At 44.1% G+C, this 60,948-nt stretch overlaps 1 long non-coding RNA gene across 1 annotated transcript; it reads right to left on the reverse strand.

The window, feature by feature from the left end:
* Positions 1-36,594: 36,594 nt before the first annotated feature.
* LOC106032452 (uncharacterized) lies at positions 36,595-42,283 on the reverse strand. Its single transcript, XR_001204871.3, has 3 exons — positions 41,965-42,283; positions 40,854-40,987; positions 36,595-36,907 (listed from the first exon to the last, which is right to left on the reverse strand). It is a non-coding gene; the product is annotated as an uncharacterized lncRNA (long non-coding RNA).
* Positions 42,284-60,948: the final 18,665 nt, after the last annotated feature.

The raw sequence follows: 60,948 nt of genomic DNA on the forward strand, positions 1-60,948 counted from the left end.
GCAAAGCCAGAGCTCTCCACAGCAACCATCTCAGGGTCTCCTGCTTGTAGAGCAATTTCTGTTTACAGCCCCGAGTAGGGTTTGGGCTGGTACCTCAGCTGGCCTCACTTTTCACCTGGCTTAGCCAGGGCAAGGGTCCCCTGCAGGCTTATCCTCCACCTGGCAGAGGGGACCTGGCCAGGGCTTTGCTCTGGGACCAGCTGGCTGTGCATTACCCATAACTAGATGGCACCACCAGCAGAGGGGTCTGCAGGCTGGGTGCCTTCTGCGATGGCAGATAATAATTTTGCATTTATCCTATATCTTCTGACATGAATGCTTTGGATATGGCACACAGACATGTGTTCATGATACCCCCCCCTGGGTTTTGGGATCTTCACGTAGAAGGTGTGTCTCCCTGGACATTAAGATAGACTGCTTCCATGGCTGGAAGACATGGTATGACATGGTATGACAGACAGCCTGGTATGACTGAGTGTCCGTCCACTGCAGTTAAAGTCAGGTGCCTGATGAAGTGAAAGATGCTGCTCCTGATCAGACTAGCTACAAGCGACTTGGAGAAGATCTTGGTCTCAGGATTTTCCTTTCACAAAGATTTTCCAATATTGCAAAATCCCTTTTCATCCCAAATGTGAGTGTAAGGTAGATTAAGTAAAAATTTAAATCCTGAAAAAGAAAAATCATAACTACTTTGGAAAACACAGGAAACGTGTTTTCACACAACGTGTGTTCACAGGAAATGAAATACCCTAGAAATGGCTGAATAACTTACTTTGAACGTCCTTATTTTTGTCACTGAATTCACTTTAAAAATAAAAAGTACTAAGTAAAGCAATATTTAAAAGTCAAAATGAAGAACTTGAACCTTGCTGAAATGAAATCTTCCAGACTTCTAAAAATGAAATACTGCAGCAATTAGTTTTCTTTAAGATTGGTACCTCCATGCAAATCTGCTTCTTCTGGAGCAAACTTTTTTTTTTAAAAGAAGATTTTGAGCCATATTCTGAAACATTCATAAACAAAACTAAAACCACACAAACTACACAAACCACATAACTACACAAAAGCAATGACAACTACAATCCAGAACTAAAAGGAAGCGAAAATATTGCTCTGGCTGGAGTCAGGCTGTAATGAAATTTCAACTATTTCAACAAAAGAAGATTTTTAAGACAGTTGAGGGTGGAATCTACAAGCAAAGCTGAAAATCCAGCTTCTAGTTATCGACCCATTCCATACAATCTGTATCTCTCTGTAGCAATTTTCCATTTTCCCTAAGTTACAGTACTGGATATGTATTTTGATTTTCATATATACACAAATCTGTTTCTAATCTTCTCTTTTGGCTACAAAGATTTTTCTGAGAAAAATGGGGACAGACTGAGCTGAGGTGAGGCTATATACCTGAGAATGCAGTGAGATGTTAAGTCAGGTTCCCAGAGAGAACTCTGCAAATGCCTGCTTCATTTCTGACCAAAGTACAAAAGGAGAATGATGACTGGGCTAAGTTTGATCCCCAGTAGGTGCCTGGTGCCCTGGCTTGTATCCAGCAGTGCTTTCAAGCATGCAGTCTGAGTAGGACAACACAAACGTCTGAAGTTAAGCTCGTGTATAAATATTCTCACCACATTTTGGTTGGGAATCTTTCCAGAATCTGGCTAGGAATGTTTGAGTGTCTCTGTTCAGCAGTATGCCTAAACCAAGCAGAGCTTCCTCTGCTACCTAGTAGGTCACTGAGCCCTGTATTTGGTTTGCACAGGCACATTATCCTGTTCGTGTGTATACTGCTCATATGAATGTGGTGTTCGTGTCTTTGACCACTTAGAGATAGACTCTCAATAACTTAATGACAGATATGCCAAATATCTGCAGCTTCATTTTTTAGGACCAAAGTGGAAGGCATTATAAGGCATACGGAGTAGTCATGTCTCAGACAGCCCTGTTTCAGACAAAGAAACTAAAAGAAAAACTGATCAATTTCCCCAGAGCTCAGTAACAGGGGCCATCCTTTCTTGGAAATGTCCATGGGGGCAGAACTTGTTTTGTGGATGTTTCCAGAAGGTAATACTAATGTTTTCTATATTCCCTTCTGGTAGTACAACAAGGGAGGGTAAATGAAAATCTGAAGCTATGTCTTCATGCTTATGTTACCTTTCTGACTTGGCTAAGACCACTGGTGTCCAGGGATAACATAGCGCTGCACACTTGAGTGGCCAGCCTGTGATCGGCAAGACAAACATTTCCAACACTGCTCTTGTTTAGTCAGGAGAAAACAAACAAAGAAACAAAGCCAACTGAGACTCTTTAGATCAGTGTGGTCCCTTCCATGACCCATGCTTGGGGATATCTACAACAGTGTCTGCCTTGGCCAACAGAGTTGGTTTCTCTAGCTGAATGGGAGTCATACACAAGAGTTCTGGACGTCACCAATGTGACCAAGAGAGCTGCCCTGCCCCAGGAAGATGGCATGACTATTAAGGCAGTCTGTCTGTAATATTCCTATGCAGCACAGGGAGCTTTGCTGCCACACGCAGTGAATCATGCATTAGGCCAGGACTCTGAAGGCAGGGATGGATCTGTGGGCTTACACGCATCAGGAAGTCCAGTAGTACTGCATCTGAGCATCTGGCTCTTATCGGGCACCTGAGCATTTGAGCATCTGCCTCAAATTGGCAGGGGCAGATGTACAGGCTGAGCAAGCGTGAGGCTCTCATGGATGGGGTTGGGACAAGAAGATGAGGAAACTGCTGAAGTTCCTTGGGGAACACTGCAGAGCATTTCAGAGTTTTCCTACCACTCTGTAAGCTGAATATTTAAAACTTAGTTTCCTAGTTTTTCAGTATCTACTTTTTAAAAATATAATCTTTTTTTCCCCTGCATTTCTCTACCTTATCTTCAGTCAAAGTAAAAAAAGTTTTTTTTTTCTTTTCTGTGGGAATTTCATTAGCTTTTTGATAAAGTTGTCAAGGAAAAAACACTGGTACTCTGCCATATGGAAGCATTTATTCACCACCAAGTATGTAAATTAGATTACATCCTCAATGGCAGCTGTGCTAATTAGCATATCTTGGTCTCCTGCTTGCTAGAACTGCACCCAAAGTTAGTCTGTTTTGTTGGTGGTGGTTTGGTTTGGTTTGTTTCTTTTTTTTTTTCCCTAAGTTACTCTTGGGGCCTTCACAAAACCCTGTAACCCAACTAGATCTGTCTCAGATACCCACAAGAGTCCCTCTGGGGACTGGAAACTCCTCACAACATTTGCCCTCTGTCGGGGCTTTTCAGGCCGAAGAACACAGCAGGGCTGAGGAGGTTAGCGGGAACCCTTTGGGGACAGAGGAGATCTGCTTCACAACATAGCTTTAAATGTTGGCTGGACTCATTACGAGGCTTAGAAGCTCTGCAAGAGCCCTCAAGTTAATTAGATGAACTTGCCAGGGTCTGTCAGACACTTGGTTATCAGCATTGGATCCTTCAGACTTTTGGCAAAGTGTCGGAGACAGCGACATGCCAGTGAAAGGCCCTGGCTGTGCTAAGTAACCATGAGTACATTCCCTCAGAGTTACTACCATTTCTTGGAAATAGCAAAAAAAAACCACAGTACCTTTGTGAGCTTCACAGCAAGCCAGGTCTGATGCTTCTGGCCTTCCCTGACACACACAGCGATCAAAATACACCGTTTTTCCAACGTTGTTGTCTCAGATTTGATGGAATAATTTATGTTGGTTAAAATAGCAGCCTCTTGCACCCTAACTTGACGCTTTTGGACAGCATTAGAAAGCAATGATGGTTTGTTGCCTACCCATTCTGAAAATCCCTGAAGTTTGAGACTTTACAGCATGTATGGCCATGCCATAGAAACCTACATGTTTCAGTATTTACAACTTTGCTGGCTCGGGATGTTCTTGTTTCATTTACCAAATCAGCCAACAAAAGTTTTAGTCAGATACTTAAGCACAGAGCTCAAAATGAACCCATACTAAAGCCAGATAGCGATACGCAGCTTCAGTAGCCTAAGGTGTCACTTGATGTGATGATGGGTTAGGAGGTTGTAAGGAGGTGGTGTCATGTATTTGTATGGCATTGACACAAAAGGATTATGACCTATGATTCAGGTTCCTCGGTGCTACTCTAAAATTACTACTATTGTGAATTGATGATGGAAAGGTGATTCTTGTGATAGTATTAATTCTTCAGAAAACTAAAAGTCTTGAATCAGATGTATGCACACAACAGACCATAGTTAAGGGAATGAAACATCCATTTTCTTAAACTAAATCTCCTTACATTTCAAACTTCATTGCCTATCAATGTAAGAACATGTATCTCCTTACCCTCTGTGAATATACGTTTTCTTTCTTCCTTCTTGGTGCCCAGTCTCCTTGAACATCCCTGCCCAGTCACTTTTCCTTAATTGGCTGTAATTTTTTAGCTGACTGGTAGAACTTAGAGTGAAAATACACTTTCTTATACTCACCACCACTTTTAATTAATGCTCTGTCTATGCAGAATGACTCATTAGATTGGTATTAATTTTTATGTCAATGCCAGTGCGGGTAAGTCTTGATACTTAATGGCATCACAGAACAGAAGTTAATGCGTATGGGGAAATTCTAACATACAGTGGAAATAGTTGCTTCCTCAATTTATTGGTGTTGATGCTGGGAACTGGTTAGATTAAATATTAATTAAAAGGTTAACTATGACCCCTTCACTACATCATTTCTTCACTTTCTGCCTAAGGGCCCATTTATTTACTCAGTTAAGTACTTGCTTATGTCATTGCAGTTCAGGACGCTACTTACATCTGCACTTAACTTCAAGTACGTACTGAAGTATTCTTCCAAATATAGATTCTTTCTCAAACTGGGTCTTTAATTTATATATCATGCCATTTTTTTCTTCAGTTATTGCTCAACAGTTGTTTTATTTATTTAAAGATCTGTAGAAATGGGAATATTAAAAAAAAAAAAAAAGTTGTGAGCCTTTTTTCTTCCCAAATAATAATAAAAAAATCTCGTTTTATTAACACCAAAAGCCAGATGTTCTTTGCTAGTTTTAAGTACCCTGAGTTGTATCTGCTCACTGAAGTTTAATGCTAGGAAGAGCAATCAAGTACTTCACAAGGTTTGATCTTGGTGTTAATTTTTTTGCATTAACCATAAAACAGTTTGTTCTCTCGAAAATAACAATTTGTGTGGTGGTTAGACTCAATAAAGTGAAAGACATTTTGCAAACCATTTAGAGGAATTTTTCACCTATAAACTACTCTCACAGAGGCATCTGGGGATTCCTAAAATAAACTTCTTTGAATTATACTATTAAATGAAACTCAGTTAAATATAGTGGCACATTGCTTTTCAAATCTATGTTATTGTACAAATATTCATATTGCAATCTGCCATTTAAAATAGTTTTTTTTCAAAATGCAAATGCCATTACAATGAGCCTTGGGAGTTCTGGGCAGCACAACTACAGCAGCAACGTTTGTCTACCTGTATTTTGTTTGACAGTGTTTACCACAGGGGCAGGGGCTAGATCAGGGGTTGCAAAACCCTTTTCCATACATTGCAGTGAGAAAACCAGATCCAAAGAAGAGTTCCACTGACTGTTCAGTCAGTCACCAAACTTTTTTGCTCTTGCTGTGTACACAATATTATTAACACAGAAAAATGAATCTGGGGAGAATAGACTTGCTGAAATACGTATAAGTTGCATACCACACTTTTTTAAAAAATAGAGGTATGGGACATTGCAATTACGCTGGAAAATAGTAAAAGTCAAACTCTCCCACACTGAAACACAAAAACCTTGTGGTGGGTAAGACAGGGTTTTTATGCTGATCAGGTGCAAAAGTTGATTTTTGTTCAGGTAAAACTTGTCAAAGAAAGGTTATGATAGCTTTATTTTCATCAAAATAGTGACCGGTAGTAATACAGCGAATAACAAGTTCTAATAGAAGCCAGCCACAACAAAATCTCAAATTCAGAAAGTTTATTTCTTTGCTGGAAATATTTTCTACCACACACTAATACGCAAGTCTGTAGATGTGTGTAGTCAGGCATGTGCATGGGAATGCGCTCCGCTTCCACACAGATGGGCATCAAATTTTGTGAAACAACCCATCCGTTGAAGATGAGGCAATGCTTCTTCATCCCTAGCCATGGCCTGGTCCCCATCCAGGGCTATCGCTAGGGATTTGCCAGTAGTGCCTCAAGCTAAACCACAAAAGAGACTTTGAGATGGATCTTTTTGGTCCATGTCTTTTAGGGTGAAACTTTCGACCCTTTGAAAAGGGCTGTATTCTCTGAACAGCACAATAGCCAGGACCTCGTGGACTTCATGGTCTTTGAATATCTGCTCTCCTTTTTCTCACTTAAATGACATTGGGTAGAGGTCCTCCTGGCTAAAGCTCCTTCCCCTCTGTTACAAGCCCTCTGCCATGCTGCTGTGTGCTTTGGACACTTGTGTTTCCTCCTGTTAAAACCAGAGACCTGCAGAAGAACGTAGAGGTCACGTTGCAGGCAGCCTTGAGCAGCAGCAAGCAGCGTGCCAGCGCAGGACACATGTCACATCTTGCTGGAGTTGGCTGGCTGCAGCTGGAAAGCTTCTGAGATAAATAAATATATATATATATATATATTGTAAGGATGCCCAGGAAGAATAGCAAGCAAGAGCTGCCTCCTCCTGTTTTCCCTTAACCGTACAAGCCCTCTGCCCCAGGGATGCGGCGCAGTTTTTGTTGGTCATGAAGCATCTTCCCCAGCAAAGATTTTGGTGAGTGGCACGTATGTGGGCAGAGCGTGCCGTGGGAGATTACGGCAGGCTGATATGAGAGATGATATCAGAGATTAGTTAACCGTATGGGCTGAGTCCCGGGGGAGGTGTGTGAAATGAATCAGATTAAACAAAATTGATAATGTGAATACTTAATCAAACAGACAAAGGTAGTCTGCACAGCTAATTAGGGGCAAATAGAGCGTCCCTCTTGTACCTCATTTAACTGACAAATTGTGCAGACAGTTTTAATGGGAGTCTGTTTAGCAAAGAGAAGGCTGTACAGTTGACAGCTTGGCAAAATGTGGTTTCTGTAACACCACATGATGCTTATGGAAATTAGCCTGGTGCAGCTGAGCTCCGAGTAGGTGAGAGCTGCCCAAACTCTAGTAAAATGGTAAAATGGACCTTTTGCAGGCCTCTGCTCCTGGCTTCTTAAAGGGGCCAAACTGCCTTTCTGCAAGTTGAAAGGAACGCTTGGAGAAATGTAAAGGGTTGTTGTGATAACAGAAAGGATCACTCTTGCAGCTAAGGCAGATAAAAAATTCAAACTTATTCAAGCTTATTACAATTTTCTGTTGTATTCTTTGTAAAAACAAAGCTATTTTCACAGCTTCACGGGAGGCAGGTAAACATGAGTTATTGTCAGTGTTTTACATGTGAAGAAAACCACAGTGCAAAATGATCAAATGATCAGCAGAGTTCTGCAATAGGAGCCAACGCTGGGGCCCAGCTGAGGACTGAGGAGTTGGCCAAACCTGGGGCCTCAGCCCATCTTCTGCTCCAGGAGGGTCTTCACTGTGCTGTGGAGCAACTCATCAAATACAGTAGGTGTCCAGTTTCTTAAGCCCTGAATAACATAAATGTCAAGGTTTTCTACATTTTCTGGAAAACCCTTCCTCTGTTTCTGCCCCCTGTCCTTCTCCAAAATAACTGTATCACTTCATCCCCTTGCCTTGTGTGTCCTCAAGGCCCAAATGCCTAGCGAGTTTGGCTGTGTTGCTGCGTCTGGCAAGAGGCTTTATAAACATGAGTTGGAGAGTGGGCCCTTCAGAGAAGTGGCCAACCCTCACAAGCACTCGGTGGACTTCACCAGAACCTACATTAGAAGTTGTTGTTGCACTGACATAGGAAAGTAAAGTGCCAGTAAGACAAGGGCCTTGCTGGTAAGAGGAGCACAGCTAAACGTGTCTTAAATTTGTAAGATCGTATTTAGGCTTCTTCTCTAGTTTTTAATCTGCATCTGTTCATAGGGTGTCATTTCTAGCATGGGAAATGAGACTTGCAAGAGGTTTAACAAGCAAAGCTCTTTGTGTTGGTTCTGCTCAAAAGGCTGCTCTGCTTTGCTCTGAATAGGCCATCAGTAGCAACAGGAGGAGACCTGCTATCCTGATCAGACCAGGTAAGGATGGATTAGGTTTTGCTGGGAGTCATTGTCAGGGACACGGCATTCCCTGTGAGAAGACTGCGAGCTCTGCTACAGGCAAAAATGTGGTTTTGATACGAAATGTTCTAAGAAATAGAAAGCCACTAGGCAGCACTGATGCAGCACTTCAACTCACCAAAAGCTGTGAAGCCTCTCTTTTAATTTCACCAACAGCTATCATCACAAGAATCTGATGATTGTGTGTGAGCATATCCGTGGGTGTGCACAAATGTGCTGCATTCACTCAGACAAGCTGTAAATTTTGATCATAAAATCAGTGTACTGTAATGCTTAGCAAGTAGGGAGTCTGAGGCAGTGATCCAAACACTGACTTTCCACAGGATGTTGGTCAGTTCACCTAACTCTTCTATGCCTCAGTTTCTAAATCTACAAAACAGGATCATCATTGCTACCTCAGAGCATTATTATGAAAGAAATGCCATCCATGGCACAAACCCTGGTAGTGTAGCACAGGATCTGGTGTGGGTGAAATTCCTAGCTAATGAAAACTGGATAGCACAGTCAAAATTGTGTGTTGAAAGTGTCATGGAAGAAACGGCAAAGTTCAGAGAATTTGTTGCTTCTGCTTTTGTGATTATTTGGAAATCAGATTAACTTCCTTCCCTTCCTGCTCAGTGGAGCTTATCACCTCAGCACTACATGGACGTCAGCAGAAAGAAAAATTGAGTGCCATCATCTTCACAGTAGCATGGAGTGTTGTCACATTTGACATCTGACTTATGCTTAAACATCATCCCCTGTTAAAGGGCATAAGTTTATGATGGAACATAAAGATGGTTAACACATGCCCTGAACTGAGTATTTCAGGAGTCAAGTGCATTATAGATGTCATAAAGCTGCAAAGACAATGCACCGCCTGAAGCTGCTGCTTCGGCTGAATTCACTCGTGGAGCTCTCCATACAGAGCTCTGTCCTTGCAAGGAAATCCACAATATCAAATTTATAGAGAAACTAATTAAAAGGTGGGAAAGAATGGAAATCATTTAATCAAATCAATAGTACTTGCCAGTTACAAAACATAAAATTGAATCCTTGTATAGATGCAGATTATTTTGGCCTTCTTGTGCTATTTTTTTCTTTCACATCTTCTCAAGGAACCTTCATAATATGTGAATCTATCTGATCCATTCATTTAATAGTTTTATGGTTTGCCTCTCAAGTCTGTGCAAACCTGGACCTGACAGCAATTCCTATCCTGTCTCCTTAGTGAGTTACTCTTTTTACCCTACCTTCACTAATGTGAAATGGGGAAATTTCCTACAGTCATGCAAGTGTTTGAGTGGGGGAGTTACCATCTGTAGAACAAAAGAAAGGAGAGGATGACCAAGAGAATGAAGGAATGAGCAAACAAAGGAACAGAAGAGAAAAAAATAAAAATTCTATGGGGAAGGTGAAGGCCCCGGACCCCCCTCCTATACCTCTGAGGAGCAGCCATTCTTTCAGGTGGACACAATCCAGTTTTCATGGTAGCTGGTACAGGACTGAAAAGGCCTTTGGGAAGCTGGAGGGTTCCTTTTTTTAACTTCTCCGGCTTGTTAAAGCCCGGGTAAATCCCACCAGCTCCCTCACGAAATGCTTGCCTGAGCAAAAGTTTTTCCAGAGCATATCATGAGTCTCACATAATTGAAATAGGAGGGGTTTTGGGCCTGCTTCAATAGAGCGGTTTGAGTTAATTGATAAACCTTCTCTTTTTATTATCAGTGTTACCCTTCTGTCTGAAAGACTGGGAGATTTCCTTATGGGATTTGAGCAAATATTGGAAATTGCGGTGGCAAATTAGCAGGGGCCACAAACCAGAAGTGACAGCTCAAGGAGGCTGGTGGAGGCAGTGTAGCAATCCCTTCCCAGTAGCAAATGGCCAGACTTATCATATGGACTAATCACAACAGAGCCGGTGAAATAATGGGCACCAGATGTTAGCGCTTTGTAGACGTCGGCTCTCTGGAGAGTTGCTCCGCTCCACGAGATCCCCGGGAGCAGGAGCGTGGATCGCTCAGCTATTAGCAGGACAGGGGGCTGCTGGACAGGACCCTTTCCACGTGTCTAATTGGTGACACAGTCCCTTTCCCCAGCTTAAAGAATATTTGCATTCGTGAGGAGCATTTCCATGGCTTGCAAGCCTCAGATTCATGGTACTTATTTTTTTGTTAGGAGAGATCCTCATGAGTGAGTGAGTGAGAAGTAGTCGTGCAATAGATCAAATCACTAGTGTTTGCCTCTGCAGAGGTCTTTAATAGGGATGCTTCTTCACAAAGTGCTGAATACACCCCTGCAGGCCTCAGCAGTGCAGCAGCAAAGACTTTTCTGGCATGGTGGGTAGGAGGGAATGGGCTGGGAATGTATTTTACCCCAGGAGCTTGCAGAGAGTCCAAGAGCTGCAAATCCAGATAGGGAGTGAAGTAGACTCCTCTCTTGCTCTTACATGCTGTGCTCCCACACTGGGTCTGGCCACCATCTAGCCTTATAGGATTAGTGTACGCCTCTGATTATTTGCACAAAGCTTGCTCGACGAGACAGAGATTTGCAGCTAAGCCTCTGCTAAAAGTGCTGCCACCAGCACCACTGGCAGCTGCAGCTCATCATGCCGTGCGTGGCACAGAGGAACTGCATGGGCTGTGTACAGGGGATAAACCCTGGCTGGGTGGCCAGGAGGGTCTTGATACAGCTATTTACAAACCCAGCTCTGCTCTTTCTTTCTTTGTTTCCCCTTTCCCCTGAGGAGGGCTGATGCTGACTGGCCATGGCGTTGGTCTGATGGAGGGGAACTGTATCTCCTATGTGGTCTGTCCATCTCCCAACACCAGCTTTCCCAGGCTTTTCTGTGGGCAAAGACACATCTCTCTAGAGAGACAATAATGCAGATGGCCCTTCAGGATCCTGAGCAAACAATGGAAGCTCTTTCCTGCAGTTTTGCAATCTCCTTTTCTGCCAAATCCACTGGCAGGTCCTGACCATTGTGTCAGGAAGCAGAAGCGCAGGCAGTCCTGTCTCTGCTTCTCAATGTCCTCCTTGGCTGAGAAGAAAGGTCCTCTGATGAGGAAGACCTATGATCATGACTTATAAAGAATACAGTAATCATGGAACTATAGGAAGAACCTTAGCCTTAATAGAAAAGCATACTCTGTAATCCAACAGAAAGCTTATTGACACGTTTGTCATTTGGTTAGAACCAAATGAATTTGGATACCTAGCTCACTGTTCCTGAATAATATCCTTACTTTTTACCATCACGGTCTACAAGAAGCTGCATTAACTTCCCTTCTTTTTCTGCATTAAAATTTCAGTGGTGGTATTTATTTATAAAAATATGAGGTTTCCAGAGGAAGTTTTTTAGCAATTTGTGTGCGTGTGTGAGCATAGAAAAGCTGACATGGTGGAGGCAGAACTGGCAGTTCCCATTTAAATGCCAAACGTCTCTTCTTAACTTCAATCTGCATCTAAAACAACAACAACAACAAAATCCCTGCAAGACACGGACATTCCTTGCAGTCATTAGAACCATTTCTGTGGTTCCCCAAGAGTTGTAGTTTTTTCTTTTAACATCTGAGATCAGACGATCAATCATCAATCATGTCCCCCTGTATCTAGATTAGCAATCAATTGCCACTCTCAGGCATATGCCAGGGACATCTTCCCCTCCCCTCTACAGGATGCATTTCAACTTGGAACAGCAGCTTAGCCTTTGCAACAGAAACCACCAGCCTGAGGATGGCTGGCGGGTGTTTGCAGGAATGCCTCCACCAGAGCGGCGAGAAGGGAAGAAGTCAGAGGGTTCGTGTCAGCTCCTGACAGTGGCAGGTCCCCCCTTTTCTTACATTTCCCGAAAAGCTGCTTTTCAAGCCCTGGCAGAGCCATTACCAATTCTATGGCTGCTTCTCCCTGCGTTTGGGGCCATCTGTCTTTACTTCTTCCTTTCTGAAGTCAGAAAAGAAAATTATTTTCACATTAGCAACTCATTAAATGGCCCCAAATTTGTAGCACTATCACTGCTGGAGCCAAACCCATTGTTTTTACACTTCCAAATACCTACTTGGAGGCATTGTTAGGGGAGTGGGGGCTGGCTTGCAGGACCTTCTGTCATGCACATGGGCAAGTGGGTGGGGTGGAGCCCTGTCACCCCATCCATCATTCTCCATCAATGTCACCACCACCTGCAGAGGCATTACTCCCAGTCAGTCACTCACTTGGCCATTTATTTCTGTCCATCATTGTGAGCAGAAGGAGAGGGTATGGGCACTCAGGATCAGAGCCACTAAGATATTTAAGGGTTATTTACAGCAGCTGAGATATTGAAGAGCACCTTGATGACTTAGGGAAGTTGCACTTTGAGTTTGGTTTCCCAGCACAAAACCCCCTTAGGAGTTCAGGTACAGTGTGAATGCTCACTGTGCAAATGCCCAAGGCTGTTGCTGATTAATCTGTGCAAAAATGCAGTGCCTTTGGCTGTGGAAAGGCAGAAAAGCAGTTTCAACAGAATCTCATTACCCGCTTTTGCATTTCTTTAGCTGTTTCTGAGCACAGAAACACACAGGTTTCTGATGGAGTTCTGTCTCAAACTCATCTCAAGCTCTCCTTCAATAATCCCCAAAGGTTCCCCTCAAACACCTCGCTGGCAGGATCAGGTGGTGGATGAGTTTCCCTCTCTCTATGACTTTTCCTGTCCTGACGTGGTCCTCAGGAAATGAATCTGCATGTCAGGGGCTGAGCAAAACATTTCCTGTGCTGCATATGAAAAGCCTTCTGGAGTTAGAAGATATTAATCAATTCTAAATGTATCATTCCTTACCCTTAAAAATCACAGGTTCTTGCACATTTTCAAAGCTTCCCCGAGCCCTTCTGTTCCCGGAGTCAATCACTGTGAAATGAGGCCATGTCGCAGCATAGCTTATTAGGGGAACTGGTGTGTTTCCATTTGTTTGGATTTGTACTGAAAAGGGTTTATCATGGGGACTGCGCGTTGACAGTCTTGTCCTCCCCGGGCTGGTTAGCACTTAGCAAGGAGTGTCTGACAAAGCTCCTGGGCCACGGAGATCCACAAGGTGCTTGCAGCTGGCACAGATACCTCATTAGAAATTCATTCTTTCCTGTCATAATAACAAAGTGCAGAGCAGCACTGGCAACATACTTTTATATGGGAAAGCACACAAAAGGGGACAGCTGAAAGAAACTGTGCTTTTCTCCTGTATTTCCAGCCTGACAGAATCATCTTCAAAGGGAGCAGCCTTGCTTGTCCACGTGCCCTCCTTGCCTGCATTGCCTGAGTGGCACCCGATGCACCCACGGCCCACAGGGGCGAGCTGGCCACCGGGAGAACCACTCTGGTGACAGCACTATCTCGCTCACCTGTTTGTTTTCCTTCCCTGTGCTTCAGAAGAAGTAGGTAAATAAAAACAGCACCCCTGGCCCATGAGCTGCAGCTCACCCACAAGCACTCCTGAGACCTCATTTCCAGGCCAGCAGAACCCCGTCTCTTTATTTTGGCAGAGGGTGGGAAGGTGCTGAAAGCAGAGAGAAATTCCAGCCCAGGTCCCCTCTCTAGTTGCTTGCACAGAGAAAGTGAAGAAGTAGATTTGCAAGGGCAGAAGCCGGAGCAGAGCAGCTTTGCACCTGTATCTACTGCAACTGTACCTACTCAAATACTGCATTGATGAATGCTTGCAAAGAGCCTAACTAGTCACTGTGGCGATGGACAGTGATGCTGAGCGAGCCTTGTTGTGTAACCAGGGGACATGCAAGCACCTTCGTCCACATTGCCAAAGCTAATGCAAAGCAAAAAAATAAATAAAAAAATCAAAGAACAGATTTCAAAATCTTGGGCTTATTTTTCTCCCCACTTTTTTCTTGCCAATCATCCTCCCATTTGTTTTTTCTCCTTGTATCACCATGTAGATTAGGAAAAGGAGGAGGATGGAGAGGAAAGAGAGACAGAAGGTAAACAAGCAATATGGGAATAGGAAAGGCCTGAGAGCCAAGAACTGGAAATACTCAAACTACGTGCTTATATCTTGGAAACTTCTGTCTCGTACACAGACCAAAACTTTATGCGCTAATTTCCACTTTCAGGTAAGTTTTTTGTTTGTTTGTTTGATTGATTAAAAAAAAAAAAAAAGACAAAAAGTAATCCTGGTATAAAAATTTGGTCCAATCCTTGTCACATATTAAAAACTGGCACTTCGTAGTCGTGTCATTCCTCAGTAACATGGCATCAAAACCTTTGGCAGAAGCACAGCAGATGAACTCATTTTAATCACTCAGCCTGGAAGGGGAGCTGCCAGAGAAGAGCACCAGGCAGATGACCGCTGCAAACGCAGTGCTCACAGTTTTCTGTCAGGAGGTCTGAATCCCCACTTTCCTGTATGCACACCCAGCCATGCCAGCACCAGAAATCCTGTGTGGTAGGTGCATGAAGGGGACTGCAGACCATAAGACAAAGACCACCAGGCAAAGCTAACACGTTCCAGCAATACTGTCATCCATGCAAGGATAACCTATAAATGTCTTTTCTGTTGAAGAAACCAACTGCCAGATTAGACCAGGGGCCATTTTTACTACAGATATTGGCAATAAATTTATGTTCAGTAAATGCCAATTCACTGTAGCTTGGATAAATGTTCAGAAGTGCCCAAAGGTACTAAGCCTAATTTTAGGCACTCTGAGAACCATTATTTAGCCCCCCAGAAAGCTCTGGCTTTCTCCTCTACCTATACTGATGGGCTATCTTAACTTCAGGCTATCACAAACTTAATTAGCCTCTTGTGGTGGTGAAACTCAAAAAGAGACACAGAACAAAGGCCTCCTGCTTAAGAGACATGCACCTCACAACGAAGTGGAGCAGAAGAGGGTGCCTACCAGGCTGAAGAGGACACACATCAAAGGAGAGATGCTGACCGTAGCTAACTTGAGCCGTGCAGGCATTTTGGTTGTGCCCTAAGCTCATCACCACAGCCCCATTCGGTCTTTGTTTGTCCAGAGGGTCCTTCCTCTGTCAGGGTGGGCAGGTCTCAGGGCGGGGCTGAATGGCTACCTGGGGAGTATCCTTATTCCCTACCATCTGCAGCAAGAAGGTACACCAGACACAAGGAAACAAGGCCAATCTGGTAAACTCTAGGCAGAATAATTTATCTGAGACATTGAACATATGGGTAATTTCTATGACTCCCCAGATCGAAATTGAACTCTTTTTTTTTTTTTTTTTTTTTTTTTACATGCAGCAGACCTGGAATATACTCATATGAGGATCTGAGGATTGCAGGTGACATCTATACTATATAAAACAGACCATCACTGTGTTTTCTGGCTCCAGATTTAAGCCCATATGATTAAACTTTCTTTTCCCAAACCCACATGATCCGGTTCATACCACCTTCCAGGGACACTCCCTGCTTCATACTCTCCCCCAAACCAAGGTATTGCTTAAGAAAGCACTACTTGAATCGAACAAAGCCTTGAGACACCTATCACACAAATATATAACAATAAAGTGTACCTACATAGGGGCATGAATGGATAATGTCATATAGATGACCAAGAGAAGTCTTCAAGTAAAGAAATGTGTTGGATCCATAGATGAACCTGCTCCATTCAAAAAGACTCCTTTCAGAGACTGCTGGGCCAATACACCAACCATTAAGAGATGGCAAATCGTTCACATAAACACAAAGGTGAGCTCAGGATTAATATTGGGATCTGTAGCGTTAGCACGTGACAAACTTGTCATTAAGGGGTTACAGTGACCATGAAAATTCCTCTGTCAGACCGTCAGAAGTGGAGTTAGGGCATAATCCGGGCATGAGACCGCTTGGCTGCAATGGGCAATGCCTACTCAGAGCAGGGATTTAAGCCCCCGTTGGTTCCAGCTCTTGGCAGGACGCTGCTCAGTGAGGGGCTGAATGCTTGAGAGGAGTGCCCACTTTTTCCAGGCAAGAGCCAGAAGTATGCCTCCTGACCACAGCTGTGCTCCTGCACCCTGTCTCACCATTTAGGTGGATCCAGTGGTTCCAGGTGGGTTCAGAGACTCTCATTCTGTGATGTCCAATAAGAGGCAATATAATCTCACTTGTCAGAAGGGTTAAATGGTTTGTCCTGCTCTCTGTCCTAGATGGCTCTATTTACATGGTTTGGTAGCTGCTAATATTCCTTTCTGCTGATTCTTTACTGCGCTGCATTAGGCTTGGGTGAGGAAAAGAGAAAAAAGAGAGGTAAGAGTTGTCACAGGCATCGGCAAACAATTTTTGCTGTGATCCACCCTTACTCTTCCCTTGCAGCAAGCTGAGTTATGCAGCATGACAAGGGGACAGGACACATAAGTTTTGGTAGCAGTCAAGAGATTTATGCCTCATACAGCTAGAGAAGATGTTGGAGTCAGGGAGGTGCTCCTCCTGCCCTCAGGCCAGAGGGATGAGTACTCAGTTCAGTTCCTTGGCATCTCCAGCAAATTTTGCAAAGGTAAACTTGTTCGTGGATGAGGAGACCTACAGATGGAGGTCACTGGCCTGTGTAGCACACCCAAGGCAGAACACAAGGATTATAAAATACAGCCCCAAGGTAAAAATACATCTGTAACTTCACGGTCAATAAGTGCAAATCAGACATGCTGGCTAAAGCCTGCTGCACTCTCACATTGTTTTCCTCCCTCTCCCCCATTTCCCTCCTCGATGAAAACACCTGAGATCAGAGGCTGCCCATTGCCTGGCACCCGATTTGTGGGGCACCCGATTTGTGGGGCATCCTTTGGGGAGGTGCTGTTTGCACAACGTCCTACTCCGTGCTCCATTTCTGGCAGCCTGTGCACAAACAAAAGAACATCCGAAAGCAAGCTGGACTCTTGCCTAGCTGAAATCTGGATTGGCTTATCTCAGGAAGAAGGAGAGGCTCACAGAAATGCTCAAAGCTTTCTGAAGACTGCAGCAGACTCCAGCCCTGCTTCACAGTGTGGAGGCGGTGGGCTGGGAAATGAAGTTTGCGGCCCGGTCTCCATGGTGTGTTTGTCCCCCCAACACATAAGGTGTATGGGTTTTGTCCCTAACTGGCTCCTGGCCTGTTTAGTTTGTGGTCACATCAAATGCAAAATTCCCCTTTAGAAAAAAAAAAAAAAAGAAAAAAAAAGAGCAGGATCAGGCCCAGAAGGAGGCAGGAATCTGCTGCCTGAATTGCAGCACAGCCCCCCTCTGGGTCCGTTTTGGTGATGCTTTGGAAGTGATGCTTCCTGTCCTGCTGCTGTCAGCTGGGGGCGGGGGGTTGTCTGTTTGGTTCGGTATTTTATTTTTTGCGCGTTATTATTAATTAATTTTTTTGTGGCCTTGATTGTAACTGTTTTGAAAGTAGGAGGCCCCAGAATTCATTAAATGTGTGAAATGATGGGAGAAAAAGTGTGAAATTGTAACAGTCTGTTTGGGGTTGATTAATAGAAATTTCTCCTAACAATCCCTGGACCCTTCTGGGGGTCATTGGAACGGAGCAGCTGTAAAGACAGCAGGAGCAATTTAGAAGCTGCCCGATGGGGGCCAGGCAGATTTCGGAACAAGTGGGGAGAGTCCCATGCCCTTGTTCGGGCCAGTGGGAGATGATTGGCCACCACAGTGTCAAGTTAACATGCAGATGAGCCTGCGAGGAGCTCCCGCCTGGCCTGGAAAGGGTTATTTTGCTGTAAAGGGGGGGTTATTGTCCCTGTCAGTGTTTGCAAGCCTTGAGCAATGTCACCTTTGGAGCTGCATTGCCACGTCTTGCTAGCGGTGCTTCTGCTAAACAGCAAAGTGCTATCAAGGAAAAAACACTGCTGTGGGAATAATATGTGGTTGAAGCAAGGCCGGGGGGAGATTTCTTTCCTTTCTTCCTCGATGACCAAAGAGTCACCAGCAAGGGCCTGCGCTGGGGCTGGAAGCTGGTGGAGCTGGCCAGCACCGAGGAGCAGGGCGTTGGGACGGCTGCATCGGCGAGGAGGAATGTTTCCCTGGCTCCCACCAGGCACCCCAACCTGAACCGCTGACTTTTTTTTTTTTTTTTTTTTTTTTTTTTGAAGCAGCTCTACATAGCCAAATGCTTTCGCCCTAAGACAGATACAAAAGAAAACATCAAAGAAAATGTCCCCACACTGACATAAGGCTAGAATAATGGTGACCTAGTAGCTAAAGACTGGGACGAATACTGAAAGTAATTCACTCCCGTCCATAACAATGGGGCATGTGTGACAATGATATATACCAGGAGGCGAGGAGAGCCACTTTTGTTGGGCAGCGATACCCCACAAACCCAATTGTAGGGAGATCAATACTGTCATAGGACAATTATCAAAGACCATCAGCTCATCATATTTTCATACCATAAACAGCTCAAGGCGCCGGGGCTGCCTCTCCTGCCGAAAGCCCTGCGCGGAAATTTGAAGGGTGTGAAATCGACATGATTAATAATTATAGTTATTAGCACATGTACCAGCTGCTCATGTATGGCTTAGCCCATGATTTATGGGGCCATAAATGCCCATATCTGCTTCTGACGCGGAAAGGAGAGGGCACGCAGTCATGGGCAGAATGCATCGTCCCCGGTGCCAGGAGCTTCCCCCCACCCCGACAAAATTAAAACAACAGCAACGAAAATGGGCCAAAAAGTCACCCCTGCTCCACGGAAATGGAGGGAGCCCTTTTGTTTGCATGTCTGCCTTAACGGCTGCTGAAACCTGTCTGCTCAATGTCCCCAAAGCCTTTGAAGTTGGGATCCCAGCTAACAAGGGCTGTGGTTTTCCCTCCCCCCCACAACTTCATGCTGTTGCCAGGCTGCAAACAATCACCATACATATTACAGATGAAACCACGAGGACCAACAACAGAAGAAGCAAAAACTAATTGTCTAGGTGCCAGAAGTTAAAGCTTTTGTTTCCAAATGTAATCCGATTCCCCTCTCTCCCACCTCCCCCCATCCACTTACAACGTGGCGCATCATGGAAAATGATTTTGCTTTGACACAATCTGAAAACATGGTTTGAAATGACCACATGTACAATATCACCCCCCTCCCTGTAAGAACGGCAGGGCACTAACTCCTTTGAGGTTATTGTTGACTTCTTTGGCTTTTTGTCTATTTTTTGACTTTTTTCACGATGGTTGACTGTTGTTGACTTTCTTCTGGCAGAACAAGAAAGCTGGGTTAGCGCTGCGGGGAAGCACCACGACCTGCCACTACACGTGGATGTGCAGAAGAGCTGCAGACCTATTTTTCCATAATGTCCCTAATGATGGACTAACCCCTTCTCTCTCACAAATGAAAGCTGAAGTCCGCGCCCCGTCATAGGGGTGAGTTGGAGTCAGCGGTCACAGTGTACCCCACTTCTTGGCAAGACCCCACGCCGTGTGGATGGCAAACAGATTGAGTGCTTTTAAGGGGATTGCAATATACTTTTCCCGCTCAGGGTGGAGAAAAGACTTGTGCTAATAAAATAACTTTGCTTAAATAATTTATTAAGTGAATCTCATAGAACTGGTTTCTGTTTCTTTTCCTTTGGTGAACTGGGTATAATAGGCCAATAAAGCTAGTCTGTGTTCATGTAAAAGATTTTGATAAAAACCTGATATATTCTAGGGAAAGAAAACACTTTTCATAAAAAAGTATGTTTACTCAAAACCGATAGTTTTCCATTGAAAAGCTGTTTTAGTAGGAACAATTGACTAGTCTTTAAATGATGTCAGTTGACATGTTCGTTGAGTGCTCACCTATTATATCACTTTCAGTACTGAAGTATGCCCTTCAAAGACCTTGTGGGCATTTTCCTTTATGCATTTCTGGCCGTCATGCATGCTCGGAAAGGCCTGGTTTTGAAGTGCAAGGTATCTGTGGTAATTTAGATGGTGTTTCTCATTTGCCCATGTCTTGCTGAATCTGTATCTTAATCAAGATTTTTGTCTCTGAAATTTTAAGCAGCTGTCCATGACATCGGCTGACAACCAAGCCAAACACGAGCTGTGCTCAGCTCAGACACCATCATTTGAATGAATACAAGAACAACTGGGTGAAACATAGGGGCCAGGGGCAGGGGTCTCACTAAACCATCTAATGCTGCTTTTTCTGTATCACATTTCACAAACCTAGTGAGACCACAGATGTGGGTGTTGCACCATGCAGAGATGCCAGGCTGGATTTGGACGGAGCACCTCCTGTGCCTTCAGTGGGCTGCCTCTCTTTGCCGAGCTCCCCAGTGAAACCAGTGTGTGTCTTCAGGTAGAAGCAGCATTTCCTCTGTGGGACCAAAATGCCCTCAGTCAGTTCTGATCTGATGGGATTTGTTGACAGTACTTTTTTACTAACCCTAGTCTCCTAAAATCTAGTCTCCTAAAACAACCCTAAAAGAACCATAGCCACAAAGTTGTTTTCTGTGTGTGTAAAACAGAAAGCTATGAAGACATGAGGCATATTCTCAGCTGCTTGATGCAAACCATCTCACCAGGTCTTGGCAAAGAAATCAGCACCAGAGATTCCTTATGCTGTACCTTTGGGCATCCATGGTAGATGGGAGTCGCAGCTTCTTCAATTACAATATTACATGAGTATGCAACATGAAACAACCAGATTTTTTTTTCCAGAGATGTGTATATCTTCCCAAAGATTTGACCTTATCTATATGTACCTTTAGAAATACTGTACATATAAACAAAAATTAAATATCAATTTATAGTGGAATATTCCTTCCCATCATCCTCAAGATAACAAAAGTCGCCAGCAAGTTTGCTAACTTTTTTATGGAGCAGTGTATGGTAGAAGCCTATAAATAAATGTGTTTGAACATCTCTATGCATCCACTTCTGCATCGTATGTGCATATATACAACATAAAATCTATCCACCAAAAACGTGGGAGAAGAAGTAAATGTAGTGACAAAGAAATATCCTATTCAAGGATAGTAAGGTAAGCTAGATTACTTATTGATGCAGAAACTGTGAGCTGCAGGTGTTTTTGTTGTTCTATTCAGGATGTAACACAAAGGGAGTTGTTCAGAAATGGTTAGCTGTTGGTTATATTCAGTCACTTACCTAGAATGACGCTTACAAATTTTTAAGTGTTATACTCATTCACATATAGCCTGTTTAGATTCAATTCTCAAGCAATATAATAATAGGTATTATTTCAGTGAAGTTATACTAATTTCCATAGCTGAGATTTAGACAGGCTGACTTTTTTTTTTTCTTTTGCAAAGTAACTGATTTTACAACGTGCTAGTAATATCTGTTACAGGATCAAGAGAAGGGAATGTGCACGTGGACAGCACAGCTCAGAAGGCTCGTCTCCTGCTACATCGCCTCCTCTTCCTCTCTAAGCATTTGCCTCTGCGCACATCTTTATTCCCAGCAACTCCAGTGACACCATTGCTGAAGCGCATTGGTAGCTGGAACTTGGAGAGAGGAGCACATAAAAAAGTGTCATCTGTAGTCCTCTCCACTGACATTCCCTGAACTTCAGGTGGCATGAGCAGGTTTGGGGAGCAGTGACTGTTTGCCAGAGGGGAAAGAAGACAAACCCAGTCATACAGGGACAGAGAAGGAAGTCAGTGCTGACCTGGCAGTCGTGCCTTAGTACCTTTTTTTTTTCTTGCTTTCTTAAAAGGTAAAAGAGTCAACTCTACCTAGACTGCAATGAGGTCTGGTGGCCTGTGGGGCTGAGACTAAGCTTGCTTAGACAAACCCTATCAAGAGATGGGAAGGCTTCTCTTCCTGAGATCAGCTACAGCAGTGATACTTGGATAGATAGACAGGTAGGTAGACAAACAGACAGGTATGACGTGTATATGTAAATAAAAAAAATAATGTATATGTATAAAGGACATATATACATATGTCTTAAAGCCGCCTCTAGACCTGTCATCGTCGTTGCATGTGTTTCACACATTGCACCGCAGAGTGGCTGGGAACCAAAAGGCTGAGCCAGAAAGCTGGATTCAGGATGACTGATGGTGTGCAAGGATGAACCCTGAGGATTTCCTCTGGAGATTAGACTTTTTTGGAGACCTTGCTGTCCAAATCATGAAAGCAGGGACAAACAGGTGGGGACCTCATTGCAGAGAGGAAGAACAAAATTTCTTTCATTTAAAAAACAAAAACAAATTAAGCAAAATGGCATCCTCCCATCCTACAAGAAATGCAAATGAAAAAGGTACGTTCTTTTAGGGGAAATCAAGAGTAGAATTCCTTTTCCAGGAGGCTGTTGAGGTTGTTCAGCCTAGAGAAGAGAAGACTCAATAGTATGTATAGAATACATATAGAGTAATGTATAGAAATACTTAAAATGAGAGTGCAAAGAGGATGGAGCCAGGCTCTTTTCAGTGGTGCCCAGTGCCAGGACACAAGGCAATGGGCAGACACTAGAACACAGGAGGTTCCTTCTGAACACCAGGCAGCATTTCTTTACTGTGTGGGTGACTGAGCACTGGCACAGGTTGCTCAGAGAGGCTGTGGAGCCTCCCTCCTAGAAGAGCTTCAAAAGCCTCCTGGATGTGCTCCTGGGACAACAGCCGTAGGTAACCCTGCTTGAGCAGGGGGTTGGACCAGGTGACCTCCAGAGGTCCCTTCCATCTCCATTCTGTGATTTTGTGATACACAGCCAAAATGTATTATTTTGCCACAGCAGCACAGATGAGCAGAGAAGAAGATGAGAAAAAATGTTTTGGTACACTTACTTCAACGTTAATATTCTGATTAGACACTATTGGAGACACTTTCCTATAGACAACTTCACTTTTCATAGAAATAATATAATGTAGTGTGCCCATAATAACAAGATTTCACAATAGGTCTGGTATCTTACTCATGGCAGGTGATGGAGCCACTGAAGTAACAGGATAATGCAGGGCAGTCTGTGAAAACTTTGGCTTCTGGTTATTTCACCTGATTTTATAACTGTTGAATCAGGCAAACTGGAAGATATAACATGATTACACATTTTGTGGGGGTATACTTTAATGTAGTTTTTAGGGGAAAAGAAAAGAAAAGAAAAGAAAAGAAAAGAAAAGAAAAGAAAAGAAAAGAAAAGAAAAGAAAAGAAAAGAAAAGAAAAGAAAAGAAAAGAAAAGAAAAGAAAAGAAAAGAAAAGAAAAGAAAAGAAAAGAAAAGAAAAGAAAAGAAAAGAAAAGAAAAGAAAAGAAAAGAAAAGAAAAGAAAAGAAAAGAAAAGAAAAGAAAAGAAAAGAAAAGAAAAGAAAAGAAAAGAAAAGAAAAGAAAAGAAAAGAAAAGAAAAGAAAAGAAAAGAAAGAAAAGAAAAAAAAGAGGAAGTATGTGACTACCTTAGGGATCCCAAATAAAAGGAAGAGGCAATGAGAAGACAGAATGGCCAAGGAAGCTCACAAGGCGATTGCCTAGTAGAAACACCACTGTGTTTATACATAAATATGCGTGTGCTCTAGCACGTGTCTATGTACCTGTGTAAGCAAACTTTGGTATACGCTGATCCGTGTGAGTGTACATTAATGACCGGTCCTCATCGGTAATCTCTTAGGTTATGTTTAAGATAAATGAATGATATGAGTCATCCGTACACGACCTTTTTTTTTTTTTTTTTTTTCCCTCCTTGAGGATCTTATCTTGAGCTTTTGCTCTTATACATCTCATGGCTGCATTGTGGAAGTAGTCCCATCATATCCCTCATTCCTACTGATCACAGCTCTCAAATACTTGTGTTTTTATTGTTGTTTTTTGGTTGGTTCATTGGTTTTTTTTTCTTCTGGATTCATTTGGAGTCCAAGAGAAGATCAGAAGAGGAAGCACTTGGTTTAAGGGAGGTCATACCGGTTTCAGAATTTTTAGTGGATGGGAGGTTTAATAACAGATTTTAAAGAAGTTTTTTATTATTAGAAAATAAATTTCAATACAAGTTTAAAAAAAATGATTGCCAATGGTAACCTAGCTGCCTATGTGAAGGGATATTACAGAAAATTATCGAATTAAAGGAAGTGGGAGAGTCATTTCTTTCAGAGAAAGAGCTGGTGAGTTAAAGGTGCTGGCCTGATAGGAGGACATAGTTAGAGGTAGCTGTAGGCAGAAAAAGGCTAGTTGTCACCTGGAAAACAGAACTCTACAAGGAGCATTTACAGCAATTCAATACCAATCATAACTATTTAACTAGTTCAGTAATGTGTTACCCAGCTACTCTGCAATTTTCCTAAAGAACAGTTATACAGAAATGGGCATCTGCTCAGATCACCCAATTCAAAACAAACCATTTGCATAATAAATATTTGCAGAGGAGCAAGTGGGTGGGGTTTAGGCGAGTGCACAGATGAACATAAAAATCAAATATGGCTAGAAAGAAACTAGACTTAATTACTGGAGGCAAATAGGACAAAACTAAACAAAACAAAGCCCCCGTATTTCTTCAACTACTTAAAAAAATCATTGCAAATATCTCTAATATGTCAATTTGCCTCTTTCTATGGCCATTTTCTTTCTGTTCCTCACTGAGTAACATAAAGAAACTTGTGGGTATATTCCAGTGCCCTGCACTATCGCACTATTTGCAAGTGAATAGCATGAGAGCATGTATGTGTGCTTCTGTAGGTCTGTGGGGAGCTGAGGATGGATGGCCAGCAATGAAGAGCAAAATGCCAGGATCTGCAGCACTGTTCCCAAATAAAGTCTGCTTCCCAATGTTTAGGTTAAAAAATAGCTACAGCTTTTTTAATAGGAGAATTTTACCCAGATACTGCTCTTGCACTGAGTTTCAGCACAAGCCATGGGAAATTCAGTGGCACTTTTAACCTCCCATGGTCTCCTTCCAGCTGTAATTTGTCCATCACTAGTGTGACCAGCAATGTATTATGTTTGATCCTCCAAAGCAAGTATCAGTTTCTACCCTGTTTCCATAGGGTTAGTGGTTGGGTGGCAATGGATACAAACGAGTTAAAAATGGTTTGACCAGGCTCACTTCTTGATTGTGGGCAGCTCAGAAAAGCCTGTGAAAGGGAACGAAATGAGAGAATGATAAAATGAGCAGAGAGAGGGCTAGAAAAGGGAAAAAGCAGAATAAATAAATAAATAAAAGCAAACAGACAACAACAACAAACAACAACAATAACAACAAACCACCTTTCTTGGATCTCAGGACAAAGCAATTAAGTTGGAAGGATGCAAGCGAGAAAGGAGGACTGATGGCAGGACGGCATAGCCAGGAGGAATCAGCATAGCAAGATCTTTGGCATGTTACCAGCAAGAGAAAACTTGATGAACATTTAATCCAAGCACATTCTTTGTGGGGCCTCGTCCTCTCTTAGCAGCACAGAAGCTCATCTGTGGTGAGCAGGATATAAGAGCAAGGTCTCTCTGTGTGACCTCTGCATAGCAATATGTAATGGTGACATATTAAATATGACTAATATTTTCTTCAGAACTGAGTTTATAAAAATACATGATCATCTGTGGTCAGCAAACAAGACCATAATGTGGTGTCTATCACAGCACAAACAGAGTATTAATGGAGCCATTAATCACCATCAAAACTGTATTAGGAGTGAAGATAGCCAAAGAGAGCTTAACTGACAGCAAGTGGCCATAAACCTGTCCAAAAACTAATTTGATTACCATCATACCAGCATCTGTGCCACTTATGAGGGTTCATTTTTTTGATGAAATTAAGTAGACAAGTCGTTCATGCGTATAATAGACATCTAAATCATGGTAAACATGTTGCTGGCAAGAGAAGTAGTTAAAGAAAGTGGGAGATTGCTTTGCAGGTGAAATTTCAGGCAAAACGCACTGCCGGTGTCAGAACAGTTGGTTAGAAAACCACTGTCAATCTTGTCTTGCCAAGCAGTGAGTGAGAAATGTTTTGGATCCACATTCAACGGAATAAACACTGCTGAAAGTCAGGGGATGTTGGGAGCCTCTAGCTATTTACAAGAAGGACGGCTTTTGCCAATATAAACTCTTGCTCTTTATCGGCAATAAATATTCCCTACAAACAATCTGTTTTATTCATAGACAGTTGGACCCATTATGTTTTGGTCTTGACAGACGGGACAGTAGGATGCTGCATTTAAATGGCACAGACAGTATAGGAATGTATTTCCAGATGATAACCGAGCCTGGAGCTTCCGCATAAATCAGCGGAGGGAAATTATTCTGTAAGAAATATGCTCAGATTTCAGCCTCATAAATACAGAGAGAAACCAAATTTTCAGGGCTTCTTAACTTTTATGTGAGCAATTTGATAACAATTTTAGGCATTTACCAAGAAATTCACGCTTGCTGTTAGCAATGTTACACACAGGAGAAGTCTCTCAGGAGAATACAAGATAAAGCTCTCCTGCCTACATGTAACTAAGACGCTCAGATCTGAAAAGGTCTCTGCTTTGGAGGTCAGGGATAATTGGATTTTGCTGGCAGAGCAAAACTGTCCAACTGCTGAAGCGAGCTTAGGCTTAAAACCATAGTTTTCCCACGTGCTCCACCACAACAATGATATAGGTAGAGGTGGATGTACAGCAGTGCACAGAGCCACCACCTGAAGGAAGGTACAGGAGCTCACAGCTCAAACGAGAACATATTTGAGAGCCAGGAGGATGCATGAAAATGTGCCTGCTTTAACCTGCAACCTTTAAACAGAGCTAGCAGGGCTGGCGATCTTAGGTCACTTCAGATGTGCCCCATGTAGGTGCTGTACATATGCTGCGCGCACATTATAATTGAATATGGAACAAGCAGGGGAGCAGTCCCCAGAGGGGGAGGTTGTTTCTTCACACTAGACGTTAATGATGGAGTGAGTGACATTTATCTCCGGTCCTTTTATGAATCACTGAGATGCAAACAGTGAACACCTTGCCTTTGCTGTGAGCTATGCCTCAAGCCATGGGAAGCTGCCTGCCATTCACAAGCCAGTGCCTTGTAGGCAGCTCCATCTTACCTGAGTTCGCAGATGGGCCATTCCCCAGGTGGGTCTGGCAAAACACTTCTCATTAATCATTGCTTAAAGCCCTCTCAGTGGGAAGACCTCAGGTTAGACATCATTTGGAAACAAATTGGGTGAAAAATAGCTCTGACAATAAGGAGCCCACACAGAATTCCCCTGTGAGAGCTTCAGCGGTGTGAAAACAGACTCTTCCAGGACACTAAATGATCTGTCAGTTAGCAAATGACATTATAATCCAGTTTTATGCCACAGACAGATCAAAGCCTTTGCTGCACTTCCTCATTTTTCCCTCTGTTTTTCCCCCTTTACCTCTTTTAAAGTGACTCAATAATAGTGGTGGGAAGAAAAAAAAAGGGACCTGAAACAGAATTTACAGAACGCACCTTTTTTTTTTTCAGTAGGGTGAAATATGATCAGACATAAGATATTAAGTGATTTCACCACATAGCAAGAAGCAAAATATCTCAGAAAGGAGGCCGAGTGGTTTTTAATGTGGTTCAGGAAACAGAGACTGAGACTTCTGTTTCTGATTTGCTCCCAGTCCCCTTTGACTATCCCTTTCACATTTGCAGGCAGAGATTCTGCACATACCTAACTTTTTGGAGGCGAGGGACTTAGTGGCACACTTAATAAAAGTTGTGCTCATGTACCTGTTTGGATGAGGGCTGCAATAGCAATGATGCACTTGCTCATCACATAGACAACAAAGTAGGATTCCTACCTGTATGGCACTGTGGAGACCTGAAGAACTATATGTGGTGAGATTAATCTTAGAGAAAAATTAAGGTGGAAGCTAAACAGTTAAAAGCAGTCACTTCACATTGTCTAGAACAACTTGCAAATATTCACCAGGCATAACTGTCCTGAAAGAGGAATAACTGCACCCCAAAACCAGACCTACTTCCCAGACAGATAAACGAGGGCCAAACACTTCCAAGGGACAAAACTAAGCCTAGCAGTGTTGTCTTGTCGTCTCTCTTCTCATCCTGACATCATTAACACCATAAGCCCCCACACAGTACACCATGAAGTGTCACATCATGTATGACCAGCTGCTGCTTGAGCTCTCCAACTATTTCTGGCAGTGGCCAGAGGACCTGGTTGTTCCTGGCCCTTCCTGGCAGCAGGGTTCCCTCTTCTGCTCTGGCTTAAGTGCATTCACTGTCCTGTCAGAGCAACTTTTAAAACGAAGCTTTAAAATGAAGAATGGTTTCAAGAGTTTTTCTAAATGGAGGCCACAGCGATTACTTCGAAGGAAAATCCTTATACACTTAAACTCTGGTCCTGGGCAGCCTAGTTATTCCCTGTTGAATGACCGTATTCATTTTCAAGTGCTGACACTTCATATCAGTGGTAGTTTTGGGTCCCCAGAGGCTTTAAGTGTTGACCAGCTCAAGTAGGCTTAAATACTACATTTCTTCTCTGACTCCTGCATTGCTTCTCTTCTCAAGTATACCCAAAGGTTAAGTTGACCCAGGATAAAGACAACAAAAAAAGGGGAGATGGTAAGTGTGAAGCATTATTCACCCAATCTGAATAGAGGAGCCAACTAGATTGGGCAAGTCAGACATTTTTCAATGAAAGATACGGAGTATAGCCAACTACAACACATAAGCATGGACTTTCTGACAAAAGGGGATGAAATATACACAGAAATTGTTAATACTCAGGCTTTGCTTCTTGATGGTGTCTATACCGGCCTATCTACATGAACATCAGCCTACATACTACACTAGAAATGGTTAAAGGTCTATTTTTTAATGGATTCCAGCTACAACACCCAGTGTCCTTGCATGATGTGAGAAGGTTTTTTTGAAGTCTCCCCATTGACAGCCATAACATAACAGGTCTTGGAATTTGGATAACAGGAGTAACCAGTCTGAATCCAGGCAGGCCATTATCAACTGAGAATCATCACCACATGGCAGACATACCAAGCACTGTAAGACCCAAGGGCTGCGCAACAACCTGTTGAGGTTTGATCTCTTGCTTTTGCCTTCCTGCTGAAATGTCCCTAAGATATGTAAGACGCCTTGCTCTCATGCTTTCCCCTAGAGCCCATTCTGTCAGTTTTTTGCCTGGAGTGAATCAGTGGCATCTGCCTTAGGTCTGCGGATACCTACCATCCCTATAGGCTGCCTCAGCTTTCCCATCCAGGAGTTCAATGCAGAACTCAAAGGGTGGTTGGCCCCAAATACTGAGTTAATTTTTCTTTCAGTGTGGTTCGTACAGAACATGGTCCATGCAGTGAGAGCTATCTATCAGTACTCTCTGTCCAGAGCATACCAGAGTGTTCCCCAGCATGAACGTTTGGTAAAAAGTATGAACAATGTCAATTATTTAGCAAACACAGAGCCCAGCTGCACCATTACTTCCTTCCCTAGGCACCACCTTGCACCGTGAACAGCCTCGCTGAAATCAAGCTTAAAATTGACAGTGTTTCCATGGCATATTGCTGTCAGATTTCCAAGAATGGCCTCAAGGTGTTGAGGAAGGGAGACTGATCCAGCACTCATCCCAACTCAATATGTTTGCACCTCTCTGCTGGCCTCTGGAAATGACAGGGTTGCAGCCAGCTTCACTCATCACACAGAATTAGCGAGCATGTGAGTGTCTTCGCATGGCAGCCCTGCACAGCAGTCAGCAAGTAAGAAGATTTATTGCTTTATTTGACACTCTGTTATTCACTAACTGAGCATGACACATCTGGGACTAGGAACCATCTATTTGACACCAACGAGCCTTTTTTGCATTAATTGAGTTTATCCAGTTCATGCCCAGAATGCAACCTGAGCAAGGAAAGACTCCCAGAATGGGCTGGGTTGGAAGCCACTGTTGGTTTTGTTGTTGTTGTTGATGTTGTTGTTATTGTTGTTGTTTGTTTTGTTGTTGTTGTTGTTTTGCTTTGTTTTGTTTTGTTTTCAGAAATTAATGTGATGCACAAATGACATCGTATGTTACAGAGCAAGGAGACATGATGTCCATCACTTCAACACCATCCTTCTTGTCATAGGGCACAAAACCCATTTATTTAATGCTGACAGGCCAGTGTGGAAGCATGGATCAAAATCCCAGAAATAATAACAGCAATGTCTGGGATCTGAGTGAAATTAAATGACCTTGCTTGGCCGATAGATGAGACTGCACAGACTGTGTTCCTTGTTGCACCGCCCAGGACACGAGCTTCCATTTGTGCTCTGCAGAGCTGGGAAGAACCATTGCCCATGGTTGCTTCCAAACTTTCCCTCTCCTGGTGGGACAGGCTGACCCACGTGCATGAGACCCAAACTTGCTATGAACTAGAGATATAATACGGAAAATCAGAGAAATGTTACATGGAGCTTATATGTAGCTTTAAGTGCATTTCAGTTGCTTATGCAGTTCAGGCTGTCACTGGAATAATGAAAGAACTGACCATATATGTGACAATGAAACACTAACAGATGAACCCCTCACTGTCTGGGCATTAAATCAGAACCATTCCTAAACACCTTGAAGATGAAGATGAGCCCCAAGGGGAGAGCTCAAGCTTCCTAAACGGAACATTTACTTTTTTTTTCTTATTTGTAATTACTCCCAAGTCTGTAATTACACTGCCCCCTATGCTGATGAGTTCCAAGACCTTTTTGTTGCTGTTATTTTGCAGATTATAAAGGGAATTTGCTCAGCAGGTGAATTTAACCTGGAGTTTCAGCTCTTTTTAGTCACCCAGTCATGAAGAAGAAGATTTCCCTTCTTTAGTTTGTTATGTTGATACGACAGTGCATAACCAGATAATTCTGCCAAGAAATTATAGTCAGGAAAAGGGAGAGAAGCAAGCAGTTGATAGTAAAATATGTCAGTAAACAATCTCCCATTTTAATTCTAACAGTCCTTTTTTTCATTTTGGAGAGCCCTTAGCACTCATCATCAGGGCTAACAGGTTGGCAGCACGGAGCGAGCCTGTGACCATGCTTCAGGGACCACAGCAGCCAAAACATGTGGGATGGGGAGCAGAGCAGCAGCAGTGCCCAGCCAGTCCCAGGGACCCCTGCACAGGCAACAACTTGGCATCCAAAGAAGTCATCAATCTCTTTCTTTTGTTATGCTTTCCATTGGTAGCCATCCTCACCTCTTTGATATTTTTCCTCTAATATATACAATATTATTTCTTTTAATAAACTTTTTGAATACTGTCACCAAAGTTCTTTTGCCAATGTGCACGGTGTTGTCTTGCATGGGTCTTTAGTTTGGAATTATCAAAAGGAAAAATATAGAAGAATAATCACTGGATTTATCTGAAATATTTTATCCACACAAATGTGACCAATTAAAAGGCATAATACAGCACAATATAGGATTTGAAGATAAATCTCTATGTTTTTTGAAGGAAATTTAGTCAAGTGGAAGATGGATATTTTATTTCCCAATCATTCAAATGAAACTTTGCCAGAACTTTTCTTTTTCCAGATTTTTTTCCAAATTGAATTGATCAGATTTTGTGAGACATTTTTGTTTGTGAGGAGCTGTTTAGTCCCAGCATCAGTATTTCTCCAGCTAGCTTTACAACATGAAACATAATGTGTAACCTCGTGAGAGACCATCATTAGCTTGTGTCACGATGACAAAATGCCATTTGTTCTTTGTTTCCTGCCTCTCAGCAATATTTTTCATTCCTAATTCTCCAATTCTTTCATAACATTTTATGCGAGGCCATATGGAAAGTCTGACTATATTAGGTCAAGGAGCTCTCCATTATATTTTATGGTGTTGACACATTCAAATGATGATATGTGCTGGACCATTTTTGTAGTTGTGAATTGCCATCGCATAAAATCTGAAATTGTCTGTGAGTAGGCTTCAACAAAGTTCTTCCATAAGCAGTTAGGTTTCTGATGAGGCTTCTCACACTTACTACTTTGTGTCGTAGTGGATTTCATTCCAGTGGAACACATTGCCCTTTAGGCATGTTGAATATCTGTGCACTCCCAGTCTGGGGACCCCTAGTCCTTACACTTTGGGAAAGCCCCATTTTTTTTCTGTATCGTCCCTAAAGACAATAGAAAAATTCTTATAAGCATGCAATCACCTTTATAAATATCAAAATCCTCTATATGGTTTCCATCAGTTTATCAGAAGCAAATACGGCAGATTACATCTGTTTCCTTGGTCCAACATTTGCTGTTCTCTAGCTTTTGGATTGGTCACTTTATAGGTTCCTGGGCACAGCTCACTGCTTTACTTATTGACTGACCCATCTTCTAGAAAGAATTGCAGTAGCTGCAAAATCTATAACACCAAGTCCACATGCCACAGAAACTGGGAATCCCCCTGTTTATCAACCAAGTCTGGTCATTTACACTTGTTTTTTAATGGTGAGCTGTCTCCATTACTTATATCAAACTCACAGTCTCTGAGATTACTCATTTTTCTCACTAGAAAACAGCATACCCAGGAAAGACCTTGCTGTGTTAACTCTGTTGGAAAGACAGCTTTCCCACCAGTTTGGGTACTCACGGCAGTCAGTAAGGGCTGTACTCTTTCTGCATTGAGGTTATTTCCAGAACTTCAGGAAGCATCATAAACTAAATTCTAAATCACATCAGAAAGAAAGCAACAGAGTGTCTCTGAAGAGAAATGAGTTGCAGCCTGGAAAGACAGATATTCCATGGTAGGGAGCCTGGACACCACGGGAGGTATGGGTAGCATGTGGAGGCTGTTTACAGATACATGAGCCTGAGCAAGACAGGCTCTGAGATTCCTGGGGAGCACGGTGAGCTCTCACTGAAGCATTCAAAGTGATGAGAAAAAGGTACTCGTAGTCCAGGGAGAAACAACCCATTTGTGTTGAGAGAAACGTGGTTTCTGGAGGTAATTTAAATGCTAGCAAACTGGTACGTATAAGCACATACAAAGTCACACATACAACAACCTATACCCAATGCCTTTTTTTTTTTTTTTTTCAAGCAATAAAGCAAAACAAGAAAGATCTATAGTGAGAAGAGAAACAGATCAGGAGATCAGGTGACCCTTCCCCATTTCCTAGTTAAACATGACTATTTACCCCTAATGTTTTTTTCTGGTTGCACTTGTGATGACAGAGGTTCTGTTTTGCTTTCATTAAGTGTGGAAAAGGTTGTTTTTTAAGGAATTATGGAAGAACTGTCACCTCCTTCATAGCTCACATCCAAATTCCAGTCCCAAATGATACTCCTGTTGGTCTTCACTTCTGTAGCACTCTTTGTGGCCAGTGGAGCAAAAACTAAAGCAAGACTGGCACAGCCCTGGCACTGAGAAGAGGCACTCAGAGAGACAGCAGAAAAAGCATAGCTTTGTGACCTCTCTGCTGCTTTCATGCTTCTGACTGCTGGTCAAGAAGACCAGTAAGACTGGAGCCTGGTACATCACCACAGAAGTAAAGACCAGAGAGGATGGGTGTCTCAGGGAAAGGAGATTATTTTTACGCAGTATATTTTGCTGTAGTCAGTAGAAAGACAGGGCTCCCATGGGCTCTGGAGCAGGCACCAGGTTAGCAGAAGCTGTAAATCAGCAAAATCAGTGAAATACTGTGTTTGGAGTAAGTTGTTGTTCTACAGCACAGATCAAAAGGTGTTACATATACACCTATAGCCAAATAGTGATTTTATGATACTCTCAGTTAATCTTCAGTGCTTCAGGTTCAACTACAAGGCTCCCACCCTACAGAACATTCCTACTAGTTGATTCTTAAGGAAAGAAAACAGCATTGCTAAGAACAAATACAACGGTTACCACCTCTTACAAATCATATGAAGTTATTTATCTAGTTTCACTTTTCCTAAGTGAACTTCCTTTTAACGAACTTGAGAAAAGCAATGCATTAAAAACTCATTTTTGCCCATGCAAACAAAAATAAAGAACTGAATAAATAAAAATACAATCTTCGCTGTCATTCAGCTTATTGCTTGAAGCAGGATAGAGTAAACTTGTTTGGAAAATTTGGTGAACATTCCTAGACCACTTCTACCTGTCACTTAGGACACTGGGGAAATTATTTCAATACAAGACTCATTTGATTGCTTAGTAAATTTCCTTAATTCAGTGGTTCCTTTTAGAAAGATTGTTAAAAAATGTTACAACCAAATTACTAACCCCCCCAACTTTTAACATACTTTTGTACTGGATGATCAAAGCAAGGCTCATAAAGAAGCATTGTGTGTTCTTGACATCTAGTACAAATCGATACGGAGACTCCATGTCATCTCTGTGCAGGACCCCAATGCAAATCAGATAAAACATATTTCATGGAGCAGAATATACCCTTGGAACTTAAGGAAAGCCTGGTACAGACTAATGAAATACTAACAAAACTGCATCGCAAGTGTCTCAGTCCCACGTGACGAGATGCAGAAAGGGCTGTTGCCAGGAGTCAGAGTGTGTGAGTGCCACACAAAAAGTGTATTTATTTTTTTGAGGAGAACGTATCCATCTCTCTATAAATGTCTGAGCATGTGAGCCTTCTGTATTCATGCCTGAGACCTCTCTCTCTTACGGTACTCTCTCAAATCTTACCATCAATCTGTCACAACAAAGCTAAGTAATCCATTTTTGAGTTCGGGGAGGGATTAAATCAAATCGTAGTTCACACTGATCAAAACCCTGGAGCTGCACTGCTGCTGTCGTTAGGGTGATCCTGGGGTATGTGCGGCCAGATAGACACACTCATGTGCTAAGGGATTACAAATAGGAAGTCCACAAAAACAATTTTATTTGGTAGGAGAGTCTTTCATAAAATCTCAGGAGAGTTTTTTTTTCTCTTTGAGAAAAATCATATCTGTTAAAATAGTGATTTCTGTTGCCCTCTACATCTCTCTTTTCTCCTTGGACATGGAAACAGCTTTCAGAAGGTTTGTGAATAAGTTGCAGTCACCAGGAGTGGGGCAACTGGTCCTATATTAGTTACTGAGCAAAAGCATTTTGGGTTATGACTTGTGTGAAGCAAGGCTCACAAAACTGTCAGTGGGAGAAAAAAGACTCACAGCTGTCCAAGAAACAGATCCTTAAGGTTCCTGTGCTTTATGTACTCTCCTTTAATTCCCTTTAATTTGCATGTATTTATGCTAAAAGTCATCTACAGACTGTTTTCACCAAGACAAATGTCTCTAACTCTGGACGTGCTACAAACAGACTAGAAGGGAGAGCTCATACTGTTAACACTGTTAGGAATTAACCTCTTTTTTTTTCCTTTTTTTTTTTTTTTCCATGATGTTATGTGATTAAAACATCAAATTAACTTCAATGCCAGAAATGTTTTAACTGCGGCTCTGTGCCTTCAGCTGTGCTGAGCCCAAATGCAATATGTAGGGTGTTAAGCTGTAAGCTGTACTCTGAAAATAAAGGTTAAGGTATTTTTAAGGTGTTTTTTCTTTCTTTTTTTCTTTTTTTCTTTTTTTCTTTCTTACAGCAGTGTGGAGGGCAAAAGGCAGCAAACAGGCAGAAGGGTTAACTGGCGGTGCTGCTGGGCAGGGAAGGGTGGAAGTATTTGCATAGAATAGCATCTGGAATCTATATGTCCTCACATACTTTGAGGGGGGAAGCAGTTTTCCACATTCATTACAGCCTGGTAAGGAAGAGGAGAAAAGAAACAAGGGGGGATAGAAAAGGAACAGGGGACTCCTTTTGTATCTGTGTCCAATATGGTTTCTTTTGATTTTTCATTCTCCATAGTCAAGAGCTCCCCATGGGTTCTCATCTGTTACCCAGGCTTTGCCATACCTGCCTGCCTGTGTGAAAATGGCTCAGCTGCCGGCGCTGGATGAGGCTAACAGATCACATCTATCTCTCTGGCGTCTACTGAGCACGCAGGGCTCCAAGGATCAAGCCCTGGACAAGAGCACAAAAGCAGGTCTGTATAGAAGCAGCCAACCTTCTGCATCGTCCGTGGCTCATTGTGTGGACACCAGAGGTCAAAACTCGCCTGCATTCCTGCTTTCCCAACACGGTTGTGTCTCTGTGTGTGTGCCTGTGTGAGTGTGAGCAGGAAGCACTGCAAAGTTACAACACAGTATTGTTCTGTGGCATCACTCTGGGCAGTAATTAGTAGGATGAAAGGCATTTCAAACGAGATAGAGATTAGAGATAGAGATAGAGATAGAGATAGAGATAGAGATAGAGATAGAGATAGAGAGATAGAAATAATAGAAATAGAAATAGTCTGGAGAGCAGTCCTTTCTGAACTTGCATTCAGAAAGGTAAGGGGAAGAATTAAATAAAAAAAAATGTAAATAGAAACGTCTTCTGGGAGAACATAGGTCTGCTGTCAGGAAAGGGGACGGAATGAAATAACTATGAGAAGCTGGAGAAGATATTCAAAGCAAGAACAGAATCAAGATTATTAATGACAAGGATCAGGGAATGTGTATTTGAAAGGGGAAGGGAAAACTTTCAGTTCTGTGGAATAGTACTTGAAGTGGGGAAAACCTAGAGGATAACATGAGAATATCTATTTTGATGGTTCCCCCTTTTACATGACTTTAAATGAATTCAGTAAAATAACGAGTTCCCAATTAAGAGTCTTTAATGCCACTGAGAATTCGCAGGTCATTCATTTGCATTTTGGTCCAAGAATCTCACAATATTTTCCAAAAGTCAGCAAATCAGGTAATCTGGAAAAATCAGAGAAAATCTGCCTGGCATTTCAGAGGTTGGATTTGTACCTGTCAGTTTTCGTGCTACCGCACAGACACCAGGATTTCCCTCTTTGCTCTGGACAGCTCCTGCATTCATCCCGGGGATGTTTCGTGTTTCCTTTTCCATTTGTGTTCCTGACCAGAGGCTTCTCCTGAGTCTCTGTTTCTGCAAAAGATATCTCTCAAGTCAGCAGTGAGATTACCAGTAGTCCAAGGAGTTTGGTTTCTCAGCCCAGTACATTTTTAAAAACTGCCTTTGATAATATTGTGTTAATAAAGACTTTCAGTGCTTGTGTTTTTTAATTCCTTCCTCTTTCCATCCCACCTTCCTTCTCTTTCTCCCTCCCTCCCTTCCTTCCCTTCTCTTCCCTTCTCTTCCTTTTTTCCTCTGTCTCTTTCTTTTTGTTGTTTCTTTCTTTCTTCCTCCCTCTCTGCAACCCCTCCTTTTTCCTTCTTTTCCCACTGTCTCTATAGAGCTTTTCAGTCTCTGTAAACGAGCAACCGAAGAAAGATTTGCTGTCCCATTCGTTCCGCACTGCCCCCATAAAAAGCAAATATTTTCAGGTTGACTGAAAGTTTAACTTTGTTATTTTTTTTATTTTTAAAGAAAATCCAGCGTGACATGGCACGTGTTGGTGCCCTTGCCACTTAACAAATTACTTGTTTTTTTGACCTAAGTTAAATGCTGTGCAAATTTCCCTTGTCCGTGTTTTCATTGTGTGCAGACTTCACTGATAAAGAATAAAGAGCTAACTTGTTGGGACTTTTTAGTCGGAGCTTCCTTCATTCACAACAGATTTTTTTCTACTGTGTCTTTAACAACACAAAAGCCTGGATCCTCAGCTGATATAAATTGCCCATTGCAGGGTTGCCCACAGTGAAGCTGTGCTGTGTTACACCAGTTGTCGGTGGCCTGGGACTTTTGGGCAGTGCTGGGATGTGCAGTGGTGTCCTGCCTGGCACTGCTGACCCCACTGGGCTCCATCGTTTTGGAAGTCAGGGGAGAAATGTGTTTTACCAAGGGAAGTCACCACCAAGGGCTTCCTCTCAACCCGCCAACATGCCAGTATTGACGAAAATCTCAAGCCTTTCATCATCCTCACAAATAAAACCAGCTTCCTCTCCAGATCAGCATCTTACACCAAGGAGACCCAAGGGCTGGTCCCATGCAGACAGCAGGCAGCTGAGCCCGGTGAAGTTGCCCAGGGCAGCCCTGCCCGTGCTCCTCTGCGGGCACCGTGTGGACAGGAGGCTCCCCACAGCCCCAGCGCACTGCTATGTAGCTGACTCTGGCTTTGGGACAGGAGCTGCACCGGAGCCCCGCCACAGCCCAGCATGCCCTTCATGGTGCCGTGCTTCCCCTCCAGCACAATAACTCAATTGACGGACTGAAGTCATTCGTCCACTCCGTCCCGAAGCCTGAACTGGTCATGCATGGGCTCACCCCCTTCCGTGAACCCTCTTTTATTTTCTCTAACACGCCATTTAATTTTCAAAAGAGAGAGGTATTGTACAGTTGTAAATCTCAGCCCTTTCTCCGCCGGCCCTCTCGCCCTCAGTGCGGCTCTCCCTTGGCCAGTGATTTAGGGCGGGGGTCAGCCCGCCCCACCGCCCCCGGCGGGAGGTGCAGCACGGGGAGCCAAGCTGGGCAGCCCAAGGTGAGCCAGCGTGCCCCTCCGCCACGGAGCTCGGGCGTTGCCTTGCCGGCCCCTCGGGGGCTCCTATGACAGCCCTCCTGCATGACGGATTGCTGGCCCAACAATGAACCCTCTGTGCCCTCCCATTACTCCTTAAATCTCGTCTTCCACCAAGATCGCACCCTCCACAAAATTTCCCTTCCCTGTGAGAAAGTAAAAAGTAAAATAAGCAAGCATTTCTCATTTATGTTATGAACCGTCTTCCTTCAAAAAGAAGAGTCTGAGACTTTATTGAGATCTTTTTGTGCTGCTTACTACTGGAGGTGCATCGCAGGAATGTGCCTGGGAAGATGTTTTGGAATGTATAAATCATTTTGCTTTGCCTTTTTTTTCCCATCCTCATTTGACTTTCTGTCCAGAGACATGAAAAATAGTTTTTGGTGTGTTTCTTTTTTCTTTTTTTCAGAAAACAGTTCTCAAGGTTTGATGTCAGAACACGAGCAGGTGAAATGGTGTCTCATTTAGCAGCAGATCACTGTTTGTATTTGCCAAAAGAGACAAGGATTTTCCAAGGGACATAGTGTAATGGGAATGATACAGCCTGGGAATAGAGGCAGTGATATTAGCCATGTAACAAGATCTCTCACTGTTTAAATTAAAGACATTAAAAAGAATTCAAAGAATTTTAAAAGAATCTTTAAAAGAATTTAAAGAATTAAAATTGTTTTTGTAGATGTTGGGGAAGAAATTACATTTATAACATTTAATTTCTACAACCGCTAATAAGAGTTTAGGGCACCTTGTTTGTAAATAGTGGAGTGGCACAGACAAAGGAGTTATATTTTTTAAATTTGTAGGTGTCTTTTACTTTCCTTCCAAATTCTCTTTTCCTATATGAGATTCAAACCAACAGTCCTTAGTCCTGCATTTTCTCCTAGTGAAGGACCAACACTGCCACTCAGACAAGGTGCTATCACTGGCCATGGTTTGCAACACAGGGGGAATATCGGTGATGGCCATTCGTTTGTGATAGATTTGTGGAAGAGGAAAAACGTCACTTAAGAATTTGACCTTAACACATGCTCACATAAATCATGACCTGCTCAAGAACATTTCTTAAAATTGCTTAAAAAAATATATATATTCATTGAGGGGTATTTTGTTGGTATTGATCAATCATGATGACTGAAATCCTCAAGCATTTACTTCTGGGAATTACAGAATTAAACTTCCCTAATAACCAGCAGAGAAGAAGGAGGATGAGGAAGGAGTTTATAACATCCGATCCAAAAATATCTGGGCAGGGCACTGTAAGCAATGGTTAGGGCTGGATGGCAATTGAACCCCTGGGTAGGGAGGATGAAAAAAAATCTTGTGAATGGTTTTGCAAGTTTTTCACCCCTCTTCCTACCAACAGTAGTTGCTCTGGGCTCTGTTGTACGAAGACAGAGGCACTTTATTATCCCAAGTAATTGGATTATCACTTGGGGTAATAACCAGTGCTCTCTTTTCTGCACCAGTTAATGAGGTTCAAAGGGATGGGAAGTGGAGTTAACAAAGGACAAGACAGCAGACGGAGCACATCTGTGCCCTGGCTACTGAAGAGGCAACACAAGGAAGCTTGGTTTGCTCCTGCTTGTCTTTTTTCCTCTGGTTGCCGCTGCCTTTCTCTGTATGTTAGTCCACACTCCCTCTTATTGTGCTGCAGGAGAAAAGAAAGAGGAGCCTCAGGGAGCTGTGTGCACTCCCCTCTCTCTCTTTGGCTTACCCCTGCCTGATTTTTTACTCATACGGTGAAGATCTGGCTCATATTTGCGGAGACAAGGGTGCTTCTCCCACTGGCTACAAGGATGTGTCTGTGCCAGCTCCTGCCCCATCCCCTCAGGCTCAGGCCAGCACTGTCAGTTTCAGATGACAACTGGGTTTTAGCACTGTCGTCGCTGGCTTTATGTTCATCTTTAATGGCCAAGGTACCAAACAGGTGCCTTCCCCTCTTCTCAGAAAAGGCTTTTAGGTTCTGCCATGTAAGCAGAATTACAGGGTGGGAGTGGAGCTACCAGTGAATAAACGAATGGCTTTACCAGGGTGTCCTCAGCAGTATTTCAGGAGCTCTGCTATGAAATTACCTGCATCTGTGATATCCTTATGTGTGTACTTAGTTTCCCAGTGTTGCAAAAATAGCACATCCTCTCCCTGACCAGCCTTTGCTTTTCATTATGATTCTGTAAGGTATGTTGATGAACAGCTCTGGAGACTTTTCTGACCTGTAACTTTTCAGAATAATCCATCTAATTTAAAGACTTATTTTATTCAGGTGATTGCTTTTATCCTAAAAGGTATTAAAACCCTTTTAAAGTCTGTAATGACATTCAGTCTCTACTTAGCTTTTATTGCTAGTAAGCACAGGAGATAAAGCATTAATATAGATAAACGAGGTAGGAACTACCTTAATTGTGTTTGCTCAAGTCCTCTTACCTGTTGCTTTGTGAAATCCTTTATGGAATGACCACTGACCACCAGCCATGCCCAGGATCCAAATTTTTTGTCTTGTCCCAAAAGTGTCACGCACGTTGACAGAATCTTTACTTGTGGAAAGGGTAGGCACACACCTAATTTCAGGAGAAGAGTGACAGTGACCAAGTCAATCAGATCACAAATAGTAAAAAATATTAGATTTTCTCCCTGAAGGGGATATGCTGTACATTAGCAGAAGGAAAATCATGTGCAATGGTAAAAGCATGAAGGTGTCTGGGAAAGTTAGAGACTCCACAAGACACACTTCTTAGCCAGGCAGCATTTTGATACAATGTGCAGGGTGGTATTTCTGTAATACTTCAAGGAACATTAATAGCGGTACTTGATATTCTGTTTCCTTCAAATCCAAGGACAATGAAATAAAACACTTAAAACCAAAACAACAACGAACACACCAAGAAAAACAACCCTGGTGCCTGGCCTCTCCAGCGCCTCGTGCTCTGGAAGGTGGTGCATGAGGCTTTCGGCTGTGTTGTTCCCTTCCCTTTCCTGGGGCACACACATCTGCCCATTCACTGAAGCTCCTTGTTTGCGCTCGCTGTCTTAGGGCTCTTCCAAAATGCTGCAGCCTGGCAAAGAGCAGGTTGTCACTTCTGAGAAAATATCCCTCCCTGATCAAATAGCTCAAGAGTTCACCTCCGTGCCACAGCACTGCTGGCAGCTCGGCACTGCCACGCCAGCAGCCTCCCTCCGGAGCATGCCCCAAAAGATGGGCAATCCTTTGTTGGCCCCATCAGTTTCGTACTCTGCCCCACTCTTCTTAATCAAACCCACTTCAAAGACCCAAAACAGATTGATTCACATGTGAACACTACCCAAACTGTCTTCTGAGGGGGCAAATACTTGTCTTACGTTCCTTTGAACCCACTGTTGCCCGTTTACTTGTATTTACTTTGCGTGGCCTATGGCTGAACCATGGAAATTAGAAAACAAACTCCTATTCAGCCAGTCATGTCAAAGGTGACCGCTGTGCCGGAGAGTCGACTGTGGGACAAACACTTGGCTGATCGGCGGCCTCTTCTGCGGCGTTGCTGTCTCCACAGTTACATACCTGTCTGCAGAAGCCTTTAGTTTATCTTGTCTGTGCTGGAAGTCCTAGACGGTGCCATCAATCTGGGAGATGAGAGGGATGCTCGGCTGACACTCGCACAAAGGCTGCGGTGCAAGAGAAAGGGAGGCAGCTCCCTGCAGGCCGAGCCCCGTGGGGCGGCACGGGGCCGCTGCCATCTTCTTGTCCTGGTCCTGGCAGCCAAGGGGGGAAGAGGCAGAGGGCACCTCGTGGGCCCACCAGGTCTGGGGAGCCACAAGGTGCCCTGAGAACTCAAACCAGCTCCCACTTCTTCTCCAAATGAGCTGCAGCGGGGCTGACAATGTCCCACAGGCACAGCGAGATGGGTTTTAAAGTCCGTATCTCTCAAACTGTGTGTTTTCAGAGGCTCTCTTTAGCTAGGCGAGCCATTTATGAGACCTGCTGGCAAGACCAAGAGAGTACAGCAGTATAGCTTGTCAGCAAAACATGATTTCCTGGGACTTTCTTATTGTTTTAAGGCCCTTGGAGGAGCTCTAACAGTGTTATAGAGCCATAAAAGGGAAATGGATGATTTTCCAGCTAGCTGGCTGCTGCTGAGTCAGTGGGTTGAAGGCAGTGGTGCTGCATGGTGTAACACAACCCACAAACATATGTCTGAGCCGTTGCATCTCAGTGCACCTCCCACCAAGGTATGGCATTTGTTCCTCCTCACCACAGTGCTGGTGAAAGTTCTCCTCTGATCCTGCTTGCCAATCCTCCCAGCTCACTGTGGCTAGGCTACCGTGTGCCTTGGGAAGCTGAAATTCAATAAAATTCACCCAGATCAGCCAAATGCCATTCACTAGTGTGGTAACAACCATGACTGATGCAAAAATGAGGAGCCTGGTGACCAAATGTTCACACTTTGCTATCTTTCTCATGGTGTTTGGTGTATTACCCAATGTCTCATCCCAGTGAAGCCAATAAGAGACTGTGGAGTAAAATGCTAACCAGGAACCAAAATGTTATCACGAACTACTGTTGATACAGTTCAAAGAGCAATATGAATAGCAGGAAAAAATTAAACTTGAAAATGCACAAAGCAGATTTGTAAGCCCAGTTTGCCTGCTATAGAGGAGTATATTTCACTCAGGATAATAGTTTCCCCATCTTTGGCTATAATACGTAGGGGAGTCCTAATGTCAGGAAACTACATATTGAATGCAAAAAGCTTGTAAGTACAGTGTCAAAAAATACATGCTTTAAATATGCTTAAAATCAAACTCTTCTTTTTTAAAGCCAAACAGAAAGCATTCCTCTTGTAACAGAGGTGTTGGAGTGCAGGTACACTAAACTCATGTCATGTTCCCTAACGCTGACAGTTTTTATGCCCCAGACTCTAAAGCATATCAAAGACGATGGAAGAAATGATAGTGGGATACTGCATCTTTGCAGCTCTGCTCCTTTCTCGTGTTTAAATTGTTTTGTGCAGGGGGAGGGAAAGAAAGAGAGGAAGAAAGAAAGGCAGAGAGCTCAAATGAAATGGTAAAATATGAGGAGAGCTTTCAGAAAGAGCGGATCTTTTTGACTATCTTCTCTTTCTCTTGTCTTTCTTGAATAGAAGAGAGTTGGTGCCACAATGGCTCTGCAGGCTTCCCCGTGCAGAGCAGAGCTAGGCACCACGCTGCTGTTAGCAAGTGCTCCACAGTCCCCCCCATGCAGTCCCCAGGAGCACAGGCATGCTTTGCTTTGAGCAAAAGCTGATGGCCCTGCGCTGGTCCCACAAGCTGCCTTTGTACTGACAGCCTGGGGATGTTAGAGGTTTGTGATGAAACTAGGAAGGGAGGAAATGTTACTGGGTCTCAAAGAGCCTGATGTGCCCATTTACTGCTACACTGTGCTCCCTGGAGTCTCCTCAAGGTACAGGAGCCCAAGCCTAGGGTTTCGGCACACTAAGTGTGTGCATTTGGAATTACAGACGTGAATTCTGTAATTGGTGGATCTTTGAGATTTCTACATAAAACGGGGTTTGTTACAGTTTCCAGATGAGTTTGCTGTACGAAGTAGGAGCCAACCCACACAGAGCATAACATGCCACCTCTACTTGGATAGATGTTTTCGGATAGCACTGCTGCTTTGGCCACCACCACACAGCTGATTTGAGCTGCTAAATAATAATGAAGTGGTCAAAAAGGAAACAGGGTCCCAAGTGCATACCATTGGAAGATCTGTGTAGAGTTTTTATCTTCTGAAGCAGGCTGATCTCTCAATTCAGAACTTATTATTTACATCCATATCATGAGAAAAGTAAGTACATATCAGATTGACAGTTTTGATTGATGTTTTTACCTGACTGACGACAGGCACAGAGGCAAAAGGCTTATGGGAGACCAGCAGATCAGTGCTGGATTTGCAGCAGGCACTTGACCTGCAGCTTCTGGTTTGACACAGCAGCCAGCAGCAGAATTGATGCAACACAACCCTTCATTGCTCTGCTATGTTTTCCTTTGAAAATACAAAGCAAAATGAAACAAAACAAACAAAAAAAAGACAATATTTTGAGCATTAAAGGAGGCAGTACTGTTGGTTTCCTCCCTTCCACCCTGCTTCCCTGTTCCTGGCACATTAAGCCTCTTGCTCCTCTGCTGCCAGGAGAGTGGGGCTCCAGCCAAGACAAAAATTAAGCAGTAACTCTGGTGCCGGTGGGCACAGCCCTCTTCGTGCTATAGCAGCCTGCGGTGCGGCAGCCAGGTACCTCGTACCTGAACCCCCTGGCATTTTCCTGAGTCTGAGCCTCGCAAAGCACCACTCAGCCACATGCAGCGATCCCTCGCACCCCCCTCCCCTCAGGGGTCCACGCAGCTCTTCGGAAACACGTGAGGCTGCGCTGCAGTTGCCGGGAGGGTTCAGCCCCTGGTACGTGCTTCAGCATTTTCGAAACGGTCGGGCTTCGTCACTGCGCTGTGCTTAGCTCGGGGAGCACAAATCAGCTCCTGGAGACCCATCGCATGGTTAGGGCGAGCCAATGAGCAGCCTCGCGGAGGGCACAAGTTGCCAAAAGAGCAGATGTGTCCGAAGTCTGTACCAGTTAATTTCGTGACCTACTGAAATCACGGAGAGATTTATACTGCTAATTACTGACTTTGTTTCTGGTTTAATCATCCTTCCCTTCACCTTTCTGTAAAGCTGAGAAGGGAAAAACCACGGGTAAACAGCTTGTCTTAAGCAGAATGTTGTTTCAAATAGAAGCACATGATTGTGTGGGGGTTTTTGGAAAAAAAAAAAATAATTACAAAGAAAATATTTTAACTAAAGCTTTTAATTCAGCACTGAGACATATTCTTATTTTCATTTGTGAGCCAGGATCCTTTATGAAGTGAAAGTGAAATGATTTAAAAATATTTCCTCTATTCTGGACGTGAACAAACAAACTGTCATTTACTGAAATTTCTCATAAATGCCCAGAAAAATGAATAACAGGAATGAGAAGCTGTAGAAATGTTGCAAAATATACTAAGACCTTGATTCTGTAAAGTTTTACTCCCCTTTATAAATGCATTTAGCACATAATTTCACTGAGGCTATACTTACGCATAAAATCACCACATGTAGGTAGTTCAGGGAACATGTTAATGGAATCCTATTTTCTGTTTAAATGGTTCTTTCTGTGATTTGTTCTGGCTTCCTGCATTTCTCATCCCCATGCACTTCTGATGCTGTGTTTACATATTTTACATCAATACTAGCCCTGTACACACTGTGCAAATACCCATGCAGAAAGGCCTGGGAAAGTACCACAGCTTGCTAGACTGAACAGAAAATCTGTATTTATTTTTTGCATAGCAAATCTGTCTTCAAAACTGATTCTTCCTAAGGTCCTGGGCAAACTATCCAAACCTCTCTCTACCTTTAAGGTCGGGTGGCAGCTCTTGCAGAGCCACCGAACATCCTGGTAACACTGAGAAGCTGCAGTGATCATCACAGAGCAAAGACCCTAAATCTTTGTTTTTTCCTTTAGGAGATATTTGATTGCTGCAAAGAATATGTAGCAGACAAAATAGTGTTTTCTCATCTCACTGCAGGCATACAGCCAGCAGCTTAGAGAGCAAATGAGGAGAATGAAGGCAGTACAGTATGTCCCTCTGCATGTTTACTAGAGCAGCTGCATCAGTTGATGCACCGGGTGTTTTAACTTACAAACCAAGGAAAGAGAGTCAGGTCTCACCTCAGGCACTGCTTTCTGTGGTTCAGCCTACAGCAAGTGAGACTGGCAGCTCCAGTTGCTGCTTCCTCCCAGCTGACATCAGGTGTATCACCTGCAATTCCTACCGGCTCTCTCCCCGCTGCTTTCAAGGTTTGCCTTGTGCACGGGGTTTGGGTAAACTCACATCTCTGTAGGAAAACACGGGCATCAGCAATTCAGGGCCTCCACTTCTGCTTCCTGCGTGTGCAAAACCAGGCTGCTGCCTGGCTGAAGAGCTGGACATCAGTGCTTCAGTGTCACTGCAGCACTGAGCGGGTTGGTGCTGGCAGCCTCTCCGACCAGGACAAATGGAGCTGCATACTGCTCCCATCAGCTCCTCCCGTGGTGCCCCCAGACCTGCCAGCACAGCCAGCACTGCCCGCACCTCCGCGTTGCACAAGCCCTTGTTGCCCCAATCCAGGAAAATTTGTTGTCAGGGACTTAATTCCGTATGAAAGGAATGTTGTTTCGTTTCAGAACCAGAGATTTCCGACAAGACAGAGCATGAGCTTTCTGAAAGGAGAGCGCTTTTTGTTTTTTTCTCACAAACATGCTCAGACATAGCTTTCCTTTCAGCTAATTAAGCTGTTTTAAAGCAAACTGGTCAAACAGTGACATCGTAGTGGGGAGCCTTGGAATCAATTGCCTGATGTAGAAGGCAGGACATTTAAAGGGTGACTTCTGCCATTGTTTCCCCTGGCTGAATCTTTTCTACTTGGTCAATGCTGCCAGAGTGACCCTATACAATCGGGAGAATTCAAAGCCACTGACCTCAAGAGATGCCATTAAGGAGGCAACTGCAGAATAAGATTTCATGGTTGGGAGCCAAATTTACCTTCTCCTTCCAAGTCTTGATGCTTACAATATTTTATATGTATGTTTTCTTCCTGTCATTAGCATATTGTTAAACCAGCTAAATGAAAAGGGAACGCAGACATGAGGCAGCATTCTAAATAACTGCATCTTGCACACGGGAGAGAGCACTGCGTAAAGTGAGAGCTAGAACTGAAAACAAATAATCTTAAGGAATGACAGTGGTTCCTTCAGCTTCATGACAGTGAGTGATTGGTAGGAGTAAGATTCACTCTGCTAGCACAGAAGATGGACTCTGCCTAGCATATATTTTGTTAAACAGAGTATGACATCCATTGTTTTTCCAAGCTGCTGGATATAAAATCAGTGAGTTTCAACATCTGCCAAATGACCATACAGTTTCCCATGTGCAAAGAATAGACAAATCTGAAACATTCTATTAATAACCAGGCACGCTAGCAAAAACAGGTTCCTCACTGCTTTCTTTCTGAGGACGCCAGGGAGGGCATTCAGCCAGGCAGCTGCCACACAAAGAAACCTTGGGAAACCTGCAAACGTGGGAGCTGCCGCCCCACGCAGAGCCCCGCTGCAGGCAGTGGGTGCAGCCGGGGGACGTCTCCCATGCCACCGGGGGGATGTGCTGCCCTGCTGCTTTGAAAGCTTACGAGGCCACGCTGAGGTCCGCAAAGATGTCAGACAGCCTGGGCAAATAGTTGTTTGCTAGTGCAGGATTTCCAGTCCAGATCGGATCTTTGAAGGTCATGTCTTCAGGGGGGGACCTCTGAGGAGGAGAAGAACTGGGGGTAAAAGTGATTCCTCTGACTTGGTGCTTGTCCCCTGGCCCTTCTCATTTCGGCCAAGGCTGAGAAAGGCCGCACCGCTTTGCCTCACATCCCACGAGCAGCCCCTCAACTCTCCAGGTGCTGCCTGGGTCTGCCACACGTGTGCAGGGTCCCCTGCCTCCGCACCAGGGCCTCGTGCTCCCCAGCCCTGCTGGACCCTGCAAGAAACAGGGCTGCGACCACGGGAGAGGAAGAGGAGGAGGGTGGTGAAGGCCCTTGGTGCTCCGGGGCACCGCAGGCCGCGCGCTCCTCCTCCCGTGCGGTCGCATGTTCGATGCGACGACTTGCTCCACAGAAGCCATGTGTTGTCATAATGTAACATCGTTAAACAAAGTGTTTAGAGCAGTTTTAGCAGAGCCAGAACATGAACAACAAAACCCGCCAATTACAGTGTCATTTTGTGTAGTTGTTAAGGTTTCAAATGTCTCCAACTTTCTCTGGTAGGCCATATTGAGCGTGTCACAGCGAACATCTGAGATAACGATTTGCTAGGCAATGTGCAATTCTCGCCTTTTTTTTTTTTTAATATCAGAGAAGAAAGAGTTCTTTATAATAATTTGGCTCAAATGTCTACACACATTGCTCCAGCGTCTGTAGCAGCATGTGTTTCTAGGATTGTTCTGGAAGAGAAAATGCAGAAACAGCAGGGAGCAGAAGATAAACAGGCAATTCGTGACTCATTAAAACAAGCATTGGTAGCCAACATTGTGGAGTGTGCGAAGGCCCCAGATCCAACTCGCCTATAAACTTTTTTTACCAGCTGGACTTAGCATCTGTCAGAGTTTGGAAGGAGAGATAATCTGGTACAAATGATTTCAGTGTGTCGCATTTATTAACCTGCCACCTTACATAACACCGCCGATTGGGAGCGCGGGAGACGGTTGGAGCAATGACACAGCTTACTGTCAAAACGTTACGACTTTGCTATTAAAGGTGCCTCCTTTTCTCCCTCTTTTTAAATTATAATGAAGACAACGGAGCGGCCACAAAAGAGATAATGAAGCAAACTTACAGAGCAGCACAGTTTTGAGAAAAGAACCTGCCAAGACAATATTCTCTGCAGATCTTTTTTCCTCTTTTTTTTTTTTTTTTTCCACACCGCCGTTCAGCCCATGCTTTGCTCAACATACTCAGGGAGATTTTTATCCCACCTGCCCGAGGTGCTTGGATGTGCATCTCTGAGCAAAGCGAGTGCCCACCTCGCTGCCCCTGCTGCTGCCCGCCGAGCACAGGGCGATTTTACTGCCCGGGTGCCTGGGTCCAGGTGGGGAAAGCACTGCCGAGACCCAACGCCCCATGTAAAAAACATTTCCCAAAGCATTCTAGAGAGTTTTAAACACATCATTCCCTTTTTAACGCAGTTGCCCTCATGAATGATCTGATCCTTCCCTACGTAATGTAGATGGAAAATTTCCTTCTGTTTCCAAAAAGCAAATGCTGGCTTCTGACTCTCTGCAGGAGCTGCTGCCTTCACAAAAAATGAAAAAGAAAAAAAAAAAAAGGGAAAAAAAAGCATTTTTAAAGCATTTTTCTCCTATTTTGGGGTGAGGCTCCTTCCAGCTCTCTGCACACCGACAGGGGATTACTTGACAAATAGAAAATCGCGAAGCGGTGTTTTGCTTCGTTTCCAGATCGGATGCTAGGAATTTCAAATTAATAGAGATGTTTACTCTCTAATACAAAATTTAAGTGTATTAACTTATAAAATATGAATATGCCAGTTTTCAGTAGCAAAATACAGTTTTGCCATTTATAAAATGAAAACTGCAGAGACTTTGTGAGGAAAAAAATAACACTTAGGCTTAGGAATACCTCACGTTTCATTACGGTTAGCCTATTATTTGTAGTTTTGAAACTTTATTGGTCCCCAATCTAATCTTTTCTGAGTATGAAAACATTAACATATGGTTTAACACAGCACAGGGCTGGAAAGTCCATATCCCAAATGCACATTGTATGCAGGGTGACATTCACACTAAATATCATCCCACAGGGTCTGTACTCCATTTTACCTGGGATTGGAGAGCCATGAAATCTCTGGAAAAGTTGTTCATGAGTCTGAACCAAATGGTGCACAGTGTACTGAGATACTAGCAGCGTGTGCTGCTGCCAAAGGTTGTGGCTCAAATGTCTCTCTAAGTAACATTAAAAATCTGCTGCTTCATGCCTATGAATTTCAATATTTATAGCGTTCAATAAAATGGTCCACTGTCAGAGAGAGATGTGCCACTGTGCACTCTCTGAGCAGATGGGCTGCAATATGGCACATTTACATGGACCAGCTGTGGAGTGCAGAAATGAATGCTGGTCATAGGCAGGGTAGAGGCGCCACATCTGGAATGCAAACAGCCCGGCCTCCGCAGCCGCTGTAAAGTTTCCCGAGCAGGACGCGCGCTGATTTAGGGCCGCTCACCAGTGTCCCTTAAACTGCATCAAGAGTCCTCATTAACACAAGAGACTGCAGCGAGGGTTAGGGCCTGGAGCTGCTCTGCTGGGCATCTGTTGGAGCCCGGGGATGGCACTCTGCAGCCTGCCGTAGGGTGCCCCGGGGAGGCATTCGCGCCGGTGCTGTGTTATGGGCTGAATTCAACTTCTTTTTTTTTTTTAATTCTCTCCCGTACAGCGTTATCTTCCACACTTGATGCCTTCCGATGCAAGCAGCAAACACGCTTCCCTCTTCTCCCACCCCTCGCCATGCCCCCACACACAACTGGGTATTCAGATAATACTGGGAAACTTAACTGATTATTTTTTTTTTTAACAAAAAGGAGTGAATGCTCGAGCACCTAATAAAAGAATATAATGCATGTCTGCTTTGTTTATGCAGTAAAAGGAGCTTGTGGAACTTTTAGATCATGTTTTCTAGAAAAAAAGAGCCAGTGGCCACTTCAGTATAATCATTTTACACGGCACTTGAGCAAAACCCTAAAGCCTCTGAAGTCAGTGGCAGAACTCCCACTAATTTGCAGTAGAGTTAGGATTGTGCTCGGATAGAATAAATAGATGGGTAATAATGGGTATAAAAAGAATTTACCCACATATTAAAGCCCCTCTGTGCTTTCAGAGTGGTCTAACATGTGCTTAGTGCAAATTAAAATCATACACTTAAATCAAAAGGACAGAGAGACTGTATATTCTTGATTCCGAATGGAAACCATCAAAGCCAAATGAATACATTTGATATTGCAAATCAGATTTTTCCAGATCAAGATATTTAATCACTACATTTTACGATCCTGGAAACGCTTAGTATGGGGGGGTGAAGGAATACAGGTGTGAGGGACAGGCCACTTTTTGAAACCGGGTATTCTCTGGCGTTTCAGCCTCTCCAGAGCTCACGCGGGCAGTACGGTGCCAGATGAAGTACAGTGCTGTCCTGCTACCAACCTGCAAAACGTCAGCTCCCCCACTTACCTGCCTTTGGCTCTCAGAGGAAGGGGTCTGAATGAGAGAGTTTCACCTGCCCCTGAAGCTGAAAATTCAGAGCGACGCATAAAAGTTGTGCTGGTCTGTGAGGGAGTTTTCTGCCCCTCCTCTCCCCCTCCTCCTACCTCCCACCCTCTCACCCCTGCCATTCACATGTTTTTAGAGCATTTTTAAAGGGTTGGCTGGTTTTATTGAATAGGCGCACAAAGGGGGAAATAAACTGCCCGGTTTATGATTGCTTCTGTCATCTTGCTGGAGGAAGACATGATGAGAGCTAACACGAACGTGGTTTAAAGAAGAGCACTGCTCTCTATCTGCCCCATTCTTTTTCACCATTCCTGGGAGTCTGTGACATCGCGAAGCCCAAATATGCTGCGGAAATCTATCACCAATGCATGCACAGTAAAGACTCCGTAGTGTAGAGCATTGATACATATTTAAAACGCTGCTGAAAACAGATACATGCACTTGGGGCCCAATTCTGCTCTCAAAGAAGTTAATGGCAGAGCTCCCTCCGACTGTCAGGGGGCTGCAGCTTGGAGCCGTTCTTTGTTCTCCCATCAATAATTCAGAGTACAGCTGAAACCACACACCCAGGACACGCCGACGCTGCGCAGGGCACAGCACACCGCGTGCTGGCAATAGTGCACAAAGCCAGGGGAGAGACTCAGCTGTCGCATCTGTAGCATCTGTTTTTCCTAGCGGACACGACTGTGATTTGGTATTTTGTGTGTGCTGTGGCAGGTCCGAGGGGCTCTCCCTCTGCCCATGGGGTACCCTGCAATGCCGCTGCTCTTTGCAGGGACAAAATGCAGATTGGGCTGGGGGGGCACTGTCTCAGAAGAAGGGGATGATGCTAGCCCATCAAGGACACGTGGACAGGCACAGACATCAGGCAGAAGCCCTGAGCATCTCCTCCAGAGCCCCCCGGAACCCAAAGAGCTGCTCTTCCACGAGCACTGTGGGCACTAGGGGCGCCGGGAGCTGAGCCGTGCAGCCAGCTGGCAGCGTGGGCATCCCCCTGGTTTCCCTGTAGGAACCAGAAATAAGTCCTGCTCCATCACAGGGGAGCTGTGAGGAGCTTCCAGCCGGCGAGAAAGAAGCGAGAGTGCTTGGAGGCACTGCCCGCCTCTAGCTGCCTGGGATCAGAGGCGCCGGAGCAGCCGTTCCCATCACAAATCACCCGAGGCGGGATGTCCATCAGGCAAGCACTGTTCCAGCGCGGAGCTGTCTGGCGCAACATGTGCTTGTCATGGACGGCTGCACATGCAAGTTTTCCCATCTTGTGGGAGATATTTTGAGTACATCCTCCCTGACACGGAACAAGTCTATTTATAGCTGGCTTCTTTTCGTAAGTAGCCCAGCCCCTCACTACACTGCACACATATACAAAGCTGGCTTCTATTTATTTTTTTTTTTACTTTATTTTCTTTCTTTTCCTCTCACTGCAAAAGCAGCTCAAGGAGCTCTAAGTTTGTTATAATTGCTCTAAGGAGTTTCCCAAGTGCCGGGACCTCCAGGTCCCTGCTGGATTTCTTTCCTTCCCAGACTCTGCAGATACAGCAGCACTCCTGACTGGTTCTGGCCATGCAGACGGGATGCCAGTCTTTCCTAGGCTCAGTAGCATTTCAGAAGAAAGCTCTTCTCTGCCAATAACAACATTTCATTGCTCAAGAATGAAGAATGTAATCCTGGACAACTGAATGGTAAGGCAAGTTTCTCTGCTCTGATCAAGTTATACCCAGTGGAAAAAGGCAGGTGACGGGATCAGTGACAGATCTTGGAGTCTCTGCTGATCCCCAAGACTTCCTGACTCCCAGCTCTGGGATAAATTTAGAGCACTGTTCTGGCAGTGGTCACCAGAGGGGCTTCTACCAGCTGATGGTGGGCTGGATGCGATGAAATCATGGGCTACATCCAGCCACAGACTGTATACTCCCCACCTAATAGTAGCACATGATTATTAAGTCCCCCTTTTAAATAAGCCTTGATTATAGCCTTGACTGAACTGAGCAGAAAAATGTTGTGCTGCTTTATCCCCATTTGTGATGCAGAACTTGCACAGCCCCAGAACGAGAGGTGGGGTTTGGTTTTGGTCTGTGCATCCAGCAGAGCTGCCGAGCCCAGGGGGCTCTCAGGGGCGTTTTTGTGGTACTGGTGGAAACCTGCCCTCAGCTGTGAAGTCAGGCTGAATTTGACATTCCTTCATAGCTTGCACAGGAAAACGAGCATTTTTTTTTCTTATAAACTGAGCATTGCCCAGAAATGGATGCAAAACAAGTGCAGACCTCCCTTGGTGACAAGCCCTTTCCAAGGGGAATGCAGGGAGGTGCCATGGTGCGCTGCAGTGCCTGCTGCAGATGGGTGGACATCAGAAAAAAGTGCCTGCAGGTGATTAACACAGCCCGCTATCTGCAGCCCCATTTTTGACAGAAACATTAGGGATCAGGTTGCTGCGTGACAATAGTTTGTGAAAAGCAAAAGCATCACAAAACATAGCTTGAAGCAAGATGCTGAGGAGGGTCATCGTTTGCCATCCAGCAGCAGGCCAGCATGACCAAGGAAGCAGCAGTGGAGCTTGGTCCATATGTTTGTCCTGCTTTCGCTGCTGAGCACAGTCCTGCCGCACCAGTTTCAGAGATTTGAGGGCCAGAAGGGACCATTATATCATGCCGTCACCAGCCTGGATGGGGCTGCCCGGGCAACAGATGGCTGAAATGTAAGCAAAGCTCATCAGGAGGAAGAATTTCTGCTTTATAATAATTTTCCCCCCAAAACAAAGCAACCTTAAAGCAGGAAATCCTGAAAGCTTTAACAGGAGGGGAAAAGGGAAAGCCAGCCCTATGATATTTTGTTCTGGAAGCATCAGAAGATTGTGTTTTTAAAACAAACCAGGCTCCCTTGGGCTCCAAGCAGCTGCCAGACGGTTTCTTCCCCCCCTTTTAACAGAGGGAAGCTTTTCAGCAATAGGCAAGTGTAGCACTGGCAGGGGGGTACCGCAGCGGGTCAGGGCTCTGCTGAAGGCTCAGCCCACGCTGCTGGAAGGCTGCAAAGCCGCCTGCTCTGGCACAGCCCTGGGACCCAGGGAAAGGTGCCTGCCACACCGTGGCTAGCGCCCAGGTGCAGCTCTTGCAAGAAATGTCTCTGCAGCGCTCACAAGCCCTGCAGCCCTCAGAGGAGTTGCTAGCCTGGCCCATGGGACTGCAAGCCCAGCCTGCGTCCCCTGAACTGCTTGTGCAGCAGGGTGGCTGCAGACCCCACGGCACCCAGGGCATTGTCCCTGGCACCAGCCCTGTGCCCACGTCTCAGCGAGGCAGCGCTCACCACCTGCACTTCCCTGTGAAGGTCGGGGTGCTGCCTCCCCTGCAGCCAGGGGCTGGAGCCAGGCACCGGCAATGCTCCGACGCCGTTTCCATTTTGCAGTTGGCTGCATCGTCTGAATAGAGCTGGGGAGCGCTGTGGGAACAATGAGATAAAATTCATTTCTAAAGAGCGATCGCAGCATTAGCACTGCAAGGTGGAAAATCTGCCCGGGCAGCAGCCTGCGGGCCGGGCTGGGGCACCTGGCCATCCCCATCACCCAAGACATCCAGTTACATGCTCTGAAGCCTGTCATAAGCGAGATGCATGACTTTAAAAAACGAAATAAAAGCCTGGCTAAAGGGCTTCTGGAGGGAAGCTGCCCCTTGTTTTCTGCAGAGGCTCTCCAGCTCTTCGCCCCGTCTGTGGTTCCTTGCTCCTGACCTCCAGGGCAGCGTTTCACCTGCTGCCTAACAGCATCCCCTCGCAGTGCTCAGCAGCTAGGTGCCTTCACAAGGAGCAAACCAGAGCTGCACGCACCGTTGGCAGGGCCCTCCGCGCTTATAAATTCGTACCAGCCTCTGGATTTATCTTAGGGCTGGAAATGAATAATATAATGCAGTAAATACTCGCTGGGGAAAATCCAAGCAGACCATCATTCACGTGCTAAATTTTTCCTAGTATCTATCATGCTACTATGTACGGACCAAAAAGACTTTGCATAGCAGTAAAACTGTCTCCCTTTGCTGAAATGAGAATGGGGGCAGGAGGCACAGAGAATATTTGCATTTAACTTCATCTCATAGAGACAGAGCATTAAAATGCTATTTGGTTACTTAGGCATAGATAAGAATAGTGAAGCCATAGGCCTTTTTCTTTTCTTTTTTTTTTTCTTTTTTCTCTTTTTTTCTTTTTTAAAGATGTAACTCTTTTAAGAGTTCCCTTAAGAGCGCTCAGTAGGGTGTGTCAATATTGCTCCCCATGGAAATCATATGGTTTGCCTATGCAGACAGTGAATTGTTTTGTGGCTGTGAAATATTGTGTGTTGCCCTGCGAGCAGTGGAGCCAGTGGCTCGAGGAACCGTTGTTGAGACTGACAGTTACATTGTGCCCCTGAATAGTGAAACGGCAGAATCAAAAACTCAAGTGGACCCAGACAGAATGTCCTGACCTTTAAGTAAAAGGCTGATTGGATATGGTGTGGGCTCCCCTTCATCCTTCACCATAATCCATTACACCTTTCTTGGCAAACCCTCGTAATTCATGTGGGTGTGCAGATACATTTCCCATAGAATTTTTTTTAACATGCTTATTATTAAATTTATCTCTTATAACTTGCTTGCTTTTCTGTAGTCCAGTTGCGAATTTAAGTACCAGCGCCCTATGTTTAAGCATTCGAAGCATTCCCCTGAGAAGCAGTGCTGTGCTCTACAGTGTGAAAGCCCAGCAATAATAAATTTGTGGGAGCCCAGTCAGAAGGAAAGTTCCTACCGCACAAAAATAAATATACACTAAGATACTGTGTAATAACACGCTGTGGAAATATAGCAGACTCAAGTCACGTAAAAGCCATGAACTTAATTATATTAGGTCTCCTATTTCATATTTGTCTTAAGGAAACAGTAAAATATTTGGGGAAGACACATTTTATGTGTCTGTTATGTGCCATGCACATTACCTTGTAAGAAAGAAAATAGTCAAGGCATTATTAATATTTGCTGCAAACTCTGCTTTAGAGACAATTGAAGTTACCTAAACAAAAGAGAACATTGTGTTATTTCAATCTTCATTTTTAATTTCAAAAATGATTCTTACCAGTTAGAATTGTTTCCTTAAATAATAGTCAGGTGTGTATGAAATGAAACGTAGCAGCACAGAAAGACAACGACTAATTTTTAATAGAACATTGCCAGGATGTGTAGGAAGACAAGTTTCCTTCTTTAAGTACATGGGCTTGATCCTAGGAGTCAGAACTGCTGTGGTTTGTTCCCAGTGCTCTGGTAAAGGCAACACATGTAGGAGAAGCTGCTTTATGATCATCTTTATCTGTAATTCTCTGTACTTCCATCTGCTGAGAAAATGACACAGCCACTTGTAGCATGGGAACCATTCCTTCTCTGAGGTATCAGCACATGGAAGTACAGGTCCCAGCACAAGCAGCACCCTGCATCTTCTGTTTGGTGCCAGGGAAAGAGCAGAAGCAAAAGATAGACTCAGCGTTTGCTGCAGCTGGAGAAGAAAATACACACAGAGGACTTGGCAGGATGGTCTTGGTTTTTTGAAAACAAAACCCTGAAATGTCAATGTGATTATTTTATTATCAACACTTATTCTTTTTATAGACCTTTTTATAGAGTAAGATGTAGATGTTATACTCCCTTGTCCATCACATATTTTCATTAGAAACACATGCACTCATGGACACATCGTTTCCCTTAAAAAGTCATTTAGGGACTTCCTACCCCTTTTTCATCTCTTACTCCCTAACATAAGTGAATGACCTTCACTTTCATGGGTTTGAGTACAAATCTTTCACACAGTCCACCACATGGGTTTGCAATACAGTATTGGTTTAATGTCCCTCACCAATGTTATATTATCATATCTACAAAGACTTAAACATCCATAAGGCACTGTATATACAAAGACATTATTTGCCTGGATGTTTTCTCCTCTGTAGATAGGCTATCCTGCTGTATGCACATTGCTCTTGCATGATGGTGTGCACTTTACCCACTTGCTCCAAAGGCGACTGTACGACAGCTTCTGACACGTCTGAATGTGGAACTGGCATTTCTTGCATCCCTGTTCTGCGAGAGGCGAGAATCTTCAAACTCAATTAGCATTTTAAAGAATAGGTTCAGTTTTGTGGTCCATTAAAGTCAGCTAAATTGATGCACTGCATGTCTTTATTTCAAAAATAAAGCTGAACAATTAAAGCCCATGTCTCTTTGCTCAGCTTTTGATTCCTCACAAAGCTTTCCCACTTGCTGCCTTTGGATGTAATGTTAACAAAGTCAGTTAACATCAAGAGCAGCGCTAACAGGCATGGCAGAATTCCTTGTTTTTGCTCAATCAGTCTGTGTTCAAACTATCAGTTTGATTTATTTGTCCACGCTGACCCTTATTCACCACTTAATTATCCTCGTATAATGTTTCAAGAGCCTCCTGACACAAGGAGAAAGACAATTGCCGATGTTCTGTGGAACAACTGTTGACCTGATGGCCAAAATGATGACTGGGGGTCGAAGGTTGTTCTCCTTTTGAAGGACCCTCTCCATTCTTGAGGGCTCTGGCTGGAGCCGCCCAGCCCTGGTGCTGCTGGCGCTGGGCAGCCGGCCGCTCCCAGCCTCCCCACGGCCCTCGGCTCGGCCTCCTGACAGCCAGGCCCCCGGAGGCAGCTCCTCTGCCCGAGGAGTGGCGGTGTTGGTTGGGCAGTCATCTGGGTTCGTTCTGATCCCTGTGCCATCCCTGAGGGCTGTGCTCAGCTGTAGAGGTCGAGCATCCCCACCACCACCACGTTAGGTCCAACTCCTCGGCCCTGTGATCCTCACTCCATGAGGACCCTTTGGTAGCATGGATGCAGTGGGTCGGGTCCTCTGCCATCCCTCATCCAGCTCTCACTGAGAGCCTGTGTGAACAACTTTATTTCTGGCTCACCGATCCCTGTCCACCTTGGCAGCCTCAATAGGAGCTGGGAGGTGACATGACTTGGAAGGAGCCCGCAGCCACGCTTAGGGTCTCCCCGCTCACTCACCGTTGCTTAAAGTCTTCAGCTACAACAAGCATCTGAGCCCCAGCAAAGATGAAACCACTGGGCAGTAAAATGGCAGCCTGCATACCAGGCCACAGCAGTGGGTTCTCCATCTCGTGGGAGTCTGGGGCATAACGCTGCTGCACTTGGCCTGTTGGTTTCTTCTGAAACTCCTGTCTGAGAAGAAATGTTCCTGCATTAGTATTATTGCTATCCAAAAGACTTTTATGCTTAGTTTTCAGGCAACAACATTTTTTTGTTTTCATTTTTAATGAAAACTCGAAAGCTGTCAAAGAAATATTTTGGCCAAACTGAGAAAAATTGCTTTCATCGGTCTTTTCCAGGAGAGAAATAAATAAAGAATTCCCCAGCTGTCTTTATTAAATCACAGACATCTAATTGTGAAGGCAGGATGCCGCCAGCTCTTAGCTGGCTCTGCTCATGATGTCCCTGGGACGTCAGCCCTCAGCAGTCCCTGGCACTGGTGTACCCAAAGCTCCTGTGTAGTCAGCCCCTCTGCACCACAGGGTAGGAAGCAGTTTATTATATCCCCCACCTCACAGGGATAAAACAGAGAGGAGAACTAAGCATCAGGACTGGCAGAGCTCACATTGGCACTTCCAAAGACCTGGGGAACCATGAGTGTTGTCCTAGGGACTTGCTGAAGGCCAATTTCCTCGAAGTCCTGTGCATAGCTCAGGGTGCCTGGGACCACTGGGCATCCTACACCCGCCTACCATGGCAGCAAGAGCCAGCATGGTGCAGATCCCTCCCTGGGATCACTTCAAACACCACCAAAACCCACACAGGGTGGCTGTTTGTCCAGATCTCTCCATCGGCTCCCCATGTGGGGTCTCACTGGGGAACGCCAGGCTTTGTGCTCCCCATGAGCGTGGGTCCATGCCCAGCACAGCCCAGTTTTTGCCTTCTCAGCCCCACTTGGCCGTGCCTCCAGGATGGAGCTCGCCGCCCTCCGTGCCACAGCTGTGCTGGCGCCAGGCGCAGCACCAGCCCGCCTGCAGGTGATAAGTCTGCAACTTTTATCAGCGCTAGGAAAATCAAATTATGGCTATTTTATGGTACCTAGGAGAGGGCCAAGAGTTTCCATGAAAGCTCATCTTTCATTCTGAAAAGAGCATCTAATCGCTTAGGGGTAGAATAGCAGGACAGGGAAAGTCTCAAACCTTGTCTGAAAGATGGAAAATTTATGGCTGCAAAGGGCAGCGTATATCAAAGAGCTTTTGGCCAAGGCTCACCAATAAAGCAATTCACCTACTGGGTGATGTGAGGACAGAGCAAGATGAAAGTAAAGTTAGATCATTTCTTCCCATCGCAACAAAAAGGTTGATAAAGAATATACTTGATATCAAACAGAGCTTCCTGCTGTCTCTAGTTACCTGGGAGTTTGGAGCCTGCAGTTTGAATAATGTTTCCCCTATAATAGGGTTGACAGCAGAAGTGTGGAGAGACTGATGGGCCTTCATGCAGGCTCAGCTTTTGTAGTTCAGGCTCATTCTTTATTCTCGGAGCGGAGCAGATAATAAATGTGTAAATAAATAGTTACCAATCTTCTGGCACGGTAAAATAACTAGTTGCTTTCTTGTGCTGCAAAGAATTCAATCATACCCCTAGTAAAACCGCACACAGATAACGCTGCATCGCTTGCAATGTTTCACGCGCTTTGCAAATAGCTCTGGAAAGTCATTTGCATCATTTGAGGCAGAGCGTGGGTAACGTTAAATGTGTCTGCCAAAGGGACCAAAGCACAGCAACCACACATGTCATTCGGGAAAGTTGGGTTCTTACAGAAATACAAATTCACGGCTTCTTCTGTCCATTTATAAAAACAAGTCCGTGCTAAATTCTGACTCGGTCTAATGGTATTAGTGCATTTATTTGTTTAGTATGATCTCTGAGGAAATTTTAACAGAACTGGATTTATATCAAAAGCTGTGTTTCTTTTTACAAAAATAATGGGATTCCTACTCGACAGCGATGGCTGTTAAGCTCTGGGTTTATCACATCAAGCTCTATCATGTTGTTTGCACACCTAGGAGATACTTTTGTCCCTTAGCTCCACAGCAAAGCAGAGTTACAGGGTATATTTTAAACATAGTTCTAACTGGGTCTTTTTCAATGAGACATACAACATTTAAGCCAATTATTTTAACAACAGATGCAAGAGAAAATAATAAAATGCTTGTGTACATCTTGGTAAATTATGTATATCATCAAGTTTTTTCCATTAGAACATGAGCAGAAAATGTGCTGCTGATAATTTTCTGACTGCTTGCTTCAGCCCGGACACAACACTCACTGTCTTTATGCATCCTGCATGCACTGTGCTCCTACACTGCTACAGGTCAGGGCTGCGCTTAGGAAAAGATGCCCTCATCGAGTACCTTACAATTTTCAGAGAGCAGTAGATGAGGTGAGTGTTAAAAATCCATTGTTAAAATCTGGGTGTTTTTAAGGAGATGCCCTGGGAGATGAGAGGGAATACACCCTGCGAAGCTCTCCTAAATTAAAGCATAATCTCTGGGGCAGACCTTTAGAGACGACTCGAAGTACCATTATTCCCCCCAGCTTGGGGCTTCAAAGGCACCTTTTTTTCTTTTTTCCCTTCTGCGAGGATCTTTTTCTCAGGC

The sequence above is a fragment of the Anser cygnoides genome, chromosome 3, assembly GCF_040182565.1.
Source record: "Anser cygnoides isolate HZ-2024a breed goose chromosome 3, Taihu_goose_T2T_genome, whole genome shotgun sequence".
Taxonomy (NCBI): domain Eukaryota; kingdom Metazoa; phylum Chordata; class Aves; order Anseriformes; family Anatidae; genus Anser; species Anser cygnoides.